The sequence below is a fragment of the Rhipicephalus microplus genome, unplaced genomic scaffold (genome assembly GCF_043290135.1).
Source record: "Rhipicephalus microplus isolate Deutch F79 unplaced genomic scaffold, USDA_Rmic scaffold_47, whole genome shotgun sequence".
In the NCBI taxonomy this organism is placed as follows: domain Eukaryota; kingdom Metazoa; phylum Arthropoda; class Arachnida; order Ixodida; family Ixodidae; genus Rhipicephalus; species Rhipicephalus microplus.
The window spans coordinates 1,592,755-1,664,843 of record NW_027464620.1 but is presented as its reverse complement, the minus strand read 5'-3'; the positions used below and the strand labels follow the sequence as shown (position 1 = coordinate 1,664,843).

Here is a 72,089-nt window from a genome sequence, read left to right as displayed (position 1 = left end):
GTGGGGACCCCAAGAGAATTTGCAGCAAGCGAGTAAAAATATATTAGACAGTGCACATTTGCCTGCACAGCATCCAACTTGAAATTTACAATGAGCCGTTTTAGAAGCAACTTTTTCTTATCTCTTACGGCACCGTATGCACCAGAAAGGGAAAAAATACAGCCTTCTATATTTTGTGAAGTAATGATGAAAATGTGACTTCAAAAGCTGGAAAATCAAGAACACATTCATGGTGCGCAGTGGCAACGCTCATAATTTCGCCAAGGCCGAGTGCAATGCGCGCGAATAATCTTGCGTGGCGTTTCATTTTCATTAGAAATCCAAGCGTGCATGCGTCGTCTGTGCCGGGGGCGAAGCGGAGAGCCAGGTGACGCACGTGCAGCTTGCGCCGCAAAAACGCATCACCGTGGTTAATAACTGATTAGCATGCAATATTAATTTCAAGCTTGGCGACTGCGCCTTGTGAGTGAAAGCGGCTTCAAGAGCGCGAGATGCACACCAAGCGAAACGATTCAGCATTTATATTCACCTCTTTCTCTCCTCGGTTCTCACCTCAAACACTCGACATCAGCTTTTCTTAGAGTCGTCCTGCAGTGGAATGCGTCAGGCAATTTGTCATTCCACTCGCGTGAGTTCGTATGCACAGAACTTTCTATCATTATCACACTCGGTCAGTTGTATTTTGAAACAATAATGTACACCTGCTTCGGTCTAAATTATATTAGCACGCATTAATAGTAACATTTTCGAAATCTCTAAGAAATCCAAGCCATAACAGTGTAAAACGCACTCTGTTACGACGACGTTATAGAAACTTTACCACAACATAATGTAGCCATTAGAGCGTGGTTTGTCTAAAGCGTATACCTTCTTTCTCGAGGCCCCGCAGTGGTGGTGTAGTAGCTAAGGTAGTCGGCTACTGACCCACAGGTCGCGGGATCAAATCCTGGCTGCGGCGACTGAATTTTCGAAGTATAGGCGAAAATGCTGTAGGCCCGTGTGCTCAGATTTGGGTGAAGGTTAAGAATACCAGGTGGTCAAAATTTCTGTAGTCCTCCACTATGGCGTTTATCATAATCGTTCGGTGGTTTTGAAACGTTAAATGCGTTAAACCCCAGATATCAATCAATTTCTTTCTCGAGTGACAGCCGTATACAGAGGCGAATGTTTTGCGGTCTGCCTAGGAGGAGGAATAAACTTTATTATAAGAAACCAGCAGGTTTAGGTGGCCTGGCCTAGGCCTCCCATGAGGGAACGCCAAGGGCGCTTGCCTCGACGCCGCCTCACGGGCGTGCTGGGTCGCCCAGGTTTGGTCGTCAAGAGTGGTGCTCCGCAGAGGGTCATGGAGCTTTGACGAAAGGGTCGTGGCGTTAGTGTGTCTGTACTGTGCCGGGCAATCCCACAGCATGTGCGGAAGCGTAGCCGGGTGAGTGCCGCAGCACCGGCAGTGGGAGGTTGTGTACACGTCCGGAAATATGAAATGAAGGCGGGCAGGTGAAGGATACGTGTTTCTTTGAAGTAGACGCAAAGTGGTGGCCTGTACCTGGTTGAGCTTGGGGTGAGGTGGGGGAAATGCTCGGCGTCTGAGGTAAAAGTTCTTAGGTGGATCATTGCAAGTAGTCAGATTGTCCCTGTTGTCCATCTCGCCTCTAGTAGCTCCAGCAAGGTTGACAAGGCCTCGCGGAAAGGAGTGGGTGACCTCGTTGAGGTTGGAGAGGCGAGGGCGGACTGGGCCTAATTGGGCGGGAATTTAAGTCAGTTTTTTTTTTTCGTGCGAGTTGCTGGTAAGCAGCACAGGTTGCTTTCCACGTTTTTGCCTTATAAATGAGTTGAAATAATCGCAATATGAAGTCGGCAAGCATTGTATACTGGGTACTTTATATATAAGGGTGGTCACACCAAGTTTCTTAATACCTTGGCCTCGGCACGATTGCCTACAAGTCACGGGGAAAACGAACCCATGACAAAATGATTAAGCGCACAACCCATGCTCCTTTGTATGGGTAAAACGGTCTTAAATAGTCGATATTGCACAGCGAAGCAAGCGAAATCAATCCGATTTTTTCATGATGCCATGTTTCATGTGCTCCTCCCCTTATGGAAAAGTCGCTGAACGCCTCTCAATATCGGGAACTTCTGTTCTGACTATACCGGTTGACCCGGCGTTTGCCAAAACCCACACCAAAACGGCAGATGGCAGTACATAAAAATGAAAAAGGTGGAGGTTCCTTCAGACGTGTTCTACATAACATGGTTTTATAAGAGCTCCCCCGTTTCGTCCAGGCAGCGGTTCGTGTTTCGGCGGCTTAGTCTCACGTCTAGTATTAACATGTGCGCATAACACATTTCGGCCCCAGCGATGTCCCAAGGAGCGACGCACACCCACCTGGAAGAAAAGGGGCAGGCCCATGTTATGCGACAGCGTGAGGAAGACATGGAGGAAGTTGAACGTGCGCGTCCGGTTTGCGACAGCCTTCAAGGAAGGCCAGTCGATGCCCAGCGAGTGCAGCAGCTGCGCCACAACGTTGCTGTGGTCGTGCTCGGACTCGTGCTCACCGAGACACGTGGCCAGAGCACGGCCAACCTTCTCAGTCACTGTCATGTTTACGGTGCTCCAAGCGAGCGCTGCGCGCGTCTCAGCGCCGCTACTCTGACGCGATTTTCGAGCAGGTGGAACTGATGCGCCAGCTGCGGGAACTCACGGGGCCACCTGCCGCACACGAATCTGCATCAAGTGGCCACGGAGCAATGCTTTCATTTATGGTGGAGAGAGACAGAGTCACAACACAAGTCACAGGGTCCCTTAGGCGTTCGCCTATGACGACTCCAAGTCGAAAGCTACCTCATTTTTCTTCTCACTCAATGCATTGATCCTCTCCTGCTTCCCTCCATAAGCTTTTGGCATCCAACGTTGTCTTTCATCGCCTCCAAGATCGAAGGCCTAGCAAGCTTTTTACAACTCACCTGCTTTTGCACTGCCTCCGTGATCGGCCTCACTTTTTACCAAGCGGCGATGCTTTGTGCTGACCTCACGTGACGTCATCATAATATAGTAATACGACATGTGACGTCATCACAATATTATCGCGATGTGTGATGTCGTGATGAAGCCTTGTGGAGGCGTCTTCACGTTATGATGACTATTTGGTCAATTTTCACGTTTCGTAAGGCATCTAAGGATTTCGCCTTAATGAAGGGCAAAAAGTTCGAGAGAACTGTGGGATTTCTGTTTTACAGAGGGACACCGATATCAAATCAATAATCTTGAGAAGTGTCCGTTCCGAGCGAGACAATATGTCCTCGAGTTTGTCTGAAATATCCAAACAAACTTATTTTCTTGGTCTAAAAATGCGATCCTAAGTTTATCTGCGTCCGCGACACGGTCACCTTCTTAGCTAAATGGTCATTCTCATCAGCCTCGCCGCACCAAATGCAGTGCCAAAAGCCTCTCCTGTTTTTCGCCAATCAACAAACTTATTTTCTTGGTCTAAAAATGCGATCCTAAGTTTATCTGCGTCCGCGACACGGTCACCTTCTTAGCTAAATGGTCATTCTCATCAGCCTCGCCGCACCAAATGCAGTGCCAAAAGCCTCTCCTGTTTTTCGCCAATCAACCCGATCCTATGCGTGCTGCGGCCACGTTATTTCCTCGAACTCCTCAATCTCATTTGTACATATACCTTTCTGATTCTCCCTGCCACGCTTCTCTTCTTTCTCTTAAAATAGTCTATTACTCTTAACGACCAGCAGTCACCTTGCTTGCACGCTACACCGTCTTGTCCATGCCAATTTCTTCTTCGTGATTTCGGCTAAGATTTCATTAACAGCCCTTCGTTCCCTGACCCACTCTGTTATTTCCTTGTCTCTTGAAGTTAAACAGATCATCGTCATTTTCCTCGGCTCACTGCGTCATCCTCAGTTCGAGTTGAACCTTCTCAGTCACACGTACGCGTAAAAGTCGTCGCAGGGCTTGGCCGCTGCGTAGTCGAGTGAGCGGCGCAGCCCGTTGCCGAACGTCGAGTTTGTGTCACCGGCGTCGACCGGCGAGTACAAAGCCTCTTCCGAGCGGCGGCCCGAAGTGCGCACAATCAGCGGGAATATGACCAGCAGCAGCACGAAGGATCCCGCCGAAGCCAGCGACAGTGTGACCAACTTGTGCAACTGCTGTCTGTCGTCCGAGTAGTCACCGACCAACGGAGACATCACGGCCATGCCATCCTGAATCTGCGTGAAGGCGGTCAGTTGTTCGCTTAGACGGAAAAGTGCCAAAATGACGAGACCTATGGAACACTGATTGTTGACTCAGCCAACCGGATAGAGTGCTGTGACATCAGTCTAGATATTATAAACCCGAATCTAGCTTCGTGCAGATTATTTGCAACTCATGTCATCGGCAATAGTGGCAAAACTATAGACACGGACCTTTGACTCAGCTTAATTGTTTGAAGGCGGCAATAGTTATCGGCAAGCTGAAATAACGATATTTTCAAGCACCCACTGGCAGCTCGACCTCTCACTCTTCAATGCACCAGTAAGTTAGTAGCAGATGTAGGCTGGTAAAACACGAAGACTTTTTTTCCTGAGTTATCATCGTATTTTTAGCGGGAAAACGCCACTGATAACGTGGGTGAAAGTGTTAATGTGTACAAAGAATGGTACGTGTAGTAAAAAGTTCATGAAATAGGTGAGCGGAATATCGAATACAACAAAATATTGTAAAAATATGTGCAGTTTCAACTGACTACACGTCACAAATATTTAAAACAGTGGAGCTGGTGGCATCAGTAGTAGATCGGCCATAGCCGAAAAATTCAAAATGAATGCGAAACCCTCGGCGTCTCTCATAATTATGTGGTGGTTTTGGGACATTAAACCCCCAACAGTTATTATTATCATCTGCTTTTCTAGAATTCGGTCCTCCTCTCCACACTTCGTTCTCTCCACAGCCTCACATTTGCTCTCCTTCTATATACACAGTGTCACCCTACCGTTTCTCAAACTGGGTAGCTCCACTATCTTGCCCCTCACCTACTAGGCTTTACCTACGCTCTCCCGCTACTCAAGCTTCGCTTCTGTAGCTGGGCTAGAACGTGGAGACGACAGGTCCCCAAGTGTTTATCTCTGCCTCAAACAGGTCCTGTGTTCAACCAATTCATCGATTCCGCCTCACTGGGTGACACCGTAATCAAATCAATGAGAAAAGTTCTGTGCTTAAGTGGTCCCTCTCCTGTATGTTATGCAGTACAAGATAAATACTATATTTATTGCCGATCTTGAGGCATAGGTTGGCGGAAGCACATTTGAGCAGCAAGTTGAGCCAACGAACTCAAAATACAAGAAAGGGAGACTCACAAGATCAGAATGCGTCATGTGAAGTTTTAGTCTCTCGTGGCTACTGTGTTCCTGGCTGCCATTATCTGCTATAATGACGATCAGAGATCAACAATACGTTTTGAGCTTCTTACCATATAGGAGCGAAAACGTTTCTCCTTCGAAATCATATTCAACTTATTGATTTAAATATTTTAAAGCGAGTCAGTTAGGAGACAAAAAAATGTTGCGGATTACGCCCTCACGTTACTATAGACATCACAGCTTTAATTCTTTCGTTTCTATAGAAGTTGTGCCATCTTCTACGATAATTTTGTGAACGTAACGTCAGACATATTGCACGCCTCATTTTGCCGAAATCTTAACTTCGACAGCACAGTCCTCGATTTTCGCCCGTTTTTTTTTTTTCCTTTTTTTCACTTTTAGGGGCGAAGCTTCTTACGCCATGGGTCGTATGTACCGTGTCGTCGTCGTAGTAGTAGTAGCCACCTATCGCTTAGTCCTAAGAATGTCCGCTGGATGGCGGCACTTGTATGTGACGAACATATTATGAAAAGATGCGAGATGGCGGTACTTGGTATGTTCGTTAGATGGACGAACGGATGAATTCTCAGACGTATGGACAACCGGATGGACACTCGGACGGACAGACGGACGGACGGACGGATGGACGGGCAGGCGGACGGACAGACCGACAGACATACAGACAGACAGACAGACAGACAGACAGACGGACGGACGGACGGACGGACGGACGGACGGACGGATGGACGGAAGCACGGACGGATGACGGACGCACGGGCACACACTTCACCCCACTCATCATCATTCACTCCGTGGATATGCTGTGATTATTTTCTCATGCTCGGCCCTATTTGGGATACTGGTGCCACTATGTGTAATGGGAAAAGTGATAGCATGCTGACGAAAAGTTTCTCTGCTCCTCAAAAAAAAAAGACCAAAAAGGCTGACGTCATCACAAATCGAAATTCTGTCATATACCGTCTCACTTGTTCATTACCAGCAACAACTATAATTGTTTAGACAAAGTAGCTTTGCCAAACTACAACTCAAATTGGGAAAACAGACAAAATGTGAACAGCAGGGGGTAAAAGTGCAATGTTTATGATTGCATCAGTAATGTACAGAACAAGCAATCACTGATATGATTAGCAACTAATAGTACGATATGCGAAGTTTTACACACTAAGTTTACAAAGACGAAACTCATTCCTGAAATCTCATTACAGTCGTTTTTTTTTACATTCCTTGTTTGCAAGCTGGCGGCGTATTAAGATGCTCATCATTTTTCCTTCGGGTAAAATGAGGTGTTGGTTAGCAGGGATGGGGGAGGTGGGATTGCATCTTGAGGTTCGCTAAAGTTCACTCTCTATAATCAATGACGTTTCGCAGTGGCGCGCTCGCTTCAAGTATGAAGCGCAAGACGACCAGCGAAGTTAGATTATTCTAGGAGACATTGTGAAAACAATGACGCCACGCTGCCAATGGGAGCGCGTGAGCAAATTTGTACTTGCGGATATTTATCGATCATCGAAATGACTAAAAACCACGGCTCTTGCGAAGCACGGTGTGTCGAAAAAGTTAAATATTTCGAAATAAAAATCTGATACCGAAAGAATGTCGTCATACCAATCGGCGGTATACTTATCGCTTGTTAACACAGTCCAGCATGTACCCGTAATTTGGGTTTCTTTATGTCGTTTCAAGTTACGCTATTTTTTAGAGCCGCAACGTAAAGAATTTCGGGGGTAATCACGAGCTACTCTAAACTTTCTGTACTTAGAGCTAAAACCCAGGCATACTTTTTTAAACCAAAAAAGCGTGTTTTTTTTATGCCGTGCACGCAACTTACGCATCACGAGAACGCGCAAATCGGAGAGTTCAATATCTTATCTGTGTCCCTGTGTCGCAATAGATACCAGCTCGCCATATCACGTGCTCTTTGAGGTTTGAAGTCGAATAAAAGAATCAAATAAATTGGGTTTGCGGTTCTGGGCAACAGCAGGCAACGCGGACGATACTCTATTGCCTACCGGGAGTTGGGCAAAAAACTGTCGAAGCCATAGCGAGCCTAGCGAGCGAAAGGATCTATTTCAACATACCGCGGGGGCGACGGTGGTAAAGAGCTGACGCACTTTGGACGGACAGATTACGAAACTTGCGTTATAACGCAGAGTCATGAGTGCTCTTCACTTTTTGAAGCCGGTTTCGCATTCGATGAATAACCCAACTCTTCAATATGGCGTGCACGCCTAGGAAGGCTCAAGAGCTGAAGAAAACGTCGTTACTTGGAGCTAGCAAGGCATCAGCGACGCCCTGAAGGAAAATGGCTCAACCATGTTTTACCTGCACATCTTAACTGGGTCAAGTACAGCAAAAGCCGAGTGCTCACCCCCATTATCTCCGATTCGGTGAGCTTTCGCATCTTCTGCTGCGAATGTCTTGAAGACAAGGGTACGCAATACTTCTCCCGTTTGAAGAAGGACGGGTGCCGTCACTGAAATCCAAACCTGTGGCCCTTGCTTGCTTGCTTCATCCTTTCTTTTGTGGCTCTCACCCACTAAGGGGGATCGGCCAAGAAGCCGGTGGTTAATGCAAGTGAATACCTTCAGGTTTTCCAAGCTAGGGGAATAGGATTACTTTGTTTTGACGGTGAAATTGATTTGGCACAATGTAAAAAAAAAGAGAGAAAGAAGATAAATAATAAAATTTGTTGAATATCTGAGGTGTAATCGTTATATAAAATTCTTTTGAAGGTTAAATCATTACAGTGTAATAGCTAAATAATAAATGTCCGATTGGCTAGTAAAAATTGAAAGCTGATCAATGGCTCAGCAAGGTAATCTTCTTGTGTTACGTAGGAATTCGCAGGGAGCCCCGTAGATGTTCCTGTCGCTGTGTCCTAATAAAGCGTCCCAAAAAGACAAAATATTATGAGCAGTAAGTGATATTCCTAGTTTTTCAAATAAAATTTGAAGCAATTTTTTTTATTTTTGAAACGGTGACTTGTGAGAAGAAAATGGTCGATATGTCCAGGTTCATTACATCTTGAGCACCTGGTTTGATTATTCGACATCAAGAAGAAGAAGAAGAATATATCCTGGAAACTGTGTTTTTACTATAATTATTATTAGTATGAATTATGTTTGAGCACGTTCAGTGTTAGTCAAGACAATGATTATTCTGTCTGGTTTGAAAGGGAGAACAACACTTATAGGACTATTTACGTTTTACGTACATTATTTTTTCATAAATATTCAATATTTAAAACACCTTACCTAGGTAATCAGTTCTTGGCCGATCCCCATGAGTGGGGATGAGCCATATTTAAGGCGTTATTATCATCAGCTGTGGCACGAACCCACGCTGGGGGATTGGCCAAAAATCGGGTAGTTATAACGAAATACTTCTATTTTGGTAGCTTAAAGCTTTTAAAAGTATGAAAGGGATCAAGGGAAAAACTAAAAACTAGGAAATGACAAATGGAATTACGGATATCGAAAATGAAGCAGATAAGCCGCGAATGCTCTTGGCGCGCGACACGGACATCGTCTCCTTGCTCAGCTGGTATCACCGTTCTTCAGCGCGGCTGTTACCCAATCGCACACTTCCAACGTTACAGTATTCACGGATCGAAGTGCGGAAGTTAGGGTTGTATAATACGCGTACTTTCGTTTCTAACGTCTACAGTTCGCATCATATTGGTGTCACTCTAGCTCGAGCGCTTACAGAAAAGCCAATATCACCTTTAGCTTCCACCTTTGCAGCGATGCGATGCGTTCATCATCAGCAGTGGCTCGTACCGTTAGTTATCGTAAAATAAAAAAAAAATCATTTCGTGTTTCAATACGTGAGCAAAGTATAAATAGTCGAACACCAAACTACAGCTTTATGCGTCTCCCCCGGCAACATGGCTTTCGAAAAGAAGTTCCATCTGTCGCACAACCAATCATGATATTGCAGATATTCTAGGTGACCGAGGTCGAATTGGCATGATTTCCCTGAACTCCGAAAAAACATTCAATAACGTATCCAATCCAGAAATTATGTCAGAGCTTAAGCCTATAACGAAAAACAATACCTCACAATAATAATAATAATAATAATAATAATAATAATAATATTAATTTCATCTCACGACCTGCGGGTCAGCAGTCGATCACCACGTAATCACTGCACCTTTTCACGTGAAATACAATATGTCAATTTCATGTAATGAGGCACTCATTTCTCGTAGAAATCAAATTTACTATCGACAACGTTTGCTTGTTTGTTTGTCCCTTTTATTTTGGCGCAACCCACTATGGGGGATCGGCCATGAAACGAACGGTGTCTTGCTATTTAAAAAGAAATGTTCATAATTTTGAAATGTTAAGTTTTAATGAATATGCTTGATTTTGACAATTTTTTTCTAACGATGGACTTAGTCGACAACGTGCACTCTGATTCACGACCGGTGAAGTCCCGAATCCATCAAGGTATTCTGCTTTGCTTGGGCCAGTGTTTTTTCTTTAACGCTATAGCCTTAAAGAGGTCGTTTCACGGGAATTACAGTGTCGGCGTCGTTGGTTGGGAGCGAAAAATTATCTTATGCGTGACCGAAAAATATAGTACCAAATAAAATTTAAAATTTCTGGAACAAAGTGGGGACCAAACCAGGGTTGTTTGGGTGCGAGTGGGGATCTGGGTCGTTTGCGTGGCAAGCGGATCTTCTGCACACAGTGAAGCAGTGAAAATAACTTCCCCTGCTCGGAAGTGCACTGCAAGTAGCTTTCATTCTTCACAATCATATGCGTCCTGTGTACACGCTTCCTAATGCAACATGAAACATTGCAGTAATAATGCGTGGCACAAGCTTCCATTGCCAACGGGCGTCAGAATATGTGATTATTATAATGGCTCCGTGGTTGAAAGCCGGTACCTCACTACAAAAGGCACACACGCTAATGCGCCTTTTTTTCATTTGGCCACGTAGTGGGTCCATAGCAAAGGGTTTGAGGAGGAGAGGGGAGAAAAGTTAAAGCGGAAGGACAGGGAGGTTAGCCAGTTCTCAGACCAGCTGGCAACCCTGTGCTGGGGAAAGGGGTGAGGGGAATAAAAGATGATAAAAAGAGATGTTGCAAAGAGAGAGAGAGAAATAACAAAAAAATAGCGACAGAGGAAAGGAAACATCACAGAGTATAACACATTTCGCATACATTTCAACGTACCAAGACAAGATCTGACTGCAGCTCTGGACACACTGAATGATCGGCCTTTGTCGGAACAAAGAATTCTTTGTCATTGGCTGAGCTTATCCTCAGCCCAGAATGCTTTGAAAGCTTTGCTACGCTTTTTGCGGACCACTAGCCTCAGAGACGGACTTTAGTGTCTTAAAGTGTTTGAAGTACGCACTACGAATAGGATGTCGCTATCACGTTCCAACTTCTAACGGCGGAGCTTTAAGGGTCCCCTTATTTTATTTTTTTTTCGGATGACCGCATTCCTTGCCGGAAATTATGTACTACATGTGACAAGGTCTCAAAAAAATATTCGAAAAGATAAAGTACGGAATAAGTGTGGAATGGTTTGTCAGGAGGATGAAAGTTAGCTTATGAACGACATTTTATGTGAGTCGTCACCACTGCTTTCACCTCGGGAGTTGCTTCTGAGCCAAGGAATCAGCTATAGATGCGCCGTTTTGAATAAGACATTGCTGCAGCGTGCAGTGAACCGGCTGGCTGCCTGGCTATACCAGTGAATGTGATTTGGAGGAGTGGTGATGTAGCTATGCGAGTTGTAATGGTGCGTAATGGTGCTGGGTTATAGGTAAAAAATGAAGTTTCTGTCATTTCGCGGCGAAAGTGAAGGACATTTTATTGCCATCATCATGGTTACTAAGGGCATCCCCTATGTCGCGCTAATCAACCCAGTCCTCTACTTGTTACGGCCATGTTATCTCCGCAGTCTTTTAAACTATATGATGTAATTGATCATGTGCCTACAAGGCAGTATACATGTCACATGCCGAACGCACGTGCTTCGTATACTAGCCTCTGTCGACATAAACGCAATGTGCTTGCATAACTGTATATCTTCCTCGCGATCAACACCGCCTTCAAATTACGAGTGCTTTACGAGAGATCGAGAAGACCAGCATCTACTGATTAACATGGTGCTTGGAAGCTACAAGATTACTTCCTCGATGAAATGGCACTATCGATGATGCGTGCTTCACGCTAACATCTCATCGTCTCACACGCGAAGCCATCTTTCTTTTTTTTTTTTTTGCTTCAGTAATTGCGTTGATCCTCCGCCCCGCTTTCGTCAGCGCGCTAAAATAGAGATAGTCACAGTCTGTCGGCAACACTTAATCCGACTTCCGGTGCTCGCTGTTCTGGGACCTCTCGTCACGGGAACTGATGGAGCTGAATGAACGAATGAAACTTTATTTCCGATAAACGGCTGCCCAATCTAGGAGGATGAGCAAGAAGCTCTAAAAAAGCGGCTTGCGTAGCTTCATACAAGCGCTGAGGCAGGTCAGTAAAGCATACAGTGATAAGCAGTGAAACAAGAAAGGCAATAAGGGTATAACTTAAGTGCAGCATGTACTAAAAACACGCATTGAACACCTCTGACACGTATACATCAACAAATGAGTAGGGTATCGCGTGAGAAAACTGCCAGAAAAGAGAGAGAGAGAGAGATTGCGGTTATAAAAGGGAAAAGAAGAGAAAATTGAGCCCTGTAACTGCCTGCATCTGGTGCGACACCTCAACAGCAGCTCACGAGTGATGGGGGTAAGGAGTGATTAAAAGGGTAGGATTAAAGATATATATATATATAGAGAGAGATGTCCAGGGACAGCGAGCGACGACTGAAGAGCGATAGGAAAGATGAAACATGGTCACAGGAGTCCGAGGACGGGGCACCACTGGCGAGAGCTCTTGTCGGCGACAGGAGATGGCGTAGGGCTAATCCAGTCGGCCAGAGCTGCGCTGTCATCGTCGTAGGGGACCAGCGGCAGGAGGTGACGTAGGACCAACACAGTCGGTCAGAGCTGCGCTGTCGTCGGAGATCGCGAAGGACACAACGGGTCGGCATTGAATCCAGCGAGCGAGTCCCTGTCAGCAAGAAACAAGCAACGGCAATCACAACCCAGAATGATATTCGACAACAAAATGTATTCCAGCCACAAACACGCTCAAAAAACAGTAGGAGTAAACAAGATGAGCAGGTCATGTAAGGAATCAGCAAACAAATAAGACGGTTTAAACTGCGAATGTCATTACACAATTTACGAAATTAATTTTATAAGCGCGGTAAATTATTCGTCAGAGATTGTAAGTCGTTTGACTGATGCGGTCAGGCTGGTACGATTTCTCGCCGTATTCCCTCCAATCTATACGACAACCGTGACTGCACTGTGTCACAATGGGATTGCTAATATATCTCTCAATCGCCTGCAATATCCCTTCGGGTTCGTTCAGAGGATCACTTCCTTGGTATCTGTCAGTCCTCACTTCACCTTTTTCTACAACGAGTCAAAAAAAGAATGCTAAAAATTGGGCACTATAATCCAGAAATATATTTAAGGAGTCAACGAGAAAGCAAGAGAGTGAGCGTATAAGATACACTGCTATATGGATGAGGTCTGTCGGTGTGGCACAGAATGCAACGTCAAATAAAAAAAATAATAAGAGAAACGCGTTGCCATCGGTGTGTGCCTCGGATTTTTTTTATGTACACCCCACTAGCAACATGATAAATGACCTGGACGTCGTGTGTCGGTGGCGCCCTCCCAAGGCTGCTCTCCTTGTTTCACCACGCCAAAGGCGGCCACGGATCGGGACATGCCGTAGGGACGCCGCTGTGCCTCCTCTTTCAAAGAAGATAGCCCTTCTCAACGCGTACGCACTCACGCCCGCCACGGGCATATGGGGTCAGCTGATAATTTTCCGCGCCTCTTGGTCGGTGCGCTAGCTAGCGCACAACAAAAACCGGCCACAGCGCCCGATGGGCTCGGTAACACCGGTTCGCACACGCCGCGCAGCGCACCGAAAACGGGGGCTCGCTCCCGCAATCCAAGAGGGTGATCTCACCGCTGTTTTCTACTACTGTACGGCATGCGTTCAATAATCCGCTCTCAAGGACGGCAAGCGGGCCACGACACAAGGCGCATGGCAATATTCTGGATAGCGTTTTCCAGTGTGTGCGTATGAAGATCCGCTACACTGCGCACTGAAGCTACGAATAATGCTAAAGCGGGCATCAGCCCGAAATATGCAGTTACGCCATTTTATTCTACAAGTTAGCGCTTCATTGTGGTAGAAAGACGGCACGCTTTCTTTAACGGGCTGGCGTATGCCAGCCTCGAAGGTCAGCCTGTGGGGTGTAGCCAGCTTTAACGAGGCTGCACACTTTTGCTCGGAGAGAGTGCAGGTACGAAACCTGGCACATCGACTCGTGAGGAGAATTGTTTGCTCCTCTCTACCTTCTCTCCGTCATAGCTTCTAGCAGCGTTGGCTTTTCTCCTGTTCTAGGAGAGCAAGACATTTACTTAGCACCCCGGCTTCTTTATTCGTTTCGGGGCGGGAGCCCACGCTTGTTGGCGGGAACAACTGATTGTGCCGAAACGCGGCCGTGCCGTATATTGGCCAGGCGGTGAAGCACTTCCCGCAGAACCCTACCTCCTTTCCACTCCCTCCTATGACTCTTTCCCGCCTCAGGCTACCCTTCATTTGGCTCCCGAGGCACGGCTCGGTGGGGATTGTTTCTGTACACACACGCGCCCACAAACAAACGTGAAATCATCGCTCGCGTCGGTGGGCAAGAACAGGGGTGGCTCAGTGGGCCGAAGTAAACTGCGTACCGTCGATTCGTCTTCCCGGCAGCTACCACGAGACGAGACTGGCAAACTTCCTTCCTAGACCTGCTCGAGGTGCTGTTGCGGTAATGTTTCTTTATGCTCTATCCACGCTTGTTTGCGGCCGACCTAGTTTCAGCCATCCTACATGGTGGGAAACAAAGGTGCGCGCTGAGACAAAAACGGAAACGTTCAATCATTGTTAGAGTTTTACAGCAGGCAGCCGTTTCCTTTTGTCAATCTGCAAATGGTACGCATGCAAATCCCTGCTCTTAACCGAGGCTCCTGCTGGCGGTTTGCACCCACTCTTCATTTTGAAATGAAGCTTTGTGCACCTGCCCGAATTTGAATTTTGTCATGCCTTCTAAACTCAGTCCTGGAGTAAGCACCTGACCTGGTAGAATGGCTTTGTTATATTTTTATCATGCCGGAAATTTATGCGAAAGCGTAATAGGCATCATCGAACTCGAAAAGTGTCCCTAATGGAAAACCCTGCGCTTTGTTACGGTCGCACCACATTTATAGGAACAGTGTGCCTAACTGTGCTGGTTGGTACGTCGTTTGGGCGGAATAAAAGCTAGAGACAGGCACCGTTTGCACTATAATTATACCACAACTAGTTCAACGTGCTTTCAAGTAGTCATTAATAGTACTGCGTAGACGGCATCAGGAGCCATTTGCTTTCGAGAAGCCACTGTTAGCTATATACTGCAGTTCGAGTGTTGGAAGCATGTGTGGCTAGGAAAAATAAGTTGACTCCCAGCTCATTTCATCCATACAGTTTCATTACGACATTCGTATGGCACCAAATGTTGATATTTTCTGTATACACTGCTTCTTCAATTTCGCCTGTGCGAGTTGTGCAATACTCTGTGCCGGAACCACGTAGACATGCCTTCACCAGTGGTCTTTGTTGAGTAAACCATGAAACTGTGACAGAAACGTTTATTGTGGCAAAAACGCTGAAAGGTCGGCTTAAATGTACTCTCTGACCCACTACTCAGCGCTGGGAAAGGGGAGGGTGTGGGAAAGGAGAGAGAAGGTGTTGATTGTGAGAAAGCTAGGTAGCAATGAAGCAAAACCTTGAAAGTTCTAAATCAATTTATACTCTCTTGTCGAGTTCTGTCTCGCGTAAAACCTTGTTCAGCGTTTTCGGAATATCGCACTCATGACCAGGTATAATGGTCCCAACAGAACTTTTTTTTTCGGAAACGCATTGCTTCGTACATTTCAACAATATGGTGACCATCGAATTTCTTTGCGCGATATATCGCGGGCAGACGCACAAGATGTGTTCACTTGTCTCGGGAGTGCTATACAGACCGCGCAATTCCGACTGCCTGGATCTTGCGGATCTTGCGGCAAATTTTGACTGGGAGGTTCTGCTCGCGAGGTGCACGAACGAAGAAATAAATATCTCTCTAAGTTTCATGAAACAGGCGACGAAGAACAGCCCACTTTTCTTCGCTCTTTTCCGTCAAAAGACCAAGGCACGAGCACTTCGCGTGGACGTATGCACGCTACGTTGCACAAGCTCTGTCGGAAAAATCTGCCGGTCGTTTGCGCTTGCACTCACTAAAAGCAAGGCCTGAACGTACTTGTAACAACTGAGAGTTTACTACACAAGCCGCTGCGCACCGTGCAGCCTTTTTTTTTCCTTTCACCATATCGGAAACAAAGCTCTAAAAATGAAGTCTACCAACAGTTGCTTTATATCGACCAGCCCCGGGTTCCACGGGTATACCTTCGTCGTCTGCCTCAGTCACTTCCGGATCGTGTTAGAACACACGAATACGTTTCATCCAGCTAACGACAGAGGATTGTCGTAGCTAAGCCCGATGTATGACCTAGAGATTCGCAAACCCCAGCCGCAGCGTGTACGGAAATTTAATTGTCAATACCGGTTGCCGAAACTACGGATTATTTACCGCGCAGGAATTCCTTAGTGGCACCTGGCACTGACTAGTTCAGTATATAATTGGGTTCAATTATTTCTACAATGCGTCAGAGTTTAGCGCATTGTTAGCTTTTGTGCAGAAGGAGCAATAGGTTAATAATCTGGGAGGTTGGTTAATGCTCAGGCGCGCTGTGCTGTGAGAAAGGAAAAGTTAATAAAACAATACTACAGTAGGTCGTAACCAACAACGAAAAACAAAACGAAAAAAAAAGTTGACAGTAGATTCGATTGCCATAGTAGGATATACAAAAAGCGAAATTTCGTATTGCAAGTCACTTTGCTCACTGCAGCGCTCATTTTTCCCTCTTTTTGCGCTCTGTGAGGCTTCACTTGATTCCCATGTCGATGAAGACTAGCTGCAGTGCACTTTTACACGCAGCCAGCCTTATATGTACAGTCGTCAGCAAGCTTAACGCGAACACTCCGCAGTGTGACCTGAAACAGTTTCATTGACGCCAGTGCCGGGCAGCCTTGGATTCTGTTGCCCAGGTGTTACCCAAGCATGGCGGCATACTATCCAAGCATATACCGACATATTATCTCGGTACAGCACCACACGCTTCGCGACTGGCATCTATTAATGTAGCCCGGTTCACACGTGGGAGCGTTCGCGTTAAGCTTGCTGATGAATGCACGTACCTTCCGGGTACACGGCCTTTCCTTGAAGTATCGGCCACAGGCAAGCAGCAGCACAACTCGTGCGCGACACAAACACACCTCCTTATAGGGTCGACTCTCCTTACGGCACTCTTTCCATCAGTCGAAAACTTCTTCCAGGGCCGGCATGAGGGCAGTAAACGCATGCGAGGCTGTGTGCAATGGTTGAAAGCCGCACTGAAACGGTGCCGCAGCACGAACTCTCAATGCTTGTTTATGCCATGATGTAGCACTTCACTGCACCCTTTCCTCGATGACATTTCTGTCAACAGTTGTTGATTGCATTAACTGTCTGCTGTCTGCCAGCTGTGACACAATGCACAGCGCACGTCATAGTACGCGGTACACAGGGCGGCTTTATATCACCATGTAGTGCACACTGGTGGTGCGCGTGGCCCATCCTGTGTCCATAAAAGGAGACCACCAGCGCGCGGCCAAGGGAGATGATCGTCTAACTTCAGCAAGGACCACACGCTACCTGCCACCGCTGCTGCTCGCCTTGGGCCGTCGTGATGACGTGTAAGTGTTAAACTGTTGTGAGTAGTTAGGTGAAGCGCATACTTTGCCCTTGCTTTAATGAAAGGCACACGTCTGGATGCAGCAACCCTATTACCAACAAAAGTATTACCTGATACATTAAAGATCCCGAGAACAAAAATTAAAGAAAAACGTGTGAGAGCACGTGCGTGTGTTTCGACGGAGGACTAAATGAGCCCATGTGGTGCAATGTTTCATATAAGCGGCAAAATTTATTTCATTCATTTCATGCCTACTGTCATCACTTACGCAATTCCCGAAACAATAAATGTGGCCATTGAATGCTTTGTGTCAATTTTAAATCATTTTAACAGCGATTGATTCGTGAAGCAATAAACTCCGATAATGATGTCGATCGATGATTACTTGCCAACATGTTGATCGCGAACGCATTTAAAAGCCCCGAGAAGACTTCTATTTGTTTGGGGACGCATCGGGCGCGTTTTGGAACGCATCTGGCGCGTTTTGGAACGCATCTGGCGCTCTTTCGGAAGACCTACTTTAAGAAAGCTACCAAGTTTCCGTTTAATGGTCATTTTATCTCTGCAGTTCTTGCTCAATTCTTTGTACGCCTGTAACATACTTCCATAATTTGAACAATTAAGGAAAGGTAGTAACTAATACGTGGCTAATTAGTCAATACTGCGCTGAAAAAAGCGAAACTCTTCAATATCTCAAAATCATCGAGTGATAAGATTTCTGTGAGCACAGAAAATAGTGTTATATACATCAAATATATAGTGCTGTAAGTCTCCTCGCTTCGTCTCACTCACATTCTTGTTACTTTCTGCAGGAATACGCTACAGCGGGTTTTCTCTTTTTTTTTATTGTATTTCCTTACTTTTTCTTGGCCTAGTATGCAGATTCTATCTGGGAGTTCCAATTAACGCGTTTCCAGCTTGATAAATCAGATCACACCTTTGACGACCACCTCGGCGGCGTATTTGCCCTTCCGCTTTTCTTCGTTGGTAAGACGCGCGTGTTTGCACAAGTGATTTCAGAGCCGAAAGACCCGGCAGCGAGACAGAATCAACAGTGAAGCAAGAGAAAGAATCTTCATTTTTTCATGGCGCTTTTATTCACTTAACTATCCCCAATCGAGAACTCGCTCGTTTTTTTCTTTTTTTTCTTCTTTTTATTCTTGTACTTCGTTTTCCTTTCGAGCTTCATGCCCTCAAGCGTTTTCCAAGGGGCGACAACCTCTATTAGAAGGATGCGGGAAGCAAGTACGATAGTGCACTTGCATGCAAGCGAGGTGTCAAAGCAACGCCGTGGGAATAAAATCAAGCTCCTTGTCGATGTACGCTGAAGAAAGAAAAACGATGAGCCATTGCTTCGTAGTTGGTAGTTAGCGCCTGTCCTCGTCTGTCGCTTCCTGTGTGTTCTGTTTAGTTGCGCCCTCATGGTGGTTTATATATGTCAAAGCACCAACTCACCCGAAAGTCAACGTTTTCGAATCGTACGACTTCTTGTAAGCATTCAAAAATTTTTTTCACACAGTGGCGTGCGAAGAGTTCCCCATCATGGCGATCAAGTTTCATATCTCGGCACCCCTGCAGCAATGGTCTATCCCAAACAAGCTTAACAACTAATGAAATTGAAGTGATCACGTGCTCCTCGCAATGTCCTACCTTTGGTTCTTTTCTTTCCATGAGTAAGGATGGGGAGTAAACTGTTCTTGAAATGCAGCATCAGGGGCCGTCAGCCACCGTTATCAACAAAAGCTTGTGTACACCATAACCCCGGTGTATAGGCCATTCTGACACAACTCCGACTGAAAAATAAAGCATACGGGGCAGACTTTTCCCCCGCCTTCCCTATAGGAAGCTTCAATTTCATTAGTTGTTAAGCATGTTTGGGCTAGACCATTGCGGCAGGGGTACAGTGTGCTAGAATACACTCTAGCAGGGGAGAAGGAGTGCCCAGATGAAACCTGGTCACGGTGATGGGAAATGGCGCGCCAATTCGTGTAGGACTTCTTGAACGCGCACAAAAGGTAGTATGATTCCGAAACAAAAACTTCTCCTCTCACTCGACCCTGGGGAGGCGGAGGACATGCTGGGACAGACGTATGGATGATGATGAGTTACGTGAGATTCTGAGACAAAGCGCCTCTGGGCGTCGCGTCTCCTTCCTATCTGCCAACGGCATGATTCGACTGCTTTAAAGCAATGTTACTCAAAACAAGAGAGAATGAGTCACGCGTCAAAACTATACACGTGAAATTTTTTAGCCTTTTCTTCTTAGCCTTCCTTAGCCTTGTCAGCCAAATAAAAGTTGTTGGACACTGCAAATTGTCCTAAATCAGTGATGACACGTGCGTGAGCTGTGCTGTATCTTTACACGGTGCTTTCTATCTAGCCCCGCCACGGTGGTCTAGTGGGTAAGGTACTCGGCTGCTGACCCGCAGGTCATGAGAACGAATCCCGGCTGCATTTCCCATGGGGGGGGGGGGGGGGTAGTGTGGTAGGCCCGTGTGATCAGATTTGGGTGCACGTTAAAGAACCCCAGGTGGTCGAAATTTCCGGAGCCTTCCACTACGGCGTCTCTCATAATCATATGGTGGTTTTAGGACGTTAAACCCCACATATCTATCTATCTACGGTGCTTTCTACGTTTAATCAATCTACCGTTATTACACAAATAGCATGGGCGATCACGGATGAAACATTAGTTGCAAGTTAGCGCTGTGTCTCTGGGTGTGTCTCTCTCTTCTGCGTCTTTGTAGAGGTGCGCTATAGCCAAATGGATGTATTACATGCATAGCAGATACTGGCATATATGCTATAACGGAGGTGTATACGGGAGTCAGCTCCGTCCATCTTGGCAAACCAGCGGTGAATCGTGAAAACGGCGCACGAAGGGAAAATGTCCTCAAGTGCAGGAACGCATGCGCAAACAGATATGAAAGAAATGCTGTATGTATACGTGCCGCACTGCATGTATCTCTGCCAGTTGCTTCAAGCCCTTATCTAGTAAATGCCTTTACGCCTTGTGTACGATGCCACCAGAGTTTAGCTGTTGCTGCGTACGTTTCCATTATGTTGTACCTGCGTGCCATTGACCTATAATATGCGTTTTCTCAATCCCATAGGTCAAGCCCAAACAACGAGGAGCTAATGGAACTACCCGGTGGTTCAACGGGGAAGCTTCTGACTTCGACAACCCTGTGAGGTGGGGTCCACACACCTATATGCTGTGGCACGGCCATTAACTTTCGCGAACTGTTAAACTGGTTAGTTGTAAACCTGCTTGGCTAAATGCGTGCAATTCTTGCATTCAATTTGGTACGAAATGCCTTGGCCGTGGCCACATCAGGTTGTCTCTATGGTGGAAGCGGAAAGAACCCTTGCCACCGCCAATGTCTCATTCACAAGTGTCGCAACACTCGGCGCGGCACTGCAGCAGTCGTTGTGCCCCTTTGTCTTGTGACATATCGCGTTGGCGCTGTTATAAGCAGGTGCCCTTTGAAATCGCTATGGGGGAGAGACGACAGAAAGAGAGAGACAAAACCTAATTTATGGGCGAAGCTCTTAAAGTCGTGGGTTTGTCCACGCAAGTCTGTGACCGGCATGTCTGTGGAAGTTTTGTTCTTGCTGTGGTCAAAAAATGCGGAGGTCGGGAGAATATATAACTCTACCGGAGCGCCCCCTTCCTAGCTCATGCGGTGGTGAAAGCCTGGGTCTTGGTGGCACCTTCGGCCAGCCGAACCGCCCAGAATAGGTTGCGAGCACGCGCTCAGCAGCATAGACTCCCGCTGCTCGGGCGTAGTTACGGACGCGCGTCACTTGCATGCACGAAGAGGAATAGGAATTGAAGGGAGCGCGAACAGGCACAGGAGGGAGGTGCTACCGGGGGAAATGAGAATGGGGAGTAGAAGGATGAGAGAGAGGGAAGCTAGAGAATGCCTATTGCTAATTCATTTGCGCTGCGCGCACTACGCCATAAATCTTCCTTTTACGAATCGGCGAAGGGCCAACAACGCACCCGTTGGCAACAAGCGAACCAATCGCAGTTGTTGACTTTGTTGGTATGGTTTTTGCTGCTAGTGACGATTAAAGAGCACTTCGTAATGAACGGGCGTTTACAACACTGACTTGGTCGTTGCGCAATTCGCAGGTTTTGTCGCCTGGCGCGATTCGACACCTCTGCCACACAATATGCGTTAAGAAAACTCTTTCCACAAAATGATATTGCTATAGTTCTCTTTTTTTCGTAACCAGTTTTAAGCAATGGCGTACTTTTGTGGTAAAATGCATGCTTTCCACGCGCTCAGCCTGGGTTCGATTCTCGCTCAAACCGAAGCTATTTATTGTTTATTTGGACAGAGCGGGTGCCTTTCCTGTGTATCGGCGCGATCAGTTTCGATATCGCCATTGCAATTCAGATTTCGTGCAATTTTAGAGATTTCTTCAAAATAGATATGCCAGCGCCTGAAGAGGTGGCACTTCTCTAGGTCACTAAATCAAGTTCTTTGTACCGTACCATAGGTATGCTACAAATATTGAGTCTACAGCTTTTTTAATATAACTGTCCTCAAGTTTATAACTGAAAAGTTTTTCACTGATTGCTGCAAAATCCTGAGGAAGCACCCCTCCCTTCTCCTGAAGATTTTAAGTTTGCGGCCTCTTCTCTTAGAGAAACATTTTCTTTCTGTATGCCTCCTCTTCAGCCACTTTCCCTGCTTCATTCACTTTTTTATTCACTCGACCAGGGTGAATTAAAGCAGTGAATTGGATAAAGCATTTCATTAGAAGCTTGGGTTCTCAGCGCCTTCTTGAAATTTGAACCATGACCAAGCAGGGCATTTTTCTGCTCATCTTGTCGAATACTCTTTGACTGTACGAGGGTGGGGGGCGCACTTGCTTGGGATTTCGCGGTAGTATTTTTAGTGCATTATTGGCTGCAGTAACGTAGCTCTGCCTTAAGGTAGACTTTGTCTGCAAAGCCGACAGGTGCCTGAATTCAGAGGTTTCGCCTTGCATTTGTCACGCCATCCTTGCTTCCTTTTGTCACTCGATTTTCTCTGTTATGAAAAAAATATGTTAATTGTAAAAAAAAGGTAAACCCGATTTGTCATGTCTCTTTTTCTACATATATAAAAAGGCTACACTTTAAATATGATCAATCAAGGAAAACAAGCCACGTGACATAACTTTGCGAGGCACGAATTTGCTATAAAGGCAACTAGCACCTAAGAATGCCCACATGTGTTCTTGGCATACACCAAACTTGGCATTGCTCTGTCAGAAAATTTTGCCACAATACCCTTCAGGCGTACAGGACAATACTCACGTGGTACCTGTGCGAGCTCACAGTACACACTTTGGAAGGTATACAGCATATCTACATTTTTACATGGTTATACCCACATCATAATAGGTAGAATGACATTTAAGCATACCTAGCAGTCACCATGTGCTGCAGAAATGGGTGCACCATGCAAATAGCCTTTCTGCACATTTTAGTAAGTCCAAGCTCGGATACGATAATTCAACATAATTTTATTAGGTGTACACTATGCAAGAGTCCACTGTACAAGAAATACAGCAGGGTCCATTAGGCACACGCTGAGAAAGTCGCGATGTGTGATACTCTGCACGGAAATATATCGATTTCACAATACACAAAGACAAGGCACCATTGGAGGCCTGATGTGCCACTGATCTAAGAATCGCATTGCTGTAGTAGTTTGTACTAGCACGAAGGCCCAACATATGCTGGAAGAACTCTTCCTTTTCTACTTGAACGGTGAAGTGCTGCACGCCCAGTTCCTTGAACAGCGATGTCACCTGTGTGAGGAGCAGCATAAGAACATCAACAAAGGAAATGATTATTTTCCCCTTTTTTGTTCACACAAGTTCATTAGCTTTATTTGCATATATAAGAAATAAGGAAGACATGAAGATAGATTTGTTAGTCGGTCCCTAAAATTATTACTATTTATGATTTTGCAGAACCATGAATGACAATAAGCAAAGCTGGTAGCAATAACTTGTCAAGTTCTACCAAGCTAAGTTTGACAAAATGCATTCGCACAGCCCCAATAATAAGCCCTTGATGCATTATAACAAAAGTTACCGCTGTGCCTATAAATTAGAAGCATACCTGACTGCCAGAATAAGTGAAGTTTAGTTAGGGAAAGATTGATAAATTGCATTTTTAACCAGTAATGTGACCTAAAGGGCTTCTAAATCGATATACTTTCGAAGTTTTCTAGTAAACAAGTGCATATTTGAGCAAACGAGCGCGCAAGCATGCGCATACACTTACCCACACACACGCACACATGCACGCAAGCACGCACACACACACAAATCCTGTCCTCCTCTATAGGCCTTTCATTATCCCCAGAGTTGGTTATGATGTCCCCAGCAGAGTCAGCTCACATCAGCAGCAGGAAAAAACAGTCTGTCTGCTTGCAGGTACACATACATCATGCCTATCCTCTTCGCACAGCGAGAGGGAACACCCAGTGAGGAGTAGATATGAGACAATGAATGAAGCATACCAGAGGAAAAAGTGAAATGAGTGAGGACTGCATTTTAATCGTGAAATGCAAGCAGCTGCACTATAACAGCACCATTTCAAAAAACTACTCTTGACCATTTCTTCATTGTGAATCAATACATAGCTGCAACATTCAAACTAAATTTCAGCCTCTGGTTGACTTAGGGGCCTTTTCTCTTACTATTTTACCAAACAATTGATATGATATAGATAAACAGGTCTGCATGTGGTGCTACCTGACTCAGCACTTTCTTGGAGTTGGCGTCCTTGGCGATTTGTACGTGCAGGGACCCAGCCAGCACATCACTGGTGTGGTACCAAAAGTGCTCATTGCGATAAGACAGGACACCTTCAATCTTCAAGACCTATAAATATAATGTGAAACACTTGTGTGACTACATGAGTACCAAGTGAAGTACATGAGTACCCAAAGTGAAAAGAATAAAGTGAAACACATCTGTGATTACGTGAGTACGTGATGTACACCTGGTGGGGGATGACCTTTTTACTGTGCCAGCTTGGCAGCCAAATATAGACTGCGCATTCCAAAGTGCTGTCAGTGAGCTCTGTGCAGTGCAATTTTCGCAAAAGGTGTCAAGCTCAGGAGTTGTGTAGAAGACATCTAGTGTGCACTAACAAATGTACATGAAGCAGCACGCACCTATCAAGTTATTTTGTAGAGAAAAAGACTCCTGTCCTTTTTTGCTGAATATAATTTTGCTGGAAGAATGTATAATATAGAGACTGCACTGTTCTAAAGCTTAACTACTATTGTCAAAAATAGCAAAAAAATGCAAATGTTAGCAGCATTGTGAATACAGGCCTGCAATAATTTGAGAGTTCAAAACAACCAGCGAAAATGAAATCGCAAAAAAAGAGAAAAGAAAAAGGCATTCTGTGGACATTCTCCGACTGTGTTGAAGAGCAAATAAGACAACGTTTCATCAGAACCTAATGCAAAAAAGTCTAAGGCCCACATTGTCGTACCTTCTAATTCAACGATGATATCTTAAAACTTGTACTATATGTACAAAAAACTTGTACTATATGTAAGCCTAAAGAATGTACTTCGATTTTTGTAGCAAGATATCTTTCTTTCTTCAATGGCTGAATCAGTTAGAGAATGCTTCTTGCAACTCCTATTCCCTTCTTTTATGGCACCAACATATCATTCTAGCTTCATGGTGAACTTAAAGGGGCCCTGCAAGACTTTTTGAGCATGGTCAGGAAACGCTGCCGATCGGTAGTAGAGGCTCCCGACAACACGCAAGCCAAGTAATATAGCGCAGCACCTGGCCTGGAAATCACAATGAATTGTCAAAATTAGCTAAAAGTTGCTTTCTTTTCTCTCCACAAATGTCGAATGATGCTCAAAAATCACTCATAGTACAAAACGAGTCATATTAGAAACAATTTATTCCACTTTGACAGAAGTGCTTCATTACAAAATGTGATTATGTCTAAACGAGGCAATCTGAGGCATTCTTACAGTTCTGGCATAGCTTGGTGCCTGAATTCGCAAATGTAGCACTTCGATGCAATCGACACATAATATGCACCACCCCTAACTTTCGTAAAATGTCCTCAGCACTCGTAACAATGCTGTTTGTTCCATTCCACACAAACAAAGCTTTGACTGAAGTCGGGATCATCTGAACACTACAGACTAACACAAATCTGCAGTAGAGAATATCAGCATTCCCAATGCTGGGGCATGTAAACTGCCCGGCATACAAAATTCTTGAGTATGTGAAGTTTTTTTTGAGTGCTGAAAACAGTTTGTGTAAAAAATATAAATCTAAAACTCTCTAATGCGTCAAAGCTAATACTAGATGGCACAAGTAATACATGCAACACTGGTGGCTCACTGCTTACTTTGCTTAGCATGGACGGCAGCTTCTTGCTTTCTAACTGAAGAGGTGTCCTCAGCACTAAGATCATGGAGGAATGCTTGAGCAGAGGCAGCACACTGACGAAAATGAGCACGGCAATGAACACCGAGAACAAAGGGTCTGCCACGAGCAGACCAAACTGGTCAATCAGCAGGGATGATAAAATCACGCCAACGCTGCCTAACGTGTCAGCTAGGATGTGAAGGAAAACACCTGCAAACAGACAAATAAATACAGGTAATGACAGGACTCAAAGGGTCCCTGTAACATTTTTTCAAGCGATTGTCGAATGGCTTCCTGAAAAAGCTTAAAGGCACATTTTAGACGTGAAACAGCACATACGCAAGGTGAATGAACACACAACAGGATGGGCTGCCGTGTGTTCTTTTGCTCTGTGTACGTATATTCTATTTCGCGGCTAAAATATGTCATTAAGCCAGTAATAACTAGGCCAACAAACAATCTTGCTAAAAAAGTTTGTTGCCTCACATTAACTGCAGCAAAAGTTTTTAAAATCAGTCATGTGTGAGCGGAGTTGCAGAGATTTGTCGGAGTTTTCAAGCAACTCTTTCTGCTTTTATACCAATGAACACATCGAACGCTACACAAGGAAAGGAGGGGAGGAGGGAGCAAGATGATGAACTTTAGCTTTTTTTTTCTTTCTTTCTTTAAATGCGCTGCTTCCTCATAGCGTGATTGCAAGTGCGTACAAGCCACGGTAACTACATAGCTCGCGATGCTCAAATCAGCAAATGGCTGCGAACCTTGGGTTTATGGCCTCATTTGTCGAGATAAGAAAGATTTCTAGTTGACTTTGAGGATCTATTGTAAATCCCAGGCCACCCACAGTCCTACAATATTTGGCTCTCTTTTTAGAAGCCCCAACATCCAATCAGCAGTGTTTCCTGACCATAATGAAAAAGTGTAGCAGAACCTGTTCAATGGTTTTAAGTGTTGCGACATGACGAAAGACGTGACACAATATGAAGGCGGCCGACATGGCCATGCCGTTGTCTTGCCTCTTTATTGCAAAACTAAGCAGACAGGTGGCAGCTGCAGGCGTTTAGACCGCCAGGCGCGTATGTGCGTTCTACTCTGGCTCGTGCCTCGAGGATTAGGCACGAGCTGCACGAGAAGTGTGGCCTGCAGAATGGATATGACAACGACGCTACAAAATCTTCGAAAATCTGTCACAAATCTTGCCCAAACATGAGTACTCAGTACTGTGGTCATAAGTGGAGAAAAAAAAAGGACAGCGTATTGCAAAAGGAAAAATGTACGAAGTGATGCATCTCACCTTGCAAATTTGTGTTGGCACCCGTATGACTATGTCCATGACTGTGACTGTGGCTATGGCTAGCCCCATGTCTGTGCGAGTGAGTGTGACGAAAGGCGAGGATTCCAATTAGGTTGCTTGCGAGGATTCCAATTAAGTGACAAGCGCACTTGTCTTCTTAAAAAGCAAACCTGCATTTTGAAGCTTTCAAGAAGACTAGTCTGCTTTTTGAGACGTTGGCTCAAACACAAACCTGCTGTTTACAAATACAACATATAGATAGCATTATATGTATAACAGCTTAAGTGACGTAACCAGAATTTTAGATGCGGAGCATCTAATACTCGAGGCTTGTAGTGCGGCGCCGTCCGCAAGCTTCCTCCTCCTTCTTCCACCATCTGTGCATCCCTTCCTCCTCTACACACCGCGCGCGCTTCACTCCTCCACCATCTGTGCACCCTTCCTCCTCTAATCACCGCGTGCGCTTCTCCTATTCACGAACATTCGCTAGCTGTATAATGTAGCACGCATGCGCCGTCACGCTTCGAGAACATCGGCAGCTGACGCGCGCGCATGCGCCGTCGCGCTTCGAGAACATCGGCAGCTGACGCGCGCGCATGCGCCGTTGCGCTTCTCCCCCTTCTCGAACATTCGACAGCTGACAGTGCATGCGCCGTCGCGCTGTATATATACTCAAGGTCGGCGCTCGCTCGCTCAGTTGCCGCTCGTCGGTTGGTTTGTACGGCGCGTCGACGTCCAAGGTCGCGGTGAAATGAATTCCAACGAATCCACAAACACAATGATCGACGTCCCTTCGACCAGCGCCGCCCTTTCGCATACGTGTGTACGTGTTCACTCATTTAACACCCCCTCCTACAACCACGTTAACCAATTTAGCCATCGACCCAAGTAAGTCGCAATTTAACACCCCATTTCACAACCACGTTAACCAATTTAGCCATCGACCCAAGTAAGTCGCAATTTAACACCCCATTTCACAACCACGTTAACCAATTTAGCCATCGACCCAAGTAAGTCGCACTTTAACACCCCGTTAACCAATTATATGCTCCGCATCCTCCTCAGTGTTCCCCCGAGGGAAGCTGCGGGCAATTTTTTTAACAATATATAGAACAGCTTTAGAATGCGAAAAGGCTGCATGCACAAAGAGTACATTTGAAATGAATTGCTACATCAAATGACCTTATACCACGACACATGTCGCGTTGACCTTGTTACTTCTCTAGGCAGCTTTGCAAGTGTTCTTTTATGCGCTAACAGGTACCTATACCATACTTAACACAAATGCAAAACTAAAATAAAATCCTGTTATAATGGTGTGCATTGGCCACAAATTGATTACACCAATAAGCCGAAAATTACAAGAAGCATCTCCCATGAAAGCAGTTTTTTTTCTAAAAAAAAGATTTATATATTCCACATTTCTAAACTGTTTACTAGAGATGTACGAATAAGAAATTTCAGGCTTCATGCAAATTCCAAGTGAATAGTGATTTGACAGAATGATGTCAAATCATATAGTTCAAATATAATGCAGTAGACCCTCATCCGTTTGAAGTCATTGGGACAGTAAAATATCTTCAAATTAAGTGAGTTTTCGCATTGACTAAACACACAAAAAGCGGGATTCAAGGAACTTTGAATTATTGAAAGTAATCAGAGTTGGTCGTTTGCTGTGTCAGATAGCTCGCAGCTCCAAGTGTTACGCTTTCCCGCAATACCAGGGCCCAATCTTGCTGCAAACTTGGGTGAACGGGCGGGCACTGCTGCTGCCAGTGGGGCGGGGGGGGGGGGGAGGGGGGGATGCTGTAGTCAACTGAAATGTGCACCTGCAGAGAAACTACTATGCTTCACTTCAACACAGCGGAGACACGCGGGTAGCATGTCACCTGCTCCTCACAGCAACGTTACTAGAACCAGGCCAATTTCAGCTCCCCATAATCACGCGCTCTCCGAAATGGCCGCGGTGGCGGACGCGAGAACTAGTGGCGCTGCTGTGCCATCTTGCTTCAAGACGCACGCATCGTCTGCTGGAGGGCGAACGATCCGCATTGTCGTCGCAGCTCTAGCCAGTCGTGCGAACCAACATTCGCCATTCACATTTGCACAGTAAACTCAACTGCTTCAAAAACCAAAATTTGTAAAACATTTGTTTCATAATCACCACTAACATTCAGAAACCTTTCTTAATCGGCGAACGTCTTTTTATTTACTTCTTTTTACTTTTTTGTTATTTTTATTTATTTATTTTTACAGTCCCCAGAACGCTTTTTTCGAGCGGAATCGGCTGGGTATGCGAAGCTTGTGTTGGGCGCTAGTTAGTAAGACATGATTAGAACAATAAACTGCGCTAAAGACGAGACATAAGAATTGAAGTACATAAGGCGAGTTTTTAGTCCGCGGTTGTCCTTCTATTCCGGTGACTCGTCTGGTGGCGCAGTTTATTTTTTTCCAATCAGCTGGGCATCTTTCATGACCTTTCCGGTGTTCATGGGCCTGTAAAATTTCCCAACTAAATGGCCGCCGTACTATTATGGAAACACTTTATTAATCTAGTTTGCTCGCAGTCGCTTTTTTTTGGAACACATAGATATTAGCCGTCTTTTCCGAGAGAGAATTCTCTCGTGAGAAGAAATTAAAGAGAGCAGTTATCTGCCTCTCACAAGATGGCTAAAATATTAGCCATCTCTCTCGTATACTTTCACTTGTTTATTACCCAGTACTCATTACTTCAGTGATGTCATAAATGACAGCCTTAGCAAAAGAGGAAGCTCAGCGAGGACACGTTCTATTCCCTCATTTGAAACTGAAGAAAGCTCTCGCTTAAGAGCGAAGATGTCTTCATCTTGTTCCTTTTTGCGGCAGCCACACGCGTGCATACCTCTTTGAGAGATCGCGAACCTCTTGTATACGGTTTTCACCATCTTTGCAGGTTCGCAATGGTCTCCGTAGGCGCAGGTAGAGAAAGCAAATGAGCCACTCTGTAAACACTGGGCAGTGTTTATGATGAACAGTAACGGTTGGGTGCACATTCTCGGCTGGTGGTATGCCTCCACAGATGTTCAGCCTGTCTACCTAAACTTCCCAAATGGGCGACTGTAATCAGAGTGTGCTACCATTGCTTGTGCACTTTGTTGTAGCCGTTAATAGTGCAGCTGCCACCTCGTTCAGCAATAACAGTTTTTGTACGAGCAGTTCTCCCGGAACAAGAGTTATGCAGTATAAAACACCGCACGTCATCCCTGACACAGCGTCACCAATTAATTCTTGGCGTCGAAACGCGGAAGGCAACAAGAAGTTCATCACTGAATTTATTGAACGCGAACGGTGTAGCTGACGGGATTTCAGAGACGCCCGGAGATCCGTCGTTGCAAGAACCACTCGACGGACTGTATGACAGCCCTGTTTCATTGTCTGGCATGAAGTCATCCCAGCACGGTTTATTTATTCATTTTTTTCAACCTGTTTGTCCTGGTCATCCCTTGTGGGTATGCACTCTGGCAGACCGGGATAAAGGCGAGGCATTGCCCGTGGCGCCCTTTTTCTCGAAGTAGAAATATTTCATTTCTATTTATAAAGTGCTTATAAATTTTACAATATCCTGCCCCTCAAAATGTCTCTCAAATACCTTGGACTTGTGAGAGAGCCGCCATTTCTTGCGGCTCAGCATCCGTTTACACTCGTAACGTGGCAGGGTTAAAGAGCTAGTTTTGCAGAAATTCTGGCGTCGGCGTAGTTGGTTGTGAGTGAAAAATTATCATCTTGGACGTGACGAAAAAATTGAGAAATATTCATGTAAAATAAAAACTACAAACTGTGGTTCACAGTGGGGATTCAACCCTGGGAATTTGCACAGAAAGTGGGTGTTATACCACACAGACACGCGCCTGTTTATATAACATTTTTATTTCAAAATTACAAAATTTATTTTCATAAAAACCACACTGGTCCACTCCACCATTGTGATGGTTTAAAAATACTTCATTCTTACTAATTCATCAAAAATCTCAATACAATCTGGAGGTTCATTCAACGTTCGATATATCTCGTGAACATGTGTTACACATTCAGGAAAGTTTCCCGTGCCGATTTTGCTTTAGAATCCATAAGCCTCATGGCCATGCGTGTTATCCAGAGACTGTAAAGGCCCAGTAACAATATCATATCACATGTAACACCACCCTCATTCTGTAATTATAGATAACGTATTCCATGAGGTGTTATCAGCAGATCTTTCTTCTGGCTTTTTTGTAACACATGTTAAAAAATATTGGCTCCCAGAAGTGAATGATGGCGTGTTCAATCATTTTTGGTTTGTTACAAACAGTGCAGTTTGCGTCCATGCAGGGGCGTAGCCAGAGGGTAGCACACCGGTCCCATGCCCCACCCTCCTCCCAAAACTTTTTTTTGCCATGGCATAGAGACCAAAAAATGACCATTTCAAGTGGGTGCCCTCTTCGAAATGAAGGAACTTCATGCATTCATGACATAAATATGCCTTTGTCTTTCAGCCATGTTTTCACAGGCAATGGGCTCATGTGCAACTTGAAGAAAAACGATTCTATAGATCCCCTGTCAGTCTCCTCACTTTCTTTCGCACGTCTAGAACAGGGGTGTTATTCTTTAGTTATCTCTGTAACGCTGTGGGCATCATTACATCAATCAAGTCTTTGTACAGTCTTTTTCTTGGTACAAGGCACACATATGCTTGTGAATACAGTGAAAACAATCTCCTCTAGATATGCAGCGAAAACAACTTTCATGCTTTACAAACACAAGCAGCCTGAATAGGTGCTTCACAGTAGTACAACTAGTACAACATGAATCGTTGCAGTAATAATGCATGGTACAAGCGTAGATTTCCATCGGGTGTCAGAACATGCAATTATCATAATGGCTTGATGGTTTGAAGTTGTTCATCCACTACAATAGGCACACACGTAACTGTACCTATTCGCTTAAGGTCACATATTGGGTGCATAGAAAGTTAAAAAATATTTCATGCACAAAGAGTTTAAAGTTCGCACTTGGTACAGAATATGGCTATTGTGTTCAACTTTCCAAGGTGAACCTTAAGGGTCCCCCAATTCTTTAAACTCATTGGGATCTCGGGTTGGTTTAACGAAAACGTGATCGGTGTCATTTCTGTAGATGCTTTTGCAGCCCGGCGCAAAACAAGAAAAGTTGTGACGAGGGACGTTGCATCCTTCGTCAGAAGTTAGAACTTTTTCGTAAAGGACGACAGTTTCCTAAATAATGGCGCAAAGGAGTAAGCGAGTGCTGAAAACGTGATGTCGTGTCTGAGCAGCAACATGTGCATCACGACGCGCGGCGCAGCATGTGAAGCAAAACGGAACAGCAGCGCTATTCATGCGTCAGCCACTTGTGCCGGCGCGCGCGCGGAGCTGCAAAGCTGAGCTGGTTCTAGTAACGCTGCCTAGCAGTTCCTGCGTGTCATGGTGCGACGACCATTTGCCTTTTCTTTTTGGTGAAATAAATAACTTAATAATGGCCAGTGTGAGGGAATTCGCGATGTGTTTTGGCTGGAAGACATGATAACTGGAAATTTCGAACTGAGTTTCAAAAGTAGGCGTTGCAGACACAAGCTTCACCAGTAGCCCAAGTGCGCAAATTGCTGGAGCAGCAACCAACTGGAAATTCGCATTCATCGCAAATTTAATTAGACTGACCTTTATTATTTTTGTTATATTTCCAGAAAGAATGGGTAATTCATAATGTGGTGATGTTGCGAGAAGTATGTAACATGCTGGAATCTTGTGACCACTGTGGTGCAGTGAAGCACGTCTTCTTTTCCACAGGTGCAGATTTAGGTTGATCACAAAACACCATTTTTTTTCTGCGCTAGCAGAAGCGTGGCTGAGATGCTTCACCTGTCGCTCATTTAGTATCACTACACTGCATTGCCTAGTGACTCCTAAAGGCCGCAGTTTACGTGGATTTGCGGCGAAGTTAGGGTCAGGACTTGGCGCACGGCTCCCGAAGTTTTCAAATCAACCAGACTGGTGCTGAGCACCACTTCTAATTATTCACTCAAACTTATATTGCAAAATACGGGAACCACAGAAATCCTTCGAACCAAAGAGTATTTCGAAATAACAGTGTTCAAGTTAATTAGGTTTTACTGTGAATGAGGTTTTACTAAAAATAAGCCTATTTGTCATTACACAACTTACCTGCACATTATTTTTTTTAAATTGAAACAAGGCATGCGCATATTTCCTTCTTTTCCGTTTGCAGTCAAGTGGAAGCAGTTTTGCGTAGCAGCAAGATTTCGGTTTCAGAAGGAGCTGGTGATCATGCATCTTCTAAAGAAACAGTGAGAAGGTTAAATGAAGTAAGACAAGACATGGTGATCTCGTCTGTTTACTTCTCCTTTTGTTTTCCTTTCACTTCTGCCCTATTCCTTTCTAATTTCAATTTGAATAGGATGCAATGGATAACCAGTAAAATACGCCATGTTTTAAAATTCAGAATACTTAGAGCTTATAAGCGCATATAACAAGCTTTTAAGCTTGAAATTGATTAAATGATGCAAGGGTAATATGACTGTTTAACCTTGAATTGAGGTTTCGTGGCAATGAGGTTTTTCTAGACAAGTGTTTTTATGGCATAACATTCCTACACTGCAGCGAAACTATTTTTGCAAAGAAGTTTCATTCGGTAATGCATACGCTGGTTCGTTTATTTCGTATATGTACTTTGAAATTGTGAAAAATTTTAATTCATGTCAAAAGAAATTGAAATACCGTAGTTCTGATTCAAATGTTTGATGTGCTCAAATATGTGTACACAAACGCCAAATATTTACTGATACACAAAGCTAGAAATTTATGCATGCTTTTTAAGCACATAATCTTCAACACAATGTATTTAATTAACTGCTAAACAACAAAGTTCATAACATTATGTACAATCAAGTTTTCATTCCCTGCATATTTAAGGTGATTGCGTGGCATGTAAGTCCTCATACACTTTCTTATCTCACGCAAGGTCTATACTTAATATATTACCTATTTAGTTATGCCAAAATGCAAACACTAATAAATGTTGATATGAAAATGTCATAATGATGAAGGTAATGTATGATGCCTGTTCAGTGACCGATTGTGCCAAGCAGTGCATGCACGAGGAAGAGCAATAGGTTATTTAAAAGTACATAAAATATTCTTAGAATTCAGTACCCTGGTAATACAGTGGCATGTACAGTGGCATTGTAATACAGTGGCACTTGTAAGGATTGACTGACAATGGGCACTGAACAACCCAAGAGTAGGATGGACAGCCAAATTATAAACAGAATTAAGAAAACCGGGAAAATATTCTGGCATCACATGTTATTGCATAAACAGGCCTGCATTCCTGAGAGACGAAGTAATGCGAGCCATAATTATGTGAGCAAGCTTGGTGCCGTGGTTGACTGCTTTATTACAGAAAACGGAGGCGCTACTACGGGCACTGATTCCCCGATCCTCATTTTGTGCTTTGCACATCGTCTGCTAAGTACAACACGTCAACACAGGTAAGAGTTGTGGCAAGAAAGCTAAGAAGACAGCATGCTAGAATCTGTGAAGTCGGTGCTCGGAACTCCTATTATTAAGATAGGTTAGAGTGCCGCTTGATACGCTCGGTCTTGACTTGTGGAGGGTCGAAAAGCCTTGTGATGGCTTCACTGAAGACCATAAAGGCAATAACAACAAGAAACAGCCCATTGATGAAGCCCGAGAGGACCTATACACGACCGTACCTGAAACCATACACGTAGGCTTCAATCCAGTGGAATATGCTGCATGATACGACCTAAAGTACAGACAATAAATGAGAACACTAACACAGGACTTTAAATTTCTTTTCATGCAAATGATGAATAAACAAATAAAACACTACTTGTTAAGAAAACGTAAAAACTAGACAAGAAAATGGAAATCGCATCTATAAAACAGAAAAACTTGCATGGGAGGTAACAACTTTCAACACACATAGAAAAAAGATTTGTGTATAGCCTTAAGTGTAAAGCACTCTGTACAACGAAGACAATGACCAAATTAGTTTATATCAATTACGTAGTCCTTTAAAACAGTTTTTTTATACCACTGCAGTAACAGGACAATTAGGAATTAGAACAGTAAGTGAAGGTATATGTTCCACCCAACAATTTAAAGCAGCTCTGCACTAATAGTGCCAAGCCTGAAAGAACTGTGGAGCTGGGAGCCCTTCTTTTTGTATCTCGTAAGTTTTCTCTTCTTCACTTTTTCTGTTTCTTATCTCTTTCGTTATTCGTTTGTTTAAATTATTTTGTAGCTTTCTCTCTCTCTTGCACTTTTCATTTTATTTCCTATTTCCTTTCATTCCCTCTCAACTTCTCGCATGCTCTCTCTTTTTTTCCCTATTGCTTCTTTCTATCTCTTCCTCTTTGATTTTTCTGTCTTACACTCTTTCTTTCTCTTTCTACATTTGTTTCTCTCCACTATTTTCTTGCTCAATCTGTCTATGCTACGCTTGACTAGTTCCTGTCCTCTTCATCACTCTCACTTCCATTTCTGACTCTCTCTTTTGCTTGTCACCTTTATTTTCTCTTCGCTTTTCCTGCTCTTTAATGCTGTTCCAGCAAACTATTAATCATGCAACAAACTACACTTACTGTGGCCCTTCATTCCGTACACCAGGACTGGAAATACAGATGCTCTGCACATATTATAGAAACTTTTCCAATTCAAATATTACCGCATGTGGCCAAATAAGCTTTTCCATTTACTTTATATTATGCCCACCTTGTTATGTGATGTTTATTGGTGCACTATGTCTAAGATTTTGTGCTTTCATTCGGTCTACTATAACTTGTGGAATCATATTCTGACTGCAGTAGCCATATTTCGATAGAGGCATAACGCTAGAGACTTGTGTACTTAGATTCAGATGCATGGCAGGGAACCCCGATGATCGAAATTTTCTAAACCCTCCACTATGGTGTCCCTAATATACATAATGTGGTGTTGGTATGTCAAATTGCAATAATTACATTACCTATCATATTATCTATCTACTAACACCATTCACAGCCATATCAATGAGCCACCAGTGTCCACAATTTCTCTGAAAGATCTTTTGCATGGGAGAACTTCTCCAATCCTCCCTTTCCCAATAACTCCATATAAAAGAAAGACTAATCATACATCGAAGCCTCTTACCCAAATTAAAACGTTCGCGTCGCACTGCGTCTCGCCAGCAAGGAGGCTGCAAGGCCCATAACCAGCGCAGAACAGTCAAAAAGCATGTGGAAACCATCTGAGATGAGCCCCAGCGAGTTCGTCCACATGCCATATAACAGCTCCACACCCGTGAACATCTGCAGTGAAATAAGAACACACACAAGGGGAAATCAACAGAAACCTAAACATATTGTCGCAGTGCAACGCGAACAAAAGATGACAGCAGCTTACGGCAGAGAAAAGAGCGTATTCAGGATCAGCTGTACAGCAAGACGCCTGCTTCGTTGTCGTCCCGAAAAACAACCTGACCAACTTGCTAGAATCTACAAAACATTCCTATCATCGTTCTTTTTCATATAAACACGTGTCACTTGCCTCTCCTTATAATAGCATCGCCCCGATGCTGATTCTGACCCGCAGTATTTTTTTTAACGTGCAGTCAGTCACTCACATACGGCTTCATACGCACTACGTGAACAAGTTCAGGCTGGTGCTGGCGACGCCTCGGGTGATGGGGACTGTCGGAAAGGACCTCGTAGGTGACGTCACTTAGTTAGCGCGATACTCGGTATGGTCCGAAATATCGCCTTAGCAGCTTCTCGGACAGTCCACGTTTTCGTACGGATGTCCGAACCCACACTCTGTCACCGATTTTGTATGTTACAGTTCTATGGCGAGCATTGTAGCGGCCTGTGTCGTAGTCTTGTCGCTGGTGAATCCGTAAGCGGGCGAGCTGCCTAGCTTTTTCCGCGCGTTCAGTGAACACGTCAGCGCCTGTGTCGGTAGCGTCCCATTCATGTGGCAACATCGCATCCAGCATAGTCCGTACCTCCCGTCCGTGAACCAAGCTGAATGGAGTCATGCGAGTCGTTTCTTGTTTCGCCGTATTGTATGCGAACGTGATATAGGGTAAAATTTCGTCCCAATTCTTATGTTGGACATCCACGTACATTGCATGTCTTCAATCGTCTTGTTGAGGCGCTCTGTTAGTCCATTCGTTTGCGGGTGGTACGCAGTGGTCTTACGGTGAGTCGCTCCACTAAGCCTCAGGACGTGGTCTAAAAGAGCTGCCGTAAATGCTCTTCCGCGGTCTGTGATCACGATAGTAGGGGCACCGTGGCGTAGCACAATATTTTCTATGAAAAATCTCGCCACTTCCACTGCGGTGCTCTTTTGGATAGCTTTTGTTTCTTCATACCTGGTTAGGTAGTCTATTGCGACTATAACCCAGCAATTGCCTGCAGTAGAAGTAGGAAGAAGTCCCAAAATATCCATTCCTATCTGGTAAAACGGTGTACGTGGAACCTGAACTGGCTGCAGCTGACCGGCGGGTCTCTTTGGAGGTGTCTTGCGTCGCTGGCAATCGAGGCAAGTGTGAATGTGGTGCTTGACGGCTGTTGTGAGTCGTGGCCAGTAGTATCCCTGCTGTACTCTTGCCAATGTGAAAGTGTAGCCTAAATGACCAGACGTCGGCTCGTTGTGACATGCTTGGAGCACTTCAGTTCGAAGTGGTGCAGAAATAACGAGCAAATATGGAGCTCCGATAAATGAAAAGTTTTTATTGTAGAGGACGCCATTGCGTAAGCAAAACGACGATAACGTCCTTGCCAAGACTCTAGGTGCCCTCGAAGAACGCCCATCCACGTAATTAATCAAATCAAGCGATTCAGGATCACTTCGTTGTTTTTGGGTAATTGTGGACGCGTCGAGAACACCAAGGAAGGCCATATCGTCGTCGTCAGAAAGAGAAGCTGACTGTACTGGTGATCGAGACAGGCAGTCGGCGTCCGTATGGCGCTTCCCAGACTTGTGTATGACCGTCATATCAAACTCTTGTAACTTCAGACTTCACCGCGCTAATCGGCCAGTTGGATCTCTTAAATTATTCAACCAACAGAGTGAATGATGGTCACTTATATCTTTGAAAGGGCGGCCATACAAATACGGGCGAAATTTCATAACTGCCCAGACCACGGCGAGGCATTCTATCTCAGTTCTTAAATAATTGACCTCAGCGTGTGTTAGCGTCCTGCTTGTGTAGGCGATCACTCGTTCCGTGTTCTCTTGCCACTGCACAAGCACAGCTCCGAAGCCTACTTTGCTTGCGTCAGTGTGAAGCATTGTTGGCGCTTGCTCGTCGAAGTGAGCAAGCACTGGAGGTGTTTGAAGACGTTGGCGGAGGTCATTAAACGCTGCTTGCTGTTCGTGGTTCCACTCAAAGATGGCGTCGTCTCTAGTGAGGCGAGTTAACGGCGTCGCAATCCGTGCGAAGTCGGCAATTAACCGGCGATAGTCGGCGCATAGGCCCAAAAAGCGCCTGACAGCTTCCTTATCGGACGGTACTGGGAACTGTGCCACGGCTGCAAGTTTTTCGGGATCAGGCCGAACGCCGGTGCAGCTGACGACATGACAAAAAAAAGCAGTTCTTCAAAACAAAAGTGGCATTTCTCTGGTTTCAATGTGAGACCTGCGAAGCGTATGGCTCGTAAAAACACTTCTAGCCTTTTGAGATGCTTGTCAAAAGTTGGGGAAAACACTATGACGTCGTCTAGATAAACTAAACAAGTCTTCCATTTTAACCCTGAAAGTACAGTGTCCATGAGCCTTTGAAAAGTAGCGGGCGCTGAGCACAGACCGAAGGGTAGAACTTTAAATTCATATTGTCACGACGTCAAAACAGAGGTCTTGCCGTAGAGACTGAGACGCCAGAAGCTGGTCGATCTTTTTAATTAGAACGCGCAAGCGAGTTCTTCTTCTTCGTCCAATTCGTAGTCCTTCGTGGCACATGCACAACTGTCATCGTCTTTCTTGGGCGAGCACGTGACATTTGCCTCCCTCCGAAAGAAGCATCGTCCCGATGCGCAACTTAGGTGCTCTACCAGGCGTATGAAGTGGTCGTACGAAAACGGTAACCGGGAGCTAATTAACTAGATAAATACGGTTTCATACGCACGACGTGCACGACTTCGGGCAAATGCTTTTGGCGCTTAGAACTACAATTAGTGTCGGGAATGACTTCGTAGTTCACGTCGTTCAGGCGTCGCGTGACGCTGTATGGACCAAAGTACCGCCTTAGCAGTTTCTCAGACAGTCCACGTCGACGTATCGGAATCCAGACCCACACTTTGTCGCCTGGTGAGTAGCTAACAAACTTGTGTCGGGTGTCGTAGCGTTGTGCATCTTGATGCTGCTGATGACAGATGCGCAGGCGCGCGAGCTGTCTGGCTTCTTCGGCACGCTGAGTGAATTCTTCGGCGTCTACATGGATGTCGTCACACTCATGCGGCAACATGGCGTCCAATGTTGTCGTGACTTCGCGACCATAAATCAGACTGAACGGTGTCATTCCAGTGGTTTCTTGTCGAGCGGTGTTATAAGCGAAGGTCACGTACGGCAATATCTGATCCCAGTTTTTATGTTCCGTGTCAACGTACATACTGATCATGTCTGTGAGGGTCCTATTGAGGCGCTCCGTCAGTCCATTTGTCTGCGGATGGTATGCAGTTGTTCTCCGGTGAGCTGTACCGCTGAGTCTGAGAACCGACTCCAAAAGCTCTGCGGTGAAGGCAGGTCCTCTGTCTGTGATCACTGTTGTCGGAGCGCCATGCCGAAGGACGATGTTTTCGATGAAAAACTGAGCGGCTTCTGCTGCTGTGCCACGCTGCATAGCTTTAGTCTCCGCATAACGGGACAGGTAATCAGTGACCACAATAATCCATCTGTTCCCTGTTGTGGAAGTTGGAAAGGGACCCAGGAAATCCATTCCGATCTGGGTGAACGGCTTTTCTGGTGCTTCGACTGGATGTAAAAGACCGGCTGGCTTGCTGGGAGGCGCTTTGCGTCTTTGGCAGTCGGTGCACGTTCGCACGTGATGGTTAACAGCAGCAGATAACTTTGGCCAGTAGTACTTGCATCGTAGTCGGCACAATGTTCGGGTGTAGCCTAGATGACCAGAAGTTGCTTCATCGTGGCACGCTTCCATAATTTCTTTTCGAAGAGAGGCAGGCACGACGAGCAAGTGTGGGTTACCGGTTGGTGAGAAGTTTTTCTTATAGAGAACATCGTTTCGCAAGCAAAAAGATGGCAGTCCTCTAGCAAATAACCGCGGCACGTCTTTACGTCGTCCTTCTAAATATTCAATGAGTGGTAACAGCTCAGGGTCACTGCGCTGCTCTCGTGCAATAGTGGCCGTGTTGACAACTCCCAAGAATGCCGCGTCGATGTTTTCGTCATCAGGAGCGACAGTTTCCACTGGCGACCGTGAGAGACAGTCGGCGTCGGTGTGCCTCTTCCCAGATTTGTAGACGATGGTCATGTCAAACTCTTGAAGTCTTAGGCTCCAGCGCGCCAAACGACCAGATGGATCTTTAAGGTTGGTGAGCCAGCACAAAGAGTGATGGTCGCTAACAACCTTGAAGGAGCGGCCGTACAAATACGGACGAAATTTGATGACTGCCCACACCACGGCGAGACACTCCTTCTCGGTGGTCGAGTAGTTCTCCTCCGTGCGAGAGAGAGTTCTGCTGGCGTAGGCTATTACTTTTTCACAGCCGTCTTGCCACTGCACCAGAACGGCACCTAGACTTACATTGCTGGCGTCAGTGTGAAGTACTGTAGGGGCGTCCTGGTCGAAGTGCGCAAGGACTGGAGGTGTTTGCAAGCGTTGTCGCAGTTCATTGAATGCCATTTGCTCCTGTTTACCCCAAAAGAAGGGGACGTCCTCACGTGTGAGTCGTGTCAATGGCGCCGCAATAGACGAAAAGTTCTCGATAAATCGTCGGTAATAGGCGCACAACCCTAAGAAGCGTCTCACAGCCTTTTTGTCACGGGGTGCAGGAAATTGCGCTACGGCGTCTATTTTGGCCGGGTCAGGTCGAACACCCTCGTGACTGACGACGTGGCCTAGGAAGCTGAGTTCGTTGAAACCAAAATGACATTTTTCTGGTTTTAAAGTCAGGCCGGCCGAGCGTATGGCTTAGAGTACGGTGGATAGACGGCTGAGATGTTCCTCGAATGATGCTGAGAATACAACAACATCGTCTAGATAGACCAAGCATGTTTGCCACTTTAGGCCCGATAGTACGGTGTCCATGAGACGCTGAAAAGTGGCTGGCGCCGAGCACAACCCAAAAGGAAGCACCTTAAATTCGTAAAGGCCATCAGGCGTCACAAAGGCTGTTTTTTCACGATCTCTCTCGTCGACTTCTATCTGCCAGTAGCCGCTTCGGAGGTCCATTGAAGAGAAATAGCGCGCATGACGCAGCCGATCGAGTGAATCGTCTATGCGAGGCAGTGGATAGACGTCTTTCTTCGTGACTTGGTTCAACTTGCGATAATCAATACAGAAACGCAAGCTGCCGTCTTTTTCTTGACCAAAACCACGGGAGACGCCCAAGGACTTTTCGAAGGTTGTATGACGTCATCCACGAGCATCTTCTGTACTTGCTTCTGAATCTCCTCGCGTTCTTTCGGAGCCACACGGTAGGGGTTCTGCCGAATCGGTCGCGTGTTGTCTTCGGTAATGATGCGGTGCTTGGTCAATGGTGTCCGCTGGACCTTTGACGTACGCGAAAAGCAATCTTCGAATTGGTGTATAAGTACAAGCAGACGCTTACTATCAAAGGGCGGTAGCGTGGAGCAGATGTCCACCGACAAAGTTGTCGAGGCAGGGACTGTCGCGTCATCTGGATGCAAAGCACAGCAATCCCCGGCTTGGTCTATATCGTCGAAGTAGGCAATTGCGGTACCCTTCTGTATTTGACGGCGCTCGTTGCTGAAGTTTGTAAGGAGCACTTCTGCCTGTCCACCAGTAAGCGTTAGGATGCCTCTCGCGATGGAAATGCCTTGCGTGAGCAAAAGAGCGACGATGTGCTCCACTATCACATCCTTATAGGAAGGCCGCCCACTGGACACAGACACAAGGCAGCAGGATCTCGGTGGGAGCGTCACATCGTCGGCTATTCGCAAACTGCCGCGTAGTTCGTCGCTGTTGTCGTCGACATACGGATGTGCGCAAAACGTCACCATGCGTTGAGGGATGTTGATAACAGCGCCATGATCTCGAAGAAAATCCATGCCCAAAATTAGCTCTTTACAGCAGTCTGGCAACAGGACGAAAGTGGCCACGAAGCTAGAATTCCCAATGCGAAGTCGAGCGGTGCATTTACCCGTGGGAGTCATCAGCTGACCACCAGCACTTCTTATGTGTGGCCCTGTCCACGGTGTCTTGACCTTTCTAAGGCGGTCGGCGAGTTCTTGTCGCATGATTGAAAAGTCGGCGCCAGTGTCGACCAGTGCTGTGACGTAATGTCCGTCAATGAAAACGCTAAGATCAGCACGTACAACTTCACCGGCATTAGTATTCGTCGTCGTATTCGTCGTCGTATTCGTCGTCGTATTCGTCGTGGTTGTCATATCTTCTTGCGATGATAGGGGAAACTTTTCGGTGTCTCGACGATTGGCAACCTTGCCCCCGGAGGTCGCAGCAGTTAGTTTCCCCGGCGCGGGCTAGGCGAACGGCCTCTGGTGACGTCCGCGTAGCTCTGAGGGAAGCCACGGTGACGCGCAGGAGATGGAGATCGCCAGCGACGCGGTGTAGTTGCTTGGCCAGTCGACAGTTGATCGGCATTGTTGTCACGACGGTCTTCAGAGCTGAAAGAAGCGGGACGAGAAAAGTTCCCGAAGCCGGAATTGCTATGACGGCAATAGCGAGCAATGTGGCCTGGTTCTCCGCAGCGGAAGCAAATAGGTCGATGGTCGGCCATGCGCCACAAGTCAGTTCGGTGAACTGGTGGCCGTCTCATGGAATCCCGTTGCCACCAAGGTACGGCCGCGGGTCGTGGCTGGAAGGGTGTCGCCACAAATGACGGTGGAGGACGACGGACCACATCAGCGTAGCTCGCTGGATGTGGCTCAGGACTTGGCGCCGGTGGTGTAACGGCTTGCCTCAACTCCTGGCGGACGATTTCGGCAACAGATGCGACGGGCGGTTGGTTAGGAGGGACGCAGAGGGCCCGAAGTTCCTCACGCAGTATTTCCCTAATCATTTGTCGTAGGGAACTTTCACACACGGCAGTGTTCTGAGCTGCAGCACTTACTGCCGTGTGGTTCGGCAGGCGGTCAAAGCGTCGGTATCGTTGTCGCAGTGCGCGCTCGATGACAGTCGCCTCTCTTATGAATTCATCTACGGTTGTAGGTGGATTTCGTACAAGGCCCGCAAACACTGGTTCTTTGACACCCTGCATTAGGTGACGCACCTTCTTTGCCTCGGGCATGTCAGGGTCAGCTCGTCTAAACAGACGGATCATACCCTCTGCGTACATGGCGGCTGTTTCGTTGGGTTTTTGTGCGCGAGCCTCAATCAGTTGCTGTGCGCGATCCCGTCGGTCCGTGTTCAAAAATGTTGCGAGGAGCTGTCGACGGAAATCTTCCCAAGATTGGAAAGTAGCCTCGTGGTTCTCGTACCACGTGCGAGCGCTATCTTCCAGGGCGAAATATGCACGGCCAAGTTTGTGCTGTTCATTCCAGTGGTTAGATACAGCGACCCGTTCGAACTGTTCGAGCCAGTCCTCGACATCCTCGTACTCTTCCCCATGAAAAACTTCAAGAACACGAGGATGTTCAAGAGTCACCTGGGAGGGAAGAGTGGTCTGCGATGGAAGGGTAGCCGTGGATGTGGTAGGAGCTGCCATGCTGGTTAGAGGCGGAACAGATACGGACTCCGTACTTAGGCCTAGTAGGCGCCGACTGAATCGGTGCACCGGAGTCGTGACGAGGGGCTTGGTCTCTGGACTAGGTGAACGGGTCCGAGCAAGACTGTCCTGCATCCGGTTGTAGGCCCCAGCACTTCCACCAGTGTCACGACGTCAAAACAGAGGTCTTGCCGTAGAGACTGAGACGCCAGAAGCTGGTCGATCTTTTTAATTAGAACGCGCAAGCGAGTTCTTCTTCTTCGTCCAATTCGTAGTCCTTCGTGGCACATGCACAACTGTCATCGTCTTTCTTGGGCGAGCACGTGACAATATAAACCATCCGGCGGCACAAAAGCGGGTTTTTCCCGATCTCTTGGGTCTACCTCGATCTGCCAATATCCACTTCCGAGGCCCATTGAAGAAAATTAGCGCGCGTTTCAATGCCTATCGAAGGAGTCATCAATACGTGGAAGTGGATACAAATCTTTCTTAGTCACTTGATTCAGCTTCTTGTAATCTACGCAAAAACGCAAGGTACCGCCCTTTTTCCCAATTAGTACTACAGGCGATACCCACGGGCTCTTTGATGGCTGAATCCCATCATCTTCAAGCATTTTAGCGACTTGTTGCTGTATCACTTCCAGTTCCTTTGGAGCCACACGATAAGGATTCTGGTGAATAGGCGTCGCTGCGTCGTGGGTAATTATTCGATGCTATGTTAGCGGCGTTCGACTGACCCGTGATGTCGACGAAAAGCAGTCCTGGAATTCAGCTAGCAGCTCAAGAAGTCTCGTTCGTTCGTCCCTTGACATCGTAGTACCAACGTCAAGATTACGTAATGATTCTTCTTGAGGTGCTTCGTCTAGGGCCGATAAACTGCCTTGGATTGCTGCAGTAGTGTCAAAGTAAGCGACGGTTGTACCTTTCGGGAAATGTCGGCGCTCAGTACTGAAGTTAGTGAGCAGCAAGTTTGTGCGTCCAGAAGTGACAGTGACTAGACCTCGAGCAACTGAAACACCGTGGCTAATTATCAGGGAAATTATTTGGTCAGCAATACCGTCGCCGTCAAGTGGCTCATCCCCTGCCACCGAAACAAGCGTACACGATCGTGGCGGGACGACCACATCGTCATCCGTTAGACGCAAAGGCCCTGAACAAGACGTATGTCTCGGCTCTGAACAATCGACTAAAGTAGGGCTGTTGTTGCGAAACGTAATGACACTGTCAGGGACGTCAATGACGGCGCCATGTTCTCTCAAGAAATCCATTCCAATAATCAGGTCTTTACAGCATGAAGCGAGAACGATGAACGTCGCCACGAAAGCAGCACCACCGATGTCGAGCCTTGCTGTGCACATTCCGACAGGCATCAGTAATTGGCTGCCTGCCATCCTTAAGTGAGGTCCCGTCCACGCTGTCTTTACTTTCTTGAGGCGTACCGCAAGGTCATCACTCATAATAGAGAAGTCAGCCCCGGTGTCGACTAAAGCTTTGACTTGCTGTCCATCCACAAGAACGGTAAGGCCTGGAGTCACGGTTTCGTCGGTATTGCATCTTGTCGGCTTTACAGCGTCCTGAGGTGGGAGTAATGGGGGATTTTTTTCTTCGTCTTGACAGCCTGCAACCTTACCCCTGAGGTCGCCGCCTTCAGTTTCCCCGGTGTGGGCTGTGGGTGTGGGCCACGATGTCCCCCCCCCTGTGGTGGTGACCAAGGAATAGTTGCAGATGGCGGGTAGTATGAAGGCGGAGCGGGTGGGAAGCTTCGAAGGGCGGCGGCGTACGTCATGGGACGTTGTTCGGGGGCAGGATCAGCTGTCGAGAATGCTTGACGGATTTCGTCACGGACGACTTGAGCGACAGATGCCATGGGTGTATCCACTACCGGAGTCCACAGCCTTTGCAGTTCCTCACGAACAATCTCTCTAATCATGTCATGTAAGGAGCTATGACTGTCAAACGTCACAGCGGCGGCCTGAATTTGGGGGCTGCTGCACAGGCGGTCATATTGTCGGCAGCGTTGGTGAAGGGCTCGCTCGATAGCCGACGCTTCTTTGATGAAGTTCTCTACAGTGCTTGGCGGGTTGCGAAGAAGTCCGGCGAACAGCTGCTCTTTCACGCCACGCATGAGGTAGCGCAACTTCCTATCTTCGGTCATCTTCGGGTCAGCCCTCCGCAATAAACGTGTCATGTCTTCGGCGAACATGGCGACCGTTTCATTGGGTTTTTGGACCCTTAGCTCTAGTAGTTGGTGGGTGCGGTCACGTCTGTCGACATTGGCAAAAGTTTCAACCATCTTTTGGTGAAAGTCGGTTCATGTGGACAGGTTGCCTTCTCTGTTCTCGTACCAAGTACGAGCGCTGTCATCAAGGTACAAGTAGGCCCGGCCGAGCTTTTCCTGAGCAGACCACTGGTTGATCTTCGCAACACGGTCATAGTGATCTAACCAGTCTTCTACATCTTCGTGTGCTCCACCACCAAAGCGTTTAGGCTCCAGCGATTAAAAAAACGTCACCTGAGATGGGGCGGGAGGACTGGTGCCGAGAAGTACAGGCTGGGGGCTGGTGTTAGCCATTTCTAGATGTCTGGTAGAGGTTTTTTGCGAGGGGTTGCAGTCTGAAGGAATGTCTCGTAGCCGACGACTGAATCAAGGGACAGGGGTTGCAGTAGGCACCTCCAGGCTGGATGAACGGCTCCCACTAGGAGTGTGAAGCATCAGGCAGCGTCGCGGCCCAGCACCTCCACCAGTGTCGCATTGCAACGCGAACAAAAGATGACAGCAGCTTACGGCAGCGAAAAGAGCGTATTCAGGATCAGCTGTACAGCAAGACGCCTGCTTCGTTGTCGTCCCTAAAAACAACCTGACCCACTAGCTGGAATCTACAAAACATTCCTATAATCGTTCTTTTTCATATAAACACGAGTCAATATATAACATAAGCGTGAATGATGTTTTTGTGCAAATAATTTAGATCTTATATTGGTCAAATGAATTTAACAATTTTCGAATTTGCTTTGGCATGAATTCAAAAGCCAGTGTCGTGTTTTATAGTGTGTTAAAATTACCACAGTAGCATGACCACCGTGCATAATAATCGCACCGGAAGATAGTGATCGTGTTTCATTATGTGCGCCCAGGTTGATGATGCATGCCGACATAGCCTTTTTCTCCTATCTTATCACACTGCACACTCATAGCAGCAAATGGAGCCTTGGCTGTTGATAAACTGATCTACGCTGAGAGGAAATCAACACTGATAATGACATTGCTTTATAATTCCTTTAAAAATGCTTCATTACCCTGCTAAGTGTGCATATTACCTGCACACAGATGACATGGGCTTGTGACGTTAACGAAGGAAGCATTCGGCGTGTTCAAGATGAATCTCCCTATTTGGGCGAACCTGTGCCCAGGAAATTAAAACTCGAACTACAGCAGTACACAGTGTACCCTGATAGCAGGAAAGAGAGCCTCGGTCATCGATATACTGACCTGCGGTGAGTGGTGTTGGCATTTATTCACACAGCATCGAACATTCAAGCCCTATTGCTGGCGCTCCCGCAAGCTCTAGAATAAAATAAACTGTTCGCGTCCTGCATGCAATCTAAACAGAATAATCTCAGACAATCGCAATCCTTCTTAACGACTGAGGTGCAATTTGTGCCCAGCATTGCACTGTTCTTAATTCATTTGTAACTTAAAATTGGGCTATGTACAGCCCAATTTAAACCTGCTAGACATGTGCAAAAGCAAATTTTAGGTTCGTAGCAAACTTGAAATGAACCTTGATTTGATCGAATAATTTTGAATCACATTCACGTAGTATATTATAAAAACTAACAGACAATGAGCAGTCATTGTTTGTTAGCTCTCATTAATATAACGTCTAATGAAAAAAATGAGCCCATAAATTTGAACTTCTTTCCTTCATTTGTACAGCATATACTACAATATCATATTATAAAAATGAGCATATTTGGCATGATGCAACTAACCTGCACAATATTTTTAAGAATTCAAACAAGGCGTGAGCAAATGCTATATTTCTTGGTTCAAAGGAAAGTGGAAATAACATAGCATAGCAGTGGGACTTGACTTTGTGATAATGTGTAAAATATAATACATTTAAAATTTCAACCTATTTAGAGCACATAAAGCAGTATAACAAGCTTTTAAACTCAAAAAATAATTAATTGATGTGAGGGTAACTTGTTCATTTAACCTTAAAGTGGGGTTTCGTGGCAGTGCAGATTTTTTTCCGCGTAAGTTTACTCATGGTATAGCACCCCCACACAGCAGTAAAACCAACCTCACTGTGGTTTCCATGCAGTTCCTATGCGTCTCCTCATTCGCTTCGAATACTTCGGAATTTTGCCGAATTAAATTCGTATTTAAGCGATTTCGAATACTTGTGGGAATTGAGGCTAGCCTGCTGCCTTTGCGCGGGCTTTGCCGCCTTCTCTGCCGTTCTCATGTCCCGACATGTCTGCCTTCCTTTGCTGTCTGCCGCGCTGAGAGAGCGGAGAGACGTTTAACCCCCTCACCCGGTAGCGGATAGTGACTGTGGCGCCGCGCGTGGAGCCTCCCAAGATGTTTTCGCGCGCTGCGTCAGGGGCAGGCAGTACTCTGGATTTGCTCGCAGAATTTCAAGCTGGACGGTTGTGCCCTCGCGATCACCGACGCCAGCGTAGCTCCCGCCGACTGGTTCGCCCTCCGCGGTCTCCTGACGCCGTGCAGCTGTCGCATTGTGGCGCCCCGCCCTTGGACTGCTTCGACCGGATCCCCACTTTCCTATCTCCTTCTTTTTTCCGTCGCTTGCCTGCCTTCTTCTTCGTCTATTTTCCTACTATTCTTTTTATCCCTCCTTCCCCCCACCCCTATAAGGCACTGCGCCGTGTCGCCTGAAGGCAGACAGAAATTAGGTGCTTTTTTTTCTCTTCCTTCTTACCACCACCTACTCTCCGGGACAGCAAACGGTGAGCCACGCAATCTTTTCCGTCCGTCGACTCCCGTCGCTCGGGGCTCGTAGGACTTCGCTGACGGCGCCTCGCGCCCGATGTGAACGCTCACCTTTTGTTGCCCCACTGCGTACTCACGGCCGAAGGGCGGTACGGTGTCCTAGTGCGTGGCCTAGCTACGCCGATCCGTCTCCCTCCGAAGTCATCACGAGCGCCTTTGCCCTCTCTCGAGCAACCGGGCCTTGGTCCCGGTGTCTCCGTGGATCACTTTTACCGCGGAGACGTGCTCGTGGCACCCTGTGTGGTACTTTGTGCCCGTGGCGTGGATAAGCCTATTTGCTGTCCCCTTTTGCAACGGGCTGTACTGCGTTTGGTATTGCCACAATAAAGTGTTGCGACTCTGAGCAGTATCGTGTTCTCGCCACGGCGACGGTTAACGCGTGCCCTGCGGCTCGCTAAGACCGGACCCACGTTGGTGGCCGTAGTCCTTCGGGATACGTGTACACCACATACTATAAAATTTGTTCGAACATTCAAAGTGCTCGAATATTCTCACACACCTATGTAAAGCATACTTTATCGTAACTTGCAGACTAATACTATTTAAATGCTGCTACTAATCAAATTTGCTTTGAAATTGTTTGATATTAATTACAATTTCCTTAGACATTGCTTTGAACAAAAAAAAAGTAATATTGGCACAAGCTTAGTAATTATGTAACCGCTAGCCATGACACCAGAAAATAACTAGGCAGTAATAAAACCTGTATAAGAAATATTCGACCACGCTACATGCACGCTGATCTCCAACTTGAGCTAAAATAGAAGCTAACCTTTGCCTATTTAAAACTTCCACAAGCAGCTTGTAGTGCGGTCACAGTAAAGTGGATGCTACACATGCACTGCTATTGTTTATCACAATCGTGAAAAAATGGTGTGAAGGTGAGGCTTACCAGATTGATGCAGAGGAAATAGAATATCTGCCTCGAGTCCGACTCTTTCATAATCTGTGTCAGACCAGACCTAAGCACGGACAACATGGAGTAGCCCGGCCCCGTGTGAAATGCATCACCGTTGAAGTTGTACAGTGGGTCACCACCACTGGAGTAGCCCACCAATGTACCCTTTGTTCCCATCAGGTCAGGCGAGCTAAGAATCAGCGTTGCTGCAGGAACCAAAAAGGAATGGTAAAAAATGAATCTCTTACAGCAATCAGAGTTCGAGATTACAGAGGCCCTAATCACACCATGCTTAGAAGAACAGTGAATAAACTAATGCCAACTGAAAATGTTTAAAACTTAGTACAAGTTGGCGAGTCGAATGAAACCGTGTAAATTTATTTTTTAAATTGCTTTATGAGTTGATGCAGTGATGATGAACAGCTTTAACTAGTACATATTACTCGAAAAAAATTTATGAAATGGAAGAGAGAAACAGACAGAGAGAGGCAACAAAGTGTCGAATGAAGTACAAACTTGCCCAAAAGTATATTACTGTTAAGAATGATCTGTTAAGAGCTTCAAGATAACCATGTGCTCTTGCCTCATGCGATCCAGTTTTCTCTTTTCTAAGCATCGCCTACAATCTACATTTACAGTTCTCTCGGCAAAGTGGCTGCAACGCTTCAGGCGTTTTGAGAGATGATTATTACCTGTTATCTGTTTTGAATAATTTGGACATTTGCACAAAGACAACTCGGTTCTTTTAGCCTTCAGACCAACGTAAAATGCTATAACTGCCCCAAGAAATAAACCTGATAAGCTGTCACCAATAAACTCGCGATGTTGAACCAGCCCAACAGGCAAAAAGCATGAATACCAGCCATCTTACGAAAGTTACTAATAAACACTCGCAAACTGATTGATTGATATGTGGGGTTTAATGTCCCAAAACCACCAAATGATTATGAGAGACGCCGTAGTGGAGGGCTCCAGAAATTTCGACCACCTAGGGTTCTTTAACGTGCACCCAAATCTGAGCACACGGGCCTACAACATTTTCGCCTCCATCAGAAATGCAGCCGCCGCAGCCGGGATTCGAACCCCCGATCTGTGGGTCCAGCCGAGTACCTTAGCCACTAGATCACCACGGCGGGGCCACTCACAAACTCTAATAACGCTTAACTGCATCTTTAAGAACTTTTTTTCATGGAATTCACCTTTTCAATAACAAAATTTCACTGCAACTCCCGATAGAGCCAAATATGCAATCGATGTTATGTTGTCTTTACAGCATGTCTAGGGGCATAAATGGTAGGGCTGAACATGTGACTAGAGAGAGATAAACAAGGGAGCATTTTGCATCATTGTTCATGTCTATCTCTCAGTAAATAAAGCTCCTGTAATATGGAACTTATCTTCCTTGTCTCTTCAGGTTCCATTTAATGAGATCCTACTAAAAATATTAATAGTGAAACTTGCCACCTAATCACACGCTGTTATTCATCATGCAACCTGCGCACTTGAAAGTAAGCCGACCAAAAGAGTAGATCTTCCGCTCTCTTCTGGGAATAAAGTACCCGTGAGCATCACCTTAACGAACAAGCATTCTCTTAGGACTATGATGTGAAGGTTCATTCGCTCTTCCTTGAACCGATTTTCTGCCGATTACAGCTGTTGCAAGTCAACTCACAACTCCATGTCTGTGTGATAATGACAACAATGCCACTTCAATACATCCTCGCTACTGCGTAGCGAACCTGTTCTTGCTCCTTAATGAACGTCAACGCACTCGTGTTCTCAAGCTGCCAAGTGTATTACTTCCCTAAACTGAGCTCCCAACATATATGCACCATCTATTACAGGTCGTTTTTAACAAAAAGGCATAACAATGGTGGCTGGGCAACAATCGATTCTAGATACAGTAAAAGCTCGCTAATTTAAACTCAACGGGGACTATAAAACTGTTTCAACGAAGCAGAATTCAAATTAGCGGATGGGCGTTAAAATGAACAGAGAGACTGCAACACTGTGCGGGCAGAACCCAGCGAAGCCATTTTGGGACTAGTCATCACAAATGAGGCGCTGCTACACATTTGTGGCAGATTATTTTGTGATTTAAGCTCATGGAGCTCTAAACAGTGAACAGAACTATGTAAATCAGTGAAAGTGAAGGATATGTGCAAAACAAGCAGCGACATCATATTATGTGGGCAGTGAGTCCTGATTTAGGAAGATATGACACTAGTATTTAAGCTTTTATCTGGCAGGGTAAATAAATGCAATGAAAATTAAAAGGAAATAGTAATTTGCATTTGCTAGCGCTTCTCCTGCAGTGCCTCCATGAGCATTACTTGCAGCTTGTCCATAAGCTCCAGCAAAGTGTCCGAATTCGCAGCTGCGGTAATGTGCTGCCATTTTCTTGTTCTGAAACTCTATTGAATTTGGTTTGGTTATACAACACATTGTGATCCCTCTGGGCCACCTTCTGCAGAAAACAAATAAAGGCAGTGGGCTCCCAGTTAAAATTTACCATTGTGGATATCGACGCATTCGAATTATCGGCAGTTTCCCCGCTTAGAACTACACAGGACTGGGCCGAGACCAGGACATCACTTACAATTAACCGTAAGTTAGAATTAACCGTAAGTTAAAATGAACTAACTTTTAATCTTTCAAAGAATTATGCAAACATTTCCTCTTACTTTCCTACATCGTTGAAAGATTTATGAACGGACGGTCATTCCTATCTTCACGACACTCACCAAACATGAACATGACCCAGGCGAAGATGAGACCACCAGACAGTGAGTGCTGCCCCGACGTCAGACCCGTCCAAGTGTGGCCTGTGTGACCACTGGTGCCCCAGAAGAAGGCAAGCAGCAGGGCAGCCGCAAACACTGTTAACGAGCCCAGCCTGGCAGTAATGCAGGAATCGAGGCGAAGTGTGCACACAGATTCCACGTAATAGTCCAGCACAAAGACAACCAGGCCAGAGAAGGCGAGCGGAAGTACGAAAAAGGGTACCTGCAAAGCTTCCCCATTCTGAAAACAGACGGAAGAAGCCAGTGTGAAAAAATAAAATGAATGCGGCTCATACTAAGACAGCCTAAAATTGAAGCCCTTCAAGTCCCAGCAGTTCTATTTGAATATAATTTCAGTGTCAAAAAAATTTACAAATTAACTTTCTCATAACAATGCTGCCAATGCTGAAAAGATAAGGCTTTCATTATGACTTTACTGTCAGTGATTGCATCTGTCACTTGAAGGTGCTACTATATATTATGTACTTATTGAGAAAAGTTCATTTTTACAAGCTTCCACAACACTTTCAACACTTTGCACTCTTTGTAATGAAGCTACGAGAGCGCTTTTTGAAGAGAACAGACTCTTATGCTAGTGGATTTGTTACATGCTATGAAGCCATGGTGCTGTCCTCCCTCTACCTTAGTCCCTGTGCTTTCAGCGTTATCACTTTTTGAAAATTTTCATAAAACACTACCTCTGCTGAGATGTCATTTACACCCCACATAAGGTAGAGTGGGCACGGCGAAAACTCGAGAAGCGGACCATTAACCATGCGTCCCGCATTCTTGTTCCAGATGGCTTTGCTGCCAATTGTCGCTGCTTCTTGGACACCGCCGAATCGCACCTGCGCTTTGCATGCTTATGGAACAGGCGACAACTTCACGGAATTTGCCATCAACTGGACCTCGTGTCTTGGACAGGATATCGGCAGCGCATGCGTGACATCGGCCAGTTCAACGCATATAAAAGAACAGCTTCAAATCGGATTCTTCAGTGGGCACGGCGAAAACTCGAGAAGCGGACCATTAACCATGCGTCCCGCATTCTTGTTCCAGATGGCTTTGCTGCCAATTGTCGCTGCTTCTTGGACACCGCCGAATCGCACCTGCGCTTTGCATGCTTATGGAACAGGCGACAACTTCACGGAATTTGCCATCAACTGGACCTCGTGTCTTGGACAGGATATCGGCAGCGCATGCGTGACATCGGCCAGTTCAACGCATATAAAAGAACAGCTTCAAATCGGATTCTTCAGTGGGCACGGCGAAAACTCGAGAAGCGGACCATTAACCATGCGTCCCGCATTCTTGTTCCAGGTTAGTTGTGTTGGTTCATACTGTAGTGATGAAAGAGGTGTTGTTGTCGTGCCGTGCCCACGGACTTTGATTGCTTTGGCGTACGAGTGCTACCATGTGTGCAAACTGCTACTTTGTGGTGATGTGGAATTGAATCCAGGTCCTACCAATACTGAAATGCTCCAGACACTGATACAGGGCCAGCAGGCTATTAGGGAAGATTTAGCAGAGCTTAAACAGCGGTTGGAAGTCGCCGAGAAAAGTGTTAGCTCTTTCTCGACCCGAATGACCAAATTAGAAACAAATGTAAGAGAAATAGCCCGGAAAGTGGACAGTTTTGAAACTCTCAACAATTCGGTTGAAAAAATTCAGCAAACACTCATGCTGCAGCAGGAAAAGCTTACAGAGCTGGAAGACCGGAGTCGGATGTCGAACCTTGTTGTGTTTGGCATAGAGGAGCGAGCGAATGAAACGGAGGATGTTCTACGGCAGAAAGTAATAAAAGAGGTGTTCGAGGATAGGCTCGGCGTAAAGTGCTTGTCTGTTGCTAGAATACACCGTTTGGGAAAACGTGCTGGAAAGCGACCTGTAATTCTGTTTTTTCAAAATTATACGGAAAAACAGGAAGTGCTGCGGAACTGCAAAACGCTGAAGGGAACACAAATTTCCGTGCAAAATGACTTTTCTGCTGACACGCTAAGAAAACGAAAACTGCTATGGCAAAGCGCCAAAGTCGAGAAAGAGCAAGGCAAGAGGATTGCGCTGGTAAAGGATAAATTGCGTGTTGATTCACAGTTCTACGCATGGGATGATGTTTCGAACACGCGTGTCATTGTTCGATCTGGCAAAGATCCTACGCAAACAGCGTAGCTTTCACCGTCTGCATTTAAGAACCTTCGTATGCTCTCTTTCAACGCAAGAAGCATTGTGAACAAAGCGGATAAATTAGAACTATTGCTTTTGACGTACGACCCTCATGTGGTTGTTATCACTGAGACTTGGTTGCATGATGGTATACGAGATGACGAAATTATTCCTCCCGGCTATCAGATGCACAGGCGTGATCGAGGCACACGTGGCGGAGGAGTTGCGGTTATTTGTAAACTTGGTATTGATGTATGTTTGATCAATCAGATTGCCGATCACGAAAGCCTGTTCCTCAACGTCACTGTAAATGGTTTAACCTTTATGCTTTGTGTTGTTTATAAAGCCCCGGAAGTCTCAGATTCTTTTCTCGAACAGCTTTACGACCATCTTCTTTTAAACCGTACACGTCACATCATGATCACAGGTGACTTCAACCTTCCAGCTATCAAATGGAAGAACTTAGCTTACGGGCAATATAAATCGAGTGATGTTGTTCTAGACGCAATGTTAGCTCTGAACCTTGACCAAATTGTCTGTGAGCCTACGCGTAACAGTGCTGTCTTGGACTTATTCTTTGTCAGCGATATCTTTTTAAATGGTGTTATCACAGTTGAAAAAGGAGTGTCAGACCACAGTTTGTTGTTTTTCTCTTGGCCTTATCGATGCTCTGTAGTGCGTTCGAGTACAAATTCAGTGGATGTCAAAGATTTTGATCGCGCTGATGATACAGCAATCACAGATTACTTAGACAGTGTACTAAGCTACAGCACGCATGATGATGTCCATGCATTGTGGATGCGATTTAAAAGTGCGGTCTGGTTCTCCATTCAGCAGTTTGTCCCCTTCCGGAGGGTACGCAAGAACCGTAAACATCCATGGATATCTCGGGAGATTATCCACATTAAACGCAGAATCAAGCGACTTAGAAAGCGTAAAAACGTAGCACCCGAAAAATTTGAGGTTTTGAAAAGAAATTTGGCAACCAAAGTAAATGATGCTAGGACACATTACTATCAAGTCACTCTCCCTTCATTCATTAAAGAAGATCCTGCTAAATTCTGGAGATTTCTGGCTCAAACCAATGAAACAGTGAATAGAATTAAACTGGACGGCAAATACGAAACTGACGGCTTCTTAATATCGCAGGCATTCAATGAATATTTTCACAGCGTCTTCACTTTTTCCAATGCTTATGTACCTCTGCCAGCTATTGTTAACGATGTGAACATTCCCACTGTCACAAGGGAGGGTGTTTTGATTTTGCTAAGAAAACTGAGCACCAAAAAAAGTATAGGACCAGACCAAATCCCAAATACATTTTTAAAGCGCTATTCTACACAGATAACTGATTTCTTGACAGAGGTATTTAATAAATCATTGCGTAGTGGTGAAGTTCCGGGTGACTGGAAGATTGCGCGTGTTGTGCCCATCCATAAGAAGGGAGATAAATCAATTGTTTCTAATTACAGACCGGTTTCCTTAACTTCAGTAAGTTGCAAGTTACTAGAACACATAGTGGCTCACAATATTCAGTGCTTCTTAGCGGATAATAACATCTTGTCCCCTTGCCAACATGGATTTCGGAAGGGATTGTCCACAACAACGCAATTGGTTATAACTATCCATGAGTTTATGGCAGTTTTAGATCGATCAGGGCAAACTGATATACTTTTACTCGATTTTTCTAAAGCGTTTGATAAGGTTCCGCATAGTAAATTACTTCTGAAATTACGTAACATAGGATTGCCGCTTTATCTTATTAAGTGGGTTGAATCTTATTTAACTAATAGAAAACAGTTCGTCGAAATTAAATCTAGTGTATCTGGGATGCTCAATGTCACTTCTGGTGTGCCACAGGGAAGTGTGTTGGGGCCACTATTATTCCTTATATATGTAAATGATTTAGTGCAAGCAATCCCTGACACAGTGTCTATTAAGCTTTTCGCGGATGATTGTGTTGTGTTTAAAGAAATAACCTGCTCTGACGACCATAACCTATTACAGCAAGCTCTTCGCAACATTGAATGCTGGTGCGCAGCATGGGACATGGAATTAAACGTTGATAAAACAGTGCTCATAAATATAACGCGAAAAACAAATCCTAGTGTGTTTACCTACAATATTCATGGCTCACCCATTCAATCGGTAACGCAGTATAAGTATTTAGGGATCACTCTTTCAAGTGATATGACGTGGCGAGCACACATTTCGTCAATATGCACTTCAGCTTTTCGGAAGCTGTGCTTTTTGAAAAGGAAGCTTGCAAAGGCAACTGTGAATGTTAAACTTCAAGCGTATAATGCAATTATCAGACCTAAATTGGAGTATGCGTCCGTTGTATGGGATCCGTACACGAAAAAAGACATACAGAGCTTAGAAGCGCTACAAAAGAAAGCCATCAGATTTATATTCAATAAGTACAAAAGACTAGATTCACCAACTCAACTCATGAATGCTAATAACATCCCCACCTTGGCTGTCCGCAGAAAAATCAGTCGACTTAAATTCTTGCGCAATATTTTTAACGGAAAACTTGGTATGTCTGCACCTTCATATTTAAAGACCACTACAGCGAGAACTACGCGCAACACTCACAAACACACCCTACAACACATTTTTGCCAAAACAGAGGCATTCAAACAGAGTTTTTTCCCCCGCACTGTCTCGGATTGGAACAGTCTACCTAAGTTCGTTTGCGAGGCAGACGATTTTGACGAAGTCCTTGAGCAATATTTGTGTTGTATTGAATATTGAATCATTGAAACTGTTATATTGCTGTTATGCTGCGTTATAAACTGTTATATTGCTGTCATATTGCTGTTAAACTGTTATGCTACGAGTGTTGTGATAAATTGTTTGTGCTTTTTTTTTTTTTTTTTTTTTAGCGACAGCGCCATATTGCTTGCGCTGCCAGTATTGTTGTCACTGATTTCTGTATTCTTTTTTTTTCTGTAATTCCACTCCTGCCTGGGCCATGCTGGCCTGCAGTATTGTGAAATAAATAAATAAATAAATAAATAAATGATACAGACCAATATGTGTTTTATGAAAACATCTGAAATCGAACAATACAAACACACAGAAGAGAGAGTTCAAACCACGCTTGTTGGTGAATGATTATTTGACTTCTTAATTAAAAACTGTGCTGGGAACGGGATAAATTGAGACTAATCAAATACAGCCTGTTGCACTTGTCCCCTTTCATCCAAAGTTTTCAAGGAGCCAACAGATATGCAGTACTTTACGTATTTCTCATGCACTATTCAACTAAGGTCACCTCAATACTAAATAAAAAAGAAAGAAAGAAGGCTCTTTTTACTCCAGTTAAGCACTACCAGTTAAGCAATGATAGAGAACTTAGCCTCATGACTTCCAATGCAAAGTTACATTACACAACTACAGAAAGTGCACCACAGGAACTGCTCTTGATAATAAGCTGCTACCACTAATGCAACAGCGAACATAAATTGGGAAAGAGGTGCATGAAATAGCAAATAAGTCTGAAACCCGAGTTCAAAAGTGTGCCTTGTTCAGGTAAGTGAGTAATTACATTGAGTGATTCATGCAGTTACCTCATGTATGTTTTGTATTCGCTGAAATTGCATGTCATTTGAAGGCTTTCAAAAGTACATGCAAGAAAATTTCAGTCTCAGAAACATAGTCATACGGGCACTATCTTAATACTTTGTTTCATATGCAATATTTAAAACTGATAGATTTCAGAAAGCTAAGATATCATTGCCTTCTGGTATATGACAGATAAATATGCAACACAAAAGGCTAACTTGAATAAGGGGAATTAGAAAGGCTACAATGCAATTCGTTGTGCATAGAATAACCATTATAAAAAATGTTAATTGTACAAGCCATCATCGCAACTGAATCGCACTGCATTAGTGAATCACAAGGACGGAACCAAGCCATCTGACAAAAAATGAGTGCTCACCATGGAAGATGGGACTTTAACAAATAGCAGGAGCGGTGCTAAAAGCACAGTAGATATGACGCTTGACAGCGCGTTCAAACGCTTGGCCCCACCAACATCGACAGCCAATGTGCGAGACAGGGTTCGAAAGACTGTCTGGAGTAACAAGGTCAGCGCTAGAAGTAGCGCACCACCCTGAAAGACAAAGGCAAGAGGTAAGTGGCTTTGTTGACAAGCTTTCGTTTGAACACATGTTGTACTACGGCTAAGAAGACCACTAGGCTATCGACTTTCCAGTGTTTAGTATGCTCTTCAAAGCCGAAATGTTACCTAGGACGCTTATATCGCTTTTAAGAACTACTGCTCTGCCTACAAAAGTGCTTGGACATGAAAGAGATGCTACGAAGTGGCACTCATTGATACCACAACAACAACTTTAAAATGAAAAGTTACATGACCATAAAAACAACATAGTGTAATGAAAAAGAAGAGTGTAAAATGCTGCAGACAGGTCAAGCAGAACAAGTAAAGCATGCAACAGTTCTAGTACAACCACACACGCGAGAACACGCGGGATATGTAGAGCCGGAGACTGTTTATTATGTCCAGTAAATGAGTTGCAGGCAGGGTCAGAATAGAAATGCCTTTTAGCTTTAACAGAGTGAGCAAGTGACACACATGGCTAGTTCCTGCTTGCAGTTGCATATATATGAGAAAACTCCAAACGATAAAATATACACACACATCTCTGCAGATAAGTATGCTTCTGTGATGTATGTTTATCACAGGTTGGAAGACATGGTCCAGAGTCGACGTCCTTAGATTAAGATTAACTCAAGTCTGAGCTAGTTTTGCTGATTAGAAATTTGGTATTTACGAGCTTAAGTGAGCCAAGTAAAATAGAACTTGGTAAGACGAGTCTTATTTAGCAAAAAATATAGCGTGTGAGTGAGTCTGAGCAACTTTAATTTGCCGACCCATGCTCTCCTTGTAATTTTATTGTTCTGCTACAGAAGGAGTTGGCAGAGCTGTAATGAAAGGTATTTTTTATAATTCTTAATAACAAATGAAATAGTCAAAACCTACTTTTAAATGACAAACAAAGCCCCTTACCTTGTGATCTGGAAGACCAAGAAGGGAGACCACATAATAAAACGCGTGGCTTAACCCATGGTGCTGGTAGCCCTCAGCGGAGATTTTGTCAAGGTGTGACAGAAATGCTGCACCTTATTTTTGTTCTTACCAGGCGCTGATTTCATGAACACTAAAACTTCCCCTGCTACATTCCTGCTCATTCTGGAAATGTCAGTCATGCGTTTATGCGCAGGATTTAAGACACTGTAGTCACCGAGAAAAATCATGTCGGCAAGTGCTGCGCACTTCCTTTAATGTCGACGTACACAATCCTGAAAATCAATTAGTCTCAACATAGGTTCAGCTTATGAGAAATGAACTTACTTTTATTGCAAAGCAATGCAAAGCTGTTCAGATGATCGGTGCATGTAGATACACAGAAATTAAGTTAAGGCAAATGACTCTAAAGAATAAAACTCCCATTTACTTTATAAATTTACCTCACAACAAAATAAAATCTTAATGCACGAGTGTTATAAAACTTTAGGAGTCAAGTTTTAAATGCCAACAACCTTTGAAAGATCTAGAAAGTATTTAGCAGATGACACATTACCCATACTAGTACGACATTTAAAAAAAAGGTCTGTTTCGCCAAAGCAATGAATGCTTCAGCAACGAATCAGAATTTATATAAAATAAGGCTAGTAGGCAACTCCTTCACAATCAAGCAAGCGTAACTAAATAAAATGCTCACATAAGGAAACATGGTCACTGCAGCAAGCGAAGAAATCTTTGTGTTGTCTATTCCTTCAAAAAAAAAACGACACAGAGGGGAAGATGGAAGCTTGCAATAAAAAGATCCATAAACGTTGGTGTGTGCTCGAGCTGATGTTTTGACAAGTGGACTTGTCGAAACGCCAGCTCGAACACACCCTCACCCAGTTTACGGATTTTCTTTAATGCATCGTGTCACTCATGCAAGTACTGAACCATTACACAGGGCAGATTCCACAGACCATAAGGATCATTTGTGGTGGTTGGTCAAGAAACACGCATCAGTAATTTCTTCATAATGTGCTAGTTCAAGCAAGCCGACGACCAAATCAACTACACCGATTCTACATTGAGCACTATTTGCTTGCACTTTGTAGGCTGCTGCTCGCATTGACTTTACAGGCTTTCTAAAATATCATGCATAAAACAGCAAGGATACGGTGCTCTGTTGGCAGAGCTCCCTTGTCATCAAAGTCGAGAAACAGCAGTGATAACACCGCCAATATAAAACATATTGCACCTCTAAACTGTAAAACAGAAACAAAAAGCAATGCAAGATGCAGCTGCAGCGTGAATCCTTTAAAACAAAATGCGAACAAGTAGCAAGTCCATTTGAGCTCCGACGTATTAGGAAGTCAGACACTGTAGGTTACAAAGTTTACATGTACCACTTTTTAGGCTCATTTGTGGCTATAGTGATTGAGTAACGGTAGTATTTACTAGATGTATGAAAATGTTTGGACATGTTCACAGACAGTAGGTTTATACTAACAGATGATGAGCAAAGGTTTCGCCAGAAGCTGAGCCACAAATTTAGCCCTTCATCGCATGGACTTACAACCTGAAAAAACACCAGACACTAGAATCAAGACCATTGCGATGAGCCCAGCCATCATTTGTCGAAATTGAATCCACAGGTCGAGTGTGCGAGTTATTTAGACGTGACTCATCGTACATGTCAGCACAAAAAAAGGTTCCGGACTGTACCCCACTATTCATATCACACACGCAATCTCAATCGAATAAATTATTTTATTATACAATGGGCAAGAGCATTGTGGAGAGTTAAAATACACGTAGCCCATATTCAATGCACATCTCATTGTGGTCGCATAAGCCTACATATAACTTAGGCATTTGGTTCTTATAATGTTAAAATAAGGGAATGGCAGGTTAGGATATTCCCACTTTGTGAAGTGCCTTCACATGTGTAACTACTGTGAGCTTCCTTCACTGTCTGCACATCAGTCAATCTTGGGTATTCTGCGGAAGTGTTGCATAACTTCATGCGCTAAATCTTGCAGAGTAAATGTGCTTTGTGGGCTACATTTCGTTGTAAATGTACATTAAATTCGGCCATAAAATCATATATGTAAAATTGAGAGCCAAATAAGAGTTACATAAAAAGCGTATTCAAATCTAAAAGAAAATGTTACTATTTGCACATCCCAAACAAAATGCTGCCACATAATCAAAACAGTTTCTTTGCCAAGCCATTCTGGGAAAATGATCAGCGAATGCCAACAAGCTTTTTGCTCTTAAAAGGTATTCAAAATTCATAAATTATTGCGTTCTGCGAATTCTACTAGTAGCTCTCCTCTGGCGTTTCTAGTACCGATGCCATAATCTCCTACTGCTTGGTCTCCCGCCTGCTTCTTCCCTACCTTTGCATTAAAGTCTCCCATCAGTATTGAATACTGTGTTTTTACCCTACTCATTGCCGATTCCACGTCTTCATAGAAGCTTTCAACTGAAGCGTCATCATGGCTGGATGTAGGCGCGTAAGCCTGTACCACCTTCATCTTGTATCTCTTATTCAGCTTAATTACGATACCTACCACCCTTTCATTCATGCTATAGTATTCCTCTATGTTGCCAGCCATGTTTCTGTGAATTAGGAACCCCACTCCCAGTTCTCTTCTATCAGCCAAGCCCCGATAGCAAAGGACATGCCCATTCTGTAGCACCGTATAGGCCTCATCGGTCCTCCTAACCTCACTGAGCCCTATTATATCCCATTTAACACCCTCTAGCTCCTCAAACAGAACAGCTATACTTCCCTCACTAGATAAGGTTCTAGCGTTAAACGTTGCCAAGTTCAGGCTCCAGTGGCGGCCTGTCCGGATCCAGAGATTCTTAGCACCCTCTGCTGCGTTGCAGATCTGACCGCCGCCGTGGTCAGTTGCTTCGCAGCTGCCGGAGACTGAGGGCCGTGAGTTATTTGACGGCACAGCGATGGCGTAGTGGTTAGAGCATCCGCGTCGCTCGCATGCAAAGGGCCCGTGGTTCAAATCCCGGTGCTGCGCAGTTCCCAACCGGATTAAAAAAAAAGAAAATCCGCGTGGTGATGGAACTGCATTACGAGGCCTGGGGTGCGGCCTCACCGGTAACCACCGCCGGGAACGCACTCCCTCACCAGAGAAGGATTGGCCACCCTGGTGCAGTATCTGGCCACCACCTCCCACATGGATACGTCAAATAACTCGCGGCCCTCAGGTTTTATGACATCACTTTTCAATAAAAAGAAGGACGCAGCCTGAACACACAACTAGCTTGAAAAAAAAAGTGGAAGATGAATAGTGTAGCAGCCAGGCTAACCAGAGGTAGTTCTTAATGGATATATCTTGCACGGCGCAGGCAAGAACTGAGTCTTAGCAGCGTGGAAGGGTGATCGTAAGTTGTTGTACTGCCGTCAAAGTAGCTTCACGCACAGATCGAAAAATTTCGCCGAGCAAAATTTCGTCCTTTTTAGACGGATCACAAGCGCACCGACACCAGCCATGTAATATTCGCAACGCGAATGCTGTAAGCAATGGCAAACTTTTACGCATAAAAAGGTATACAACTACCAACACCTATTGCTGGAATATAGAAACGAAGAAAAGTACTTTTTGTATTGGCTACAGAAGTCGCCAAAGGCAAATTTCACGTTTTCTCCGTGCCTCATTTTACTCCACGCTACACAGATAGATACATACGACGAAATTCAGTGCACTGTATCTGCCATCATTGCTACCTCAACAACCCCTATTATCTTCACCTCATTTAACTGTGGCGTGAAAATGGACGTTTTCAAAACTTATTGTTCTGAGCGCCATGTTCGTTGTCAGAATCGTGTTGCGGTCTTCGCAGAATGTCTCACACTTCGTTGACTTCTTTCAGGCGGAGCCAACACTTAGGAAGAGCATTTTCGCAGAACTACAGGAACCGGTCATGTAAAAAACACGTGATTCTAAGCGGTTAATAAAAGACCACGCTTCAGAAAAGTTCCCATGTTTTGAGAAGCGCCATATTGAAAGAATTTATTTAAATTTACGCCACAAATAATACGCCCCTTCGGACACCTCTGCGAACAAATATATATATACACTTTTCTGTCCGATAATGCAACCTCACTTACGTTGCAACTGCTTGTGAGTCCTAAAGCATTGCGCAAATTGCGAAATCCGAACCGCTTCCAAGAAGTTGTGAAGTATATTGTTCCCCACCAGGTTATAATATTAGGCAATAAAATCATAGTATGTCGGCTGAGTTAGTGGCAGACTAATTGCATAACATGGCAAACACCAGTAACTGTTGGGTCTGCTGGTTATTCAAAATTTATGAAATGCCGTAACAGCTAACCCCTCTACGCGTGAAGTAAGGTAATGAACTTTATATGTCCCTGTCCTTGATAATTCTGTGAAGGGTTTTTTTTTTGTCATGGGTACCTCAAGTCAATATCTAGTCCATTGCTCAAAGGATTGTAAAATAAGGTAATTAGAGAAAATATTTGGTCCATGCACTAGAGCACATTTTTCTCAAAAGATTAAACATTGAATATGAAGAAAAAACTGCACAAAACCATAGACTCGGCAATGTTTGCTTATAAGCACAATTGAATGACCGACGATAGTTATAGCGTGAGAACAGAACGACGATGCACAGACAAGACGGACACAAAGGTATCTGCGTGGTCGTTATGTTCTCGCGCTATAACTATCGTCATGTCGTACCAACTAGCCCAAGCTGCCACACTTCAATGATTGAATTCGCTAGTAAAATGCGCAAAGGATTAATTATTGCATGGAAACACACGTTAGTTTGTCGCGATGGCGTTAATATATGATGCTAGGCTTCTGACCCGACCGGCAACGGCAGTCCCATTTTAAGGTTGTCGTAATGCTAGAAGCCCATGTACCATGCTATGTCAGAGCGTTTTAAGAGGACTAAATGGTTGAAAGTTCCACTGTCATCCACGCGTAATAATGTGCTGGTTCTGGCACGTAAAACTACACATAATAATATTACGTTCCTCGTGCCTATTTCGCGTAATTTTTGCACATACCCTATCTTTTTACTTCAAAGAAAAAAATGGCAGCATATCCTTGGAGTGAATGATGGATAGTGGGGCGAAGCATCCGTCCGTCCATTCGTTCTTGCTTCCGTCCATCCATGCGTGCGTCTGTGTGCCCGCCCGTGCGTCCATCCGCCCGTCCATGCGTGTGTCTCTTCGTGCGTCCGCACGTTCATCTGTGCGTCCGTCCCTACTTTCGTCCATGCATCCGTTCCTGCGTCCGTCCATGCATCTGTCTGTGTGTCCGTTCGTCCACCTATTCAACACTCCAAGTACCACCATCTCGCATCTTTTCATCATATATTCCCCATCCAGTGGACATTCCAAGGACTGAATGACAGGAGGCACACGCACACTTTCTTACGGCTTGCGCTTCGTGTCTACTTGCCACCTTTACCCACCTCGAGTTGATGGTGTATACTAGTTCACTGTATTCATGGCACTGCGGCCGAACGCTCGCTAAACCTTTCTAAAACCTAGGAAGTTACGCCCAGCGAGTATATCGTAGCAACCCTTTCTTGTCTTCTGTGCGTTGTTGAACAATAAAAAATGCGCAGCATGCGCGTTAACTAAAAGCCAAATTTTCCTGTCTCTCATTCCCCCTTAGCCGCCATTGGCATGTACATTGAGCACTATCTTTTATTGTTCAATAACGCACAGAAGAAATCTCTCACCGGCACCACCTTGGAGGTCAAATTGTTATACTTATTACTTAATACTACAACGGCTACGAGGGACGAACGGTTGCCGCTATAAGAAGCTTCGCCCCTAAAAAAAGAATAACTCCTTTACAACGGCTTCCCGATAACTGCACTTTTTGAAGGATAAGCAAACTAGTTTTAATAAATTGTTCATTTATTCGTTCACATATTTTTACAAAGATTGCTTTTAATGCTATTCAAGACAGCGCTAATTTCTCAAACGCAGCAAATAACAAGGTCAGCAGAGCACCAAGCTTCGAATGTCGCAGAAACGAATGCTGGAAATGATTAGTACGAGTGTGAGCAAGCCACTGAGAATGAGAATTCACTGAGGATCAATGGTTCTCGAAAGTCGAGTGATAATCATATTTTGAAAGTGCCGCGCAGAAAGCAGCCCGCCTAATGAAACAGTGGGCAAATGACATCTCTCATATGCCGCGCATTAATCTTGGTTCTTTCTAAGGGACTCTTCCTGGTTTGCAAGACGATACTCATTCCACGCTAAGGGATTTCATTCGTTCGGTGTTCTAGGGTACGAGTAAAGGTAGTGAAAAATTTGCTTTCGAGATTGCAGACTTCGCAGCTTCTCTTTCGGATTGATTGATTGATTTGTGGGGTTTAACGTCCCAAAACCATTATTTGATTATGAGAGACGCCATAGTGGAGGGCTCCGGAAATTTTGACCACCTGGGGTTCTTTAACGTGCACCCAAATCTGAGTACACGGGCCTGCAACATTTCCGCCTCCATCGGAAATGCTTCTCTTTCGGATGTGCAGTTCTTATCTCTATCTCGTTGTTATTTCATTGCTCAGAATTTTTCTCTTAGCCGAGAGGAAATTTTGAATTGCAGTCCTGTGCTGCCGCCTGTACATGAATAAATTAGATTTTACCCACGTAAAAAATGGGCGGTTTTTCAACTTCGCGTTCGTCTGTAGGAAGAGCTTTACGAGACTTACTTCAGAATAACAAGTCTCTACCTTCAACATTGCCTTTCTTTCTGCTGGCAAATTTTCGCGTTCCTTCTTACTGTTTCGTGTTAAGTCTAACAATCTGAACTAACTCTACGACCTGCCTTTCTTGTGCGTTTAAAATCATCAACGCCACGCAAAATCAAGCTCACTGCCCCTTTCGTATCATACTAGATTGTTCTAAAATGTAAAGCATTCTTTTGAGTACTGCCAAATCTATCTATCTATCTATCTATCTATCTATCTATCTATCTATCTATCTATCTATCTATCTATCTATCTATCTATCTATCTATCTATCTATCTATCTATCTATCTGTCTATCTATCTATCTATCTATATAATCTATCTATCTATCTATCTATCTATCTATCTATCTATCTATCTATCTATCTATCTATCTATCTATCTATCTACGTCTTTGTGCTCTCAGGATCACCTCCGTAACTTGAGATAGACCACGATTAGTATGGGAACCTCGCCGTTGTGGTCTAGTGGATAAGGTACTCGGCTGCTGACCCGCAAGTCGCGCGGTCTAATCCCGGCTTTGGCGGCTGCATTTTCAACGGAGGCCAAAACGCTGTGGGCTTGTGTGCCTAGACTTGGGTGCACGTTCAAGAACCCCAGGTGGTCAAAATTTCCGGGGCCCTCCACTACGTGTCTGTCATAATTATATGCTGGTTGTGAAACGTTGAACTCCACATATCAATCAATCAGTAAAGACTAGTATGGGGAGATAAGAGGGTTTGATATATATGTTTACCTGTTCATAGCATGACTAACGTGAAAATGCCGTCACGGACATCAACAAATTCTTTCCTCTAGACACATATAGCACATACCCGCAAACCACAGATCGAGGTATGTGGGCATGCGCCGCAGGTGATTGACAGTTTATATCTACCCTGAAGTGGTGAAAACAGGAATTGGCAACTTAAACGCGAAAGCGCTAAGAAGATCTGACACCGATAATGTTGACCCGACGAAAGCAAACACCAGAAATCCGAGTTTAATTATAGGAATCAAATCCTAGAATTCTGTGTGACAATCAATTTTTTAACTACAGAACCATGGCAAAAATAAGAACGGCTTTGGAATAAAAAAAAACTATGCAGGCGTAGTGTTGGTGACTGTGGTTGCAAGGCTCACTATTTAATTTTATAAACATTACATATACACTTCTATCATATGAGCGTCACGTCCGATTAACATCAATTGTTTAAGTGTCAGACCCTCTAGTTGGCGTAGGTAACAATATCCAGGGCTACCATCCTCGTAAGCACAAGCGCTACATATCATCCAACCATTTCTAGTATCGGTAACGTCGATGTTGCTGTTGGAATTGTTACGCAACTGCAAACAACTGATTATACAAAACATATGCAACAATTAAACAAATGGTAGTGCACTTGTTGATATTTCAGCATCATTTCGCAACGTTTCGCTCAATAAAAAATTACACCGTTGTCACGTTACTTCCACAAGCTGAGATGCGTGTGGGTTGTGCCGGATTGTTTTTAATAGTCATTTTACCTTTCTCTCTATTTTCTGTTAAATTTACTTCAGTTGGGAATTCATAGGACAGAAACGAGCAAGCTTCGACCGATGTGTATACCTCTGTTACCATCTACAATTTTATTCAGTTACTTACGTGCGCCCCACCAAAGTATTTCGCGAACCAAGTTTTTTTCATCGCCACAATTATTCACTCCCATACGCTAACCTCAGCGTCCTTCTACGTTCAGTCGGCACGTATCCACATATATCTACATGCTAATACGAAGATATAAGGAAACCAGGTTGGGAAGTGAATTATTATATTGGACCTGTTCATTGCGTCTTCGCATTAAACGCAAAAAGATAGATGGTTCAACGCACCGTACAGGTATAAGCAGTTGAAATGAGATGGCTGACCCGCATGGCGCCCAGCACCCCCTTTGAGCCGATATAAAACTCATTACGATATCTTATTCAAGATAAGACCTTGCTCCCGCACTGTGCTGAGATTTGAACAATTAAGCGGAATTGAATTGAAATCCCGAGTGAAAACTCGCCTTTCACCGTTGGCTCACAAATCGCGAGTCGTCATGCAGGCCGACAGTGTCATTCCAGTTGCTGAGCATCGTGCACCTATTTGTTCCAAAGCATGGTAGCTTTTATAATTGTCGTTTGGCGGTGCGTATAATTCAATAAAAATAGATTATTTAGAAATTGAGTAAGATGCTGGTTCTCGTTATTACTACGGGGAAAGATGCAATGCTTACGTACCCTTTTTGCAGGCATGCCACGGCAACGGCGATCGCAATTAAAAGCGACCTTAATGAAAAGAACACTCGTATGTGTAAATTTGGGGGCAGTTCGAAGAATACCAGATAGTTTAAATAATTTCGCAGTCCACCACTTAGGCATGCTTCACAATCATATTGTGGTTATGGCACGTAAATTACGAGCAATTAGAAGAGAGTACGAATGCAAAATTTGGAGATAGAGAGAAAATTAGAAACAGGCAGATAAATGAAGAACACCGAAAGAGCAAGATGGTCGACCATAAAAGAGAAGATTGGAGCGCAGCTCCCTTTGAGAGACATACACGTTACGCAACAAAAGTGCAAATGAACAGTTTTTTCAGCGCTATAGATCTGTTTTACAAAAACAGAGCGAAAAAAAGACACCACCAGGAATTTCCGAGCAAGTCATAAAAGTTTTCGCGAGCTCCAACTATGCCTCTTCTCATTAGAGAAGAGTGATACAAAAATTTATATTCGCCTCAGCGTATATCTTTTAGAACATTTTGACTGTCATCGCGGATGCTGGAGGGGCAAGAAAGCAAATTCAGTAGGCACCTACTGAATTTTCCGTAATTAAAGGACAACTGAGATCTAGGCACCCTATTTTCTTTGTAACAAAACCCTAGGAGGACAACGCGCTATCATAAACTAGCCTTTCCTTCTTATTCTGACTGTTTGCGGCGTATAAAGATTGAAGTCAAAGTTAAATAATTTTAACAAGAATAAACGAAACAAAGTGAGTTCTGTGAGATTCTGTTAGCAGTAAGGAGCAGCATCGTGAACAGTTTCGAAAACGATTTTATTGAGTAAGATTGAGTCATCAGAGTAAAAATTAAAGAAAAAATGCAAACGCTTCATGAATGTGGTAGTGTAAGCTCTAGCTTCATGCACTAGCCTGGACCATGATCCCAATTCAGAATAAGTTTTGCACTTACCCGCAGCAGAAGATGCTGTTATAATGCAGCTGAGAATCGGCGACCTCCCACTCTTGTCGTGTAACAGTGGAAAGGAGTGCTCACATGGGAAATCTAAATGAGTGACCAATTTACAATTGACAACAGTTGCAATCGGATGCTTCTATAGCTTTTGAATTTTCCTGCTTAGGCGAAATTGACCACTGGTGTGTGGTGTGCATCAGTGCTTTATTTATTTCAAATCTTAGCGCAATTATCAGTTTTCTCAATGTGGGTCAAACAGACTAATGATACGAAAGATAGCAGGACGAAAGAGCGCTGCTAACGACTTCAACGCTTTCTTTGAGGCAGTTCTCACGTTGATCAATTTGTAAAGTGACCTTGGATCATTCATGTTTCCTTGGTCTGCTTCTCCTAAAATACTTTGCCTTACACCCATGTGAAAATTGAAAATAACAAACACCGGCATACTTACCTGCGGAAAGTTACCAGAGTTTAGTTATCTCGAACCTATAAGAGGAGCACTATAGTTAGAATTTTAAAAGTGCGATGACAGATCATTTGAGCCTGCTTTCTGATAAGTGTTGATTTTCGTTGTGAAGGGCACTGGTTTGAAAAAATTGACAATCAACTTACCTGTTTTTCTTGTGAAAAAAAAGAAAGCATAGAGAACATACCAACAATAGACAAAAGAGAGGCGGAGGGGGGGGGGGGGGGGCAAACCACCATTACTTCCTCAGAGCCTTCATAGGGAACCTTCTGGCCTTCCACAACTCCTTGCCGAAGTATTGATCACTGCGGATAAAAGTTCCACGAAAAATAAAGTACGAAGGAGACAAGATATATGAAAACATGGTTGTGGCCTGTCTCTCGAGCAAACTATTCACGGTTAGGTAGCTGCATGACGTAAATACTTCATTAAACTACAGTGTGCACTCACTTAAGGGGTTTCTTTTTTTTTTCTTGTTGCACCATCGAAAGCCTGGTTTAGGTTCTCAGTAGCAGGAATCAAGAGTCAAATAAACGCTGCATAAACGATGGAAACTTTCTTCAAGGGTTGTTGGTACACACGGTAACTCGACCGAAAGACGAGTGAAAATCAAGCGTGGATCATCAATCTTTGAATATGCGCCTGCGTGAGCAACGTGGTAGCTGGAAGTGTATCAGCTGTTCACTTCAGCAATACGTCATCCTCAATTTACGGCACTGATATTTTTGTTGTCCTTGGTACGTGTCAAGAATAATCTTGCACAGCGCATGTCGATCGCAAGCACTTGACGTTCAACGAGAGGCCTTGCCTCTGTTTGTATTTCTTTTTTATCAAATATTGCTGACGACAGAAATAAGAGCGTAGTTCTGGACCAAACACTGAGATGAAACGTGTTCCCGATAGTGGTTGGTTGGTATTCCTTCTAAGTGCGTCTGCATGAAAGCGCAATCGCTTGCCTTTCTCACAAGCTTTCTCGCCAACTCCTCCTCACTCCTCCTTCTTCATCTCCCCTCTTTGGGATATCACTAGCGGAAAAAAAAGTTCATCAAGATGTTTTCAAAGGATGGTGCTGTAAACGTCGTTACTACGAAAGGCGGCTTAGGTCATAAAGAAGCTAAACTAACCCCACCCTGCTTCGGCAGTGCCGCAAGAATCAGCCAGTCAACAGGAGATTCATTTTTCATGTGTGAATTCCAGCTCTGCGGGATAGTGGCCCCCGGCATGTGCATTGTTGCGTGGCAGTGTCGAAGTCTTCTTGCCAGCCTGCCCTCGCTTCACTTTCTCGTACGGCTACATCCACCGGGAACAAAATAATAATAATAATAATAATAATAATAATAATAATAATAATAATAATAATAATAATAATATACTTTATTATTCATAAATATTCTTATTTTTTATAGGACACTGTTCAGCTTGGCTTTCAAGAGTTGAGCCTGATAGCGATATTCTGTTGCTAGCTCCATCACGGGGGTCTCGTGGCTAAGGTACTGACCCGCGGGTTGCGGGATAAAATCCCAGCTGTGGTGGCTGCATTTTCGATGAAGGCGAAAATTCAGCAGGCCCGTGTGCTCAGATTTGAGAGCACGTTAAAGAGCCCCAGGTGGTTAAAATTTCCGGAGCCCTCCACTACGGCGTCTCTCGCACTTGCATGGAGGTTTTCAGACGGTGCCAACACCAACGCCAGAATTTCTGCGAAACGAGCCTTTGCTCATTTACGTTCTTGCGTTAACAATAGTATTTATGGTTTTACGAGCCAAAACCACGATACAATTATGCGGCACGC

General features: G+C 44.8%; 1 pseudogene; it reads right to left on the bottom strand.

Annotated features, from left to right (window-relative positions):
* Positions 1-22,855: 22,855 nt before the first annotated feature.
* LOC142788201 (proton-coupled zinc antiporter SLC30A5-like) lies at positions 22,856-71,529 on the bottom strand (annotated as a pseudogene).
* Between the last annotated feature and the right edge of the window lie 560 nt (positions 71,530-72,089).